General features: G+C 43.8%; 4 protein-coding genes across 6 annotated transcripts; 3 read left to right on the top strand and 1 right to left on the bottom strand.

The window, feature by feature from the left end:
• Positions 1 to 13070: 13070 nt before the first annotated feature.
• On the bottom strand, positions 13071 to 17505 carry LOC125527075 (uncharacterized). 3 transcript variants are annotated; one of them, XM_048691653.2, is made up of 7 exons: positions 17305 to 17505; positions 16237 to 16320; positions 16104 to 16145; positions 15098 to 15282; positions 14780 to 14977; positions 13671 to 13730; positions 13071 to 13584 (listed from the first exon to the last, which is right to left on the bottom strand). In XM_048691653.2, exons 2-7 carry the CDS (start codon positions 16313 to 16315, stop codon positions 13432 to 13434), a joined length of 717 nt encoding a protein of 238 aa, XP_048547610.1. In that variant the 5' UTR covers positions 16316 to 16320; positions 17305 to 17505; the 3' UTR covers positions 13071 to 13431. The 3 variants fall into 3 exon arrangements, with proteins under 3 accessions (XP_048547610.1, XP_048547626.1, XP_048547618.1); XM_048691669.2 differs by lacking the exon at positions 16104 to 16145; XM_048691661.2 differs by lacking the exon at positions 16104 to 16145 and having other exon boundaries at positions 16201 to 16320.
• Positions 17506 to 19283: 1778 nt separating this feature from the next.
• On the top strand, positions 19284 to 25279 carry LOC125527101 (uncharacterized). Its single transcript, XM_048691677.2, has 10 exons — positions 19284 to 19544; positions 19648 to 19773; positions 19890 to 19977; positions 20530 to 20615; positions 20717 to 20908; positions 22418 to 22611; positions 24126 to 24284; positions 24370 to 24450; positions 24552 to 24606; positions 24683 to 25279. Exons 1-10 carry the CDS (start codon positions 19434 to 19436, stop codon positions 24872 to 24874), a joined length of 1284 nt encoding a protein of 427 aa, XP_048547634.1. The 5' UTR covers positions 19284 to 19433; the 3' UTR covers positions 24875 to 25279.
• A 624-nt stretch (positions 25280 to 25903) lies between these two features.
• Positions 25904 to 27439, top strand: LOC125527111 (MAPK kinase substrate protein At1g80180). Its single transcript, XM_048691683.2, has 2 exons — positions 25904 to 26592; positions 27161 to 27439. Exon 1 carries the CDS (start codon positions 26219 to 26221, stop codon positions 26561 to 26563), a length of 345 nt encoding a protein of 114 aa, XP_048547640.1. The 5' UTR covers positions 25904 to 26218; the 3' UTR covers positions 26564 to 26592; positions 27161 to 27439.
• An 8210-nt stretch (positions 27440 to 35649) lies between these two features.
• LOC125527122 (putative polygalacturonase At1g80170) lies at positions 35650 to 38557 on the top strand. Its single transcript, XM_048691691.2, has 9 exons — positions 35650 to 36004; positions 36104 to 36235; positions 36321 to 36491; positions 36579 to 36605; positions 36701 to 36908; positions 37328 to 37409; positions 37523 to 37631; positions 37878 to 37994; positions 38096 to 38557. The coding sequence occupies exons 1-9, from the start codon at positions 35843 to 35845 to the stop codon at positions 38330 to 38332; spliced, it is 1245 nt and encodes a 414-aa protein (XP_048547648.1). The 5' UTR covers positions 35650 to 35842; the 3' UTR covers positions 38333 to 38557.
• The last annotated feature ends 33532 nt before the right edge of the window (positions 38558 to 72089 follow it).

Here is a 72089-nt window from a genome sequence, read left to right on the forward strand (position 1 = left end):
CCTCGTTGCTAGATTACTCCATAGATTGATCTTGGTGATGCGTAGAAAATTTTAAATTTCTGCTACGATCCCCAACAAACGCTTTGTTTAGAACTGCACCAACTGACAGCTCCACCGTTCAGTAAAAACACATATCCGGTTTGCGATTTAGAATCGTCCGGATCAGTGTCAAAGCTTGCATCAACGTAACCATTTAAGCTCTTTGTCACCTCCATATACGAGAAACATATCCTTAGTCCTTTTCAGGTATTTCAGGATGTTCTTGACCGTTGTCCAGTGATCCACTCCTGGATTACTTTGGTACCTCCCTGATAGACTTATAGAAAGGCACACATCAGGTCTGGTACACAGCATTGCATACATGATAGAGCCTATGGCTGAAGCATAGGGAACATCTTTTATTTTCTCTCTATCTTCTGCGGTGGTCGGACATTGAGTCTTACTCAACTTCACACCTTGTAACACAGGCAAGAACCCTTTCTTTGCTTGATCCATTTTGAACTTCTTCAAAACCTTGTCAAGGTATGTGCTTTGTGAAAGTCCAATTGAGTGTCTTGATCTATCTCTATAGATCTTAATGCCCAATATGTAAGCAACTTCACCGAGGTCTTTCATTGAAAAACTCTTATTCAAGTATCCCTTTATGCTATCCAGAAATTCTATATCATTTCCAATCAATAATATGTCATCCACACATAATATTAGAAATGCTATAGAGCTCCCACTCACTTTCTTGTAAATACAGGCTTCTCCAAAAGTCTGTACAAAACCAAATGCTTTGATCACACTATCAAAACGTTTATTCCAACTCCGAGAGGCTTGCACCAGTCCATAAATGGATCGCTGGAGCTTGCACACTTTGTTAGCTCCCTTTGGATCGACAAAACCTTCTGGTTGCATCATATACAACTCTTCTTCCAGAAATCCATTCAGGAATGTAGTTTTGACATCCATTTGCCAAATTTCATAATCATAAAATGCGACAATTGCTAACATGATTCGGACAGACTTAAGAATCGCTACAGGTGAGAAGGTCTCATCGTAGTCAATCCCTTGAACTTGTCGAAAACCTTTTGCAACAAGTCGAGCTTTATAGACAGTAACATTACCGTCAGCGTCAGTCTTCTTCTTGAAGAATCATTTATTCTCAATTGCTTGCCGATCAACGGGCAAGTCAACCAAAGTCCACACTTTGTTCTCATACATGGATCCCATCTCAGATTTCATGGCTTCTAGCCATTTTGCGGAATCTGGGCTCACCATCGCTTCTTCATAGTTCGTAGGTTCATCATGATCTAGTAGCATGACTTCCAGAACAGGATTACTGTACCACTCTGGTGCGGATCTAAACCTGGTTGATCTACGAGGTTCGGTAGTAACTTGATCTGAGGTTTCATGATCATTATCATTAGCTTCCTCACTAATTAGTGTAGGTGTCACAGAAACCGGTTTCTGTGATGTACTACTTTCCAATAAGGGAGTAGGTACAGTTACCTCATCAAGTTCTACTTTTCTCCCACTCACTTCTTTCGAGAGAAACTCCTTCTCTAGAAAAACTCCGAATTTAGCAACAAAAGTCTTACCTTCGGATCTGTGATAGAAGGTGTACCCAACAATCTCCTTTGGGTATCCTATGAAGACACATTTCTCCGATTTGGGTTCGAGCTTATCAGGTTGAAGCTTTTTCACATAAGCATCGTAGCCCCAAACTTTCAGAAACGACAACTTTGGTTTCTTGCCAAACCACAATTCATAAGGCGTCGTCTCAACGGATTTCGATGGTGTCCTATTTAACATGAATGCAGCTGTCTCAAAAGCATAACCCCAAAACGATAACGGTAAATCAGTAAGAGACATCATAGATCGCACCATATCTAATAAAGTACGATTACGACGTTTGGACACACCATTACGCTGTGGTGTTCCGGGTGGCGTGAGTTGCAAAACTATTCCGCATTATTTCAAATGTAGACCAAACTCGTAACTCAAATATTCTCCTCCACGATCAGATCGTAGAAACTTTATTTTCTTGTTACGATGATTTTCAACTTCACTCTGAAATTCTTTGAACTTTTCAAATGTTTCAGACTTATGTTTCATTAAGTAGATATACCCATATCTGCTTAAATCATCTGTGAAGGTGAGAAAATAACGATATCCACCACGAGCCTCAACATTCACTGGACCACATACATCTGTATGTATGATTTCCAACAAATCCGTTGCTCTCTCCATAGTATCGGAGAACGGCGTTTTAGTCCTCTTACCCATGAGGCACGGTTCGCAAGTACCAAGTGATTCATAATCAAGTGGTTCCAAAAGTCCATCAGTATGGAGTTTCTTCATGCGCTTTACACCAAGATGACCTAAATGGCAGTGCCACAAATAAGTTGCACTATCATTATCAACTCTGCATCTTTTGATTTCAACATTATGAATATGTGTATCACTACTATCGAGATTCATCAAAAATAGACCACTCTTCAAGGGTGCATGACCATAAAAGATATTACTCATATAAATAGAACAACCATTATTCTCTGATTTAAATGAATAACCGTCTCACATCAAACAAGATCCAGATATAATGTTCATGCTCAACGCTGGCACCAAATAACAATTATTTAGGTCTAATACTAATCCCGAAGGTAGATGTAGAGGTAGCGTGCCGACCGCGATCACATCGACTTTGGAACCATTTCCCACGCGCATCGTCACCTCGTCCTTAGCCAATCTTCGCTTAATCTGTAGCCCCTGTTTCGAGTTGCAAATGTTAGCAACAGAACCAGTATCAAATACCCAGGTGCTACTGCGAGCATTAGTAAGGTACACATCAATAACATGTATATCACATATACCTTTGTTCACTTTGTCATCATTCTTATCCGCCAAATACTTGGGGCAGTTCCGCTTCCAGTGACCAGTCTGCTTGCAGTAGAAGCACTCAGTCTCAGGCTTAGGTCCAGACTTGGGTTTCTTCTCCTGAGCAGCAACTTGTTTGCTGTTCTTCTTGAAGTTCCCTTTCTTCTTCCCTTTGCCCTTTTTCTTGAAACTGGTGGTCTTATTGACCATCAACACTTGATGCTCCTTCTTGATTTCTACCTCCGCGGCTTTTAGCATTGCGAAGAGCTCAGGAATAGTCTTATTCATCCCTTGCATATTATAGTTCATCATGAAGCTTTTGTAGCTTGGTGGCAGTGATTGAAGAACTCTGTCAATGACACTATCAACAGGAAGATTAACCCCCAGTTGAGTCAAGTGATTATGATACCCAGACATTTTGAGTATATGTTCACTGACAGAACTATTCTCCTCCCTCTTGTAGCTATAGAACTTATTAGAGACTTCATATCTCTCAATCCGGGCATTTGCTTGAAATATTAACTTCAACTCCTGGAACATCTCATATGCTCCATGACGTTCAAAACGTCTTTAAAGACCCGGTTCTAAGCCGTAAAGCATGGCACACTGAACTATCGAGTAGTCATCAGCTTTGCTCTGCCAGACGTTCATAACATCTGGTGTTGCTCCTGCAGCAGGCTTGGCACTTAGCGGTGCTTCCAGGGCGTAATTCTTCTGTGCGGCAATGAGGATAATCCTCAAGTTACGGACCCAGTCCGTGTAATTGCTACCATCATCTTTCAACTCTGCTTTATCAAGGAACGCATTAAAATTCAACGGAACAACAGCACGAGCCATCTATCTACAATCAAACATAGACAAGCAAGATACTATCATGTACTAAGTTCATGATAAATTTAAGTTCAATTAATGATATTACTTAAGAACTCCCACTTAGAAAGATATCCCTCTAATCCTCTAAGTGATCACGTGATCCAAATCAACTAAACCATGTCCGATCATCACGTGAGATGGAGTAGTATCAATGGTGAACATCAATATGTTGATCATATCTACTATATGATTCACGCTCGACCTTTCGGTCTCCGTGTTCCGAGGCCATATCTGTTATATGCTAGGCTCGTCAAGTTAAACCTGAGTATTCCGCGTGTGCAACTATTTTGCACCCGATGTATTTGAACGTAGAGCCTATCACACCCGATCATCATGTGGTGTCTCAGCACGAAGAACTTTCGCAACGGTGCATACTCAGGGAGAACACTTATACTTTGATAATTTAGTGAGGGATCATCTTATAATGCTACCGTCAATCAAAGCAAGATAAGATGCATAAAAGATAAACATCACATGCAATCAATATAAGTGATATGATATGGCCATCATCATCTTGTGCTTGTGATCTCCATCTTCGAAGCACCGTCATGATCACCATCGTCACTGGCGCGACACCTTGATCACCATCGTAGCATCGTTGTCGTCTCGCCAATCTTATGCTTCCACGACTATCGCTACCGCTTAGTGATAAAGTAAAGCATTACAGCACAATTGCATTGCATACAATAAAGCGACAACCATATGGCTCCTACCAGTTGCCGATAACTCGGTTACAAAACATGATCATCTCATACAATAAAATTTAGCATCATGTCTTGACCATATCACATCACAACATGCCCTGCAAAAACAAGTTAGACGTCCTCTACTTTGTTGTTGCAAGTTTTACGTGGCTGCTACGGGCTTAGCAAGAACCGTTCTTACCTACGCATCAAAACCACAACGATAGTTTGTCAAGTTGGTGCTGTTTTAACCTTCTTAAGGACCGGGCGTAGCCACAATTGGTTCAACTAAAGTTGGAGAAACTGACACCCGCCAGCCACCTGTGTGCAAAGCACGTCGGTAGAACCAGTCTCGCATAAGCGTACGCATAATGTCGGCCCGGGCCGCTTCATCCAACAATACCGCCGAACCAAAGTATGACATGCTGGTAAGCAGTATGACTTATATCGCCCACAACTCACTTGTGTTCTACTCGTGCACAACATCAACGCATAAAACCTAGGCTCGGATACCACTGTAGGGGAACATAGTAATTTCAAAAAAAAATCCTACGCACACGCAAGATCATGTTGATGCATAGCAACGAGAGGGGAGAGTGTTGTCTACGTACCCTCGTAGACCGGAAGCGGAAGCGTTAGCACAACGCGGTTGATGTAGTAGTACGTCTTCACGGCCCGACCGATCAAGCACCGAAACTACGGCACCTCCGAGTTCTAGCACACGTTCAGCTCGATGACGATCCCCGGACTCCGATCCAGCAGAATGTTGGGGAAGAGTTTCGTCAGCACGACGGCGTGGTGACGATCTTGGTGTTCTACCATCGCAGGGCTTCGCCTAAGCACCACTACAATATTATCGAGGATTATGGTGGAGGAGGGCACCGCACATGGCTAATAGATCTCAAGGATCAATTGTTGTGTCTAGAGGTGCCCCTGCCCCCGTATATAAAGGAGCAAGGGGGAGGGGCGGCCGGCCAGGAGGAGGCGCGCCAGGGAGGAGTCCTACTCCTACCGGGAGTAGGACTCCCTCCTTTCCTTGTCCAACTAGGAGAGAGGGAAGGAAGGGAGAGAGGAGAGAAAGGAAAGGGGGGGGTGCCGCCCCTCCCTCCTTGTCCAATTCGGACTAGAGGGGGAGGGGGCGCGCAGCCTGCCCTGGCCGCCCCTCCTCTGCTCCACTTTGGGCCCATGAGGCCCATTAATCCCCGGGGGGGTTCCGGTAACCCCCGGTACTCCGTTTTATATCCGATAACTCGCGAAACCATTCCTGTGTCCGAATATAGTCGTCCAATATATCAATCTTTATGTCTCGACTATTTCGAGACTCCTTGTTATGTCCGTGATCACATCTGGGACTCCGAACAACCTTCGGTACATCAAAATATATAAACTCATAATGAAACTGTCATCGTAACGTTAAGCGTGCGGACCCTACGGGTTCGAGAACAATGTAGACATGACCGAGACACGTCTCTGGTCAATAACCAATAGCGGAACCTGGATGCTCATATTGGCTCCTACATATTCTACGAAGATCTTTTATCGGTCATGAAGGAAATATGCCCTAGAGGCAATAATAAAGTTATTATTTATTTCCTTGTATCATGATAAAAGTTTATTATTCATGCTAGAATTGTATTAACCGGAAACATAATACATGTGTGAATACATAGACAAACAGAGTGTCACTAGTATGCCTCTACTTGACTAGCTCGTTAATCAAAGATGGTTATGTTTCCTAACCATGGACAAAGAGTTGTTATTTGATTAACGGGATCACATCATTAGTTGAATGATCTGATTGACATGACCCATTCCTTGAGCTTAGCACCCGATCGTTTAGTATGTTGCTATTGCTTTCTTCATGACTTATACATGTTCCTATGACTATGAGATTATGCAACTCCCGTTTGCCAGAGGAACACTTTGTGTGCTACCAAACGTCACAACGTAACTGGGTGATTATAAAGGAGCTCTACAGGTGTCTCCAAAGGTACATGTTGGGTTGGCGTATTTCGAGATTAGGATTTGTCACTCCGATTGTCGGAGAGGTATCTCTGGGCCCTCTCGGTAATGCACATCACTTAAGCCTTGCAAGCAGTGCAACTAATGAGTTAGTTGCGGGATGATGTATTACGGAACGAGTAAAGAGACTTGCCAGTAACGAGATTGAACTAGGTATGGGATACCGACGATCGAATCTCGGGCAAGTAACATACCGATGACAAAGGGAACAACGTATGTTGTTATGCGGTCTGACCGATAAAAAGATCTTCATAGAATATGTAGGAACCAATATGGGCATCCAGGTCCCGCTATTGGTTATTGACCGGAGACGTGTCTTGGTCATGTCTACATTGTTCTCGAACCCGTAGGGTCCGCACACTTAAGGTTTCGATGATAGTTATATAATGAGTTTATGCATTGATGTACCGAAGGTTGTTCGGAGTCCCGGATGTGATCACGGACATGATGAGGAGTCTCGAAATGGTCGAGACATAAAGATTGATATATTGGACGGCTATATTCGGACACCGGAAGTGTTCCGGGTGATTTCGGAGAAAACCGGAGAGCCGGAGGGTTACCGGAACCCCCCCAGGAGAAGTAATGGGCCATATGGGCCTTAGTGGAGAGAGAGAGGGGCAGACAAAGGTGGGCCGCGCGCCTCCTCCCCCCTGGTCCGAATTGGACTAGGAGAGGGGGGGCGGCGCCCCCCTTTCCTTCTCCCTCCCCACTTCTTTCCCCCTCCTAGTAGGAGTCCTACTCCTACTAGGAGGAGGACTCCTCCTTGGCGCGCCATAGGGGCCAGCCGGCCTCCCCCCTTGATCCTTTATATACGGGGGCAGGGGGCACCCCTAGACACACAAGTTGATCCACGTGATCATATTCTTAGCCGTGTGCGGTGCCCCCTTCCACCATAGTCCTCGATAATATTGTAGCGGTGCTTAGGCGAAGCCCTGCGACAGTAGTACATCAAGATCGTCACCACGCCGTTGTGCTGATGGAACTCTTCCCCGACACTTTGCTGGATCGGAGTCCGGGGATCGTCATCGAGCTGAACGTGTGCTAGAACTCGGAGGTGCCGTAGTTTCGGTGCTTGATCGGTCGGGCCGTGAAGACGTACGACTACATCAACCAAGTTAACGCTTCCGTTGTCGATCTACAAGGGTACGTAGATCACACTCTCCCCCTCTCGTTGATATGCATCACCATGATCTTGCGTGTGCGTAGGAAAATTTTGAAATTACTACGAAACCCAACAGGTCAGACCGCATAACAACATACGTTGTTCCCTTTGTCATCGGTATGTTACTTGCCCGAGATTTGATCGTCGGTATCTCAATACCTAGTTCAATCTCGTTACCGGCAAGTCTCTTTACTCGTTCCATAATACATCACCCCGTAACTAACTTATTAGTTGCAATGCTTGCAAGGCTTATGTGATGTGCATTACCGAGAGGGCCCAGAGATACCTCTTCGACAATCGGAGTGATAAATCCTAATCTCGAAATACGCCAACCCAACAAGTACCTTCGGAGACACCTGTAGAGCACCTTTATAATCACCCAGTTACGTTGTGACGTTTGGTAGCACACAAAGTGTTCCTCCGGTAAACGGGAGTTGCATAATCTCATAGTCATAGAAACATGTATAAGTCATGAAGAAAGCAATAGCAACAAACTAAACGATCAAGTGCTAAGCTAACGAAATAGGTCAAGTCAATCACATCATTCTCCTAATGATGTGATCCCGTTAATCAAATGACAACTCATGTCTATGGTTAGGAAACATAACCATCTTTGATCAACGAGCTAGTCAAGTAGAGGCATACTAGTGACACTATGTTTGTCTATGTATTCACACATGTATTATGTTTCCGGTTAATAAAATTCTAGCATGAATAATAAACATTTATCATGATATAAGGAAATAAATAATAACTTTATTATTGCCTCTAGGGCATTTTTCCTTCAAATACAATACTCCTTTCCAGCGCTTTACGTCGCCCGCCTCCCAATGCATCCCTGGTCATCTTGATGGCCTACAGGAGGCGCTTCACCTACAGCAGAATTTTGCGATAGGAATCCCTTCTTCACCTACAGCAAAATTTCGAGATCTCAACACTATCAGGCTAATACAAAGATCCATGAGAAGTGTGAACGCACCAACGTCTCCGGATATGCATGGACCGTACGGGTAACTGATTTGGGAAATGTAGGCGACGATGCTGGCATGGCCGACGGCACATGATGCATCTATAGTGAGACCGGCGGCGGCCAGCAGCACCGTGGTGGCCCAATTCGATAAGCCCGGCGGTCGAGTACCTGGAAGGCCAGTAGCCCACGCCCACGACGTTGGCAAAGTAGCTCGGGATGGCAGCGGCGAATCGCTGGGTCACCCGTGTCAGTGACCTCGAGGCGCCGTTGGCGCAAAGGGGAGCATGTTTCCACTATCGCAGATCTCCCATGCGACATCAATGGTCGACAGCATCAGTCTCTCTCGATGGACCAGATCATCCCTGTCGCGGTATTCGGGGAGAGGGGGTAGGCAGTGCCAAACAGCGGAGGGAGAGGCTTGACCTGGCAGGTTCTTGAGCGGTTTGACAGTTCTTTTTTTTCAAGGATAGCTGAATGCCCTTGCGTTGCTATGGGACATCCAAGATATATATATATATATATATATATATATATATATATATATATATATATATATATATATATATATTCATCAATAACCAGAAGGTTATTAATTCTACTTCGCAAACTTCGACAATGCATGCACATTTTAATTTTCGATCAAAAAACAAAGGTAACAAACTCCTATAACATTGGATAAAATACAAGAAATCAGTCTAACTGAAAATACCATGTCTATCTTAGAACGTCTATAATACCAATTAAGAAGTCTGCTACAAAACTTACTAACAGGTGGAAAAGGGGCAGCTAGTATCTCTCCAACAAACAAAATCATACCATACAAAATAGATTGCCTGCAGTCAATAAAACAGTAGTAGGGCATCTGAACAAAAAAATACATAGGGAAAATGGAACATGTCGTTTCAAAGATTACATTAATCATGTCAATGTTAACCACAATACTGAAGATAGGCCATAATGGCCACATGACCATCTGCACTGTACTGATAACGGAACTGCGTGTCTTCATTGCTATCATTATAGATTAACATATTTAATTGTTTTAGCACAAAGGTTCCATAATGTCAGGGTAAATTCAAGAATCTTCACACGCACTTAATAGACCATGTAATAGCATGTTGAAAACTACGCAGGAAAAGCATGGTTCCGAGATACTTAAGTCTTGAGGTCAGTCCAGTCTTACCACGAAAATGAGAAGGCCATATGATGTCTGGTGCAGCTCCCTATTCATCAGTAGAGAATCCTTCGATTTATTTACATGAAGATTCTTATTGGGCATGGCTGCATCAATCCGAGTATATATATCTAGATGATTGATTCCACACATGTGGAGCAGATATTGGAGATTATTAAGATTCTAGCTTATTCCAAACTTTATTTATTTTTATCCCAGTTCTAGACTTCTAATGTCTGTGAAAGAAGAAAATCTTGACCGGAACACAAAATGGCAACAATAAGAAAAAGTTATCACCGGAGCAATGCAGTTAAGAGTTCCGGATACCTTTCAGAAAGAAGTGACATATATTAGCATATTTTATTAGAACAATTCAATCTGCAAATTAGCAAACATGGACATTCCAGTGCATAGTAGTACGAAAAAGGTGAAAACAAGTGAAGTGTGACACAATGTAACAACTGAATCAACAAGGACATGTTAGAATGCGAACATATTGGAGATGAGAATTCCATTGACCTCTTGTTGGACTCTTCAAATCAGATCACTGATGGCGCTTCCAGCAGCGAGGCTTCCCCATGGCAAGACATCTTTCTGGCTATTGTAGCTCTGGAGGATTATGCCATCAGTAGATAATCTACCAGGACCTAAGGCTTCTCCATCCGTCCACGGCTGCAGCCGCATCCATATCGCCGTGGATGCTTTGCCATATCCGTCTGGACGAGCGCAGGCTCTTCATCACCAACCTCTTTTTTAGCCATGATGCCATGGTGGCCACAAGGCGGCTTGAAGCCACAAACGACATGCTTGAGCACACATCGCGATGTTGGGGGGGCACACCTGACAGCGACACCATGCAACGCGTCATGGCGGCGTTCATGGAGGCGTTGGCGCGATGCTAGCTCCCGGCATGGGCTGGCCTGTGCAGGGCACTACTCCTACCCCGTGCGGCGCCCACGCCACCATCGCACCCTATACCATGCAATTAAATTGGCAGACAGAGTGCAAAATAATGGAACAAAATTGACAGAAAGATGAACAATGTGCAAGTAGCAACCTCAAAATACGTGGACTACTCATTTTGAAGTTTCAGAAGAGTTGATCTCAGAAAACTTCAATTGAACGCAAGGCCGAGTAGCAATGTACCCGGATCAGCAACCTGATTTTTAGATGGTGTAGCTGGCAAATCTTCAAATCTAGTCCCCAAGAAGAAAATCAAGAGCAGATCATGAAGTTAATATACAGAGCTTCCAGAAATCACACATTCACCTACATCCAAAATGAAGCCTCCACCTGACAAAATCACATGCCTAGTTCTTATAGTGTCCCAAAGGCAGTATGTAAGGCAGCGGAATGGATGATCAAATTATAAAACACAATCTAGTATTTACCAGCGATTCAGTATCCTGCACGTTGGACTGGATCTCAGAGAGCCTCTGCTTCATCTTGTCTACTTAGATCTCACCATGTAAGACGAAACCAACAACAGCGAATAGAAATAGGCACGGGAAGAGAGGGTGGCGATCTTGGCGAAGACCTCGCAGACGCAGAGTCACAGTACTGGCGCTCGTAGCCCTGGAACACCTCGCTGCTTATGATTGCTCCTCTTGGTCGCCTTTCATGGCATGTATTAAAGATAAATGGTAGCTAACCAGACCTGGCCGCTGCCACCGCCGAGAGGAGGTTGAGTAGTCAGCCGTTTGCGTAGGTGAAAGCTGCTATGTACGTCCTTGATCCATCGCCTGCCGTCCAGGATTGACCCATGCACTTGAGACAGATAATACTGGGCGCGCATCGAAGCAGACTTCATTGCTATGTCCCGGATCCACCGCCCCCTGTCCTGCTTGACCCATCCATAGGAATCAACACCGGACGCACCGGCTCGTCGTCGATGCCAACGGGCTGTTTCATTGCGATGTCAAGGGGGACCGCGGAAGGGCCGCACTGGTGCCTGTGCTACGCGCTACTCGCTAGCGGCGTCAACTGGGAAGGGGCGGCTAGGGTTTGAACAGGGAGGAGGAGACACGGCTTGCGTGGATTTTTCGTTGGTTGCATGCGTGGGTATGACGGTTTTGCTGGTTCTTTCGCCGGATCGCATGGGGGTGGGACCACGTAATTAAGAAGAACGAATCACGTTTGGGGTGGAACGTACGCAGGGAAAACCAACAGCGCACGGGAGGGAGGCTCGACGAAGGGTTCGACGACGTAAGACGGGAAACGGAACACTGCGTTTCTTTTAGGTATTATTATATTATTATTAGAGAATTAGAGATTAGAGATAGAGATTAGAGATTAGAGATTATTTGTTTCCTAAAGTAAATTGCATTAATGAGAGAGATCCATTGATTTGGCTAAGGTAGGAAAGAATCTATTATTTATTTGCTAAAGCAAATTGCATTAATGGGAGAGATCCGTTGATTTGGCTAAGGTAGGAAAGAATCTATTATTTGTTTCCTAAAGCAAATTGCATTAATGAGAGAGATTCATTGATTTGCCTAAGGTAGGAAAGTTAGATCCGTGATCTTTTGTCATTAGAAAAGTGTTGAAAATAAACCGTACCGGACTACCAACTCCTCCATTAGGTTTTTTTCGCTGGTTAATTTTTGTAGGTTTTTTTTCGCTGGATTGTCTTGGGTGCGATCGGAGGTTAGGCCCTGGAGTGCGTGGGGGCGGGTACGCGATTTTTTCGGTTCGTGGCGGCTCAGTGTGAGGTGAGATGAGGTACAAAAAAAACCATAGGAGGTGGGACGAAAAAAAATCTGAAAACGGGACTACCAACTGCTCCATTAAGAGTAGAGATCTATCAACATCTTAGCAATCAAAACACAATAGAAAGAATCTTAGGGGGGGGAAACAACAGAAAGTACCCCTAGCAGTCAACAAAAGGGTCAGCAGATTCATCCAAATAGGTAGTACCAGTTGAGCCAACCAACGGATAAATCCATCATGGTGCACTTCAACGCTGAATCGAACATCGTCCGGGCCTGCATTGTACATAATAATCTTGGATCGAGCAGATTTGGTAGACAAACCTTATGGCATACTCCCTTCATTTCTAAATACAAGTCTTTTTAGATATTAAGAAGGACTACACATATGGATATAGACGCATTTTAGAGTACAGATTTATTCATTTTGTTCCGTATGTAGTCCATAATTAAAATCTTTAAAAGATTCAGGAACGGAGGTTGTATGAATCTTCTTTTCGCTATATTAGTCTCCTCATTAATCTGACGTGTGCGTACAAAATACCATGGCTCTGACTCTATGATCAAAGTTGCGAAGATCTCCGTGACGAATGCATAGTCAATACAGGGCCAGATCTGAATCATCATAAATAAACGTCCACTGCACATAATTAATAATTTGTTTACATACAGACATACTGTACACTTTAAGCATACATTCTGCTCGTGTTTCATAACAATCATGTAGGACCAACTATCACGGAGGGCGTGCATGCTTTCCAGTGGAAATTTCATTTCACTTCTTTCCAGGTACACAGCCAATGCTGTACTATAATATATACACTGCTCGGAAATAATCAGGAAGACCTTTTGTTTCGTACACGTACACCACCAATCTCTCTTGTAAACATCACTGCAAGAGGTTGGAGAGCCCAGCCCTCACGCGTGTTCTTCATGAAATGACACGCAATTGTCATGCGTGTTCAGGAGAGAAAAGCTCAGGCAGTATACATGCCTCTTAGGCCTCCTCCTCGAGGGCGAACAATCTTGCCTCCACAGACACGGATAGAGTCGCAGAAATCTCTCTTCTTGAGAAACTTCTTGATATCTTCTAGTATGACCGGTGTGTTTTGGATTATCATCTTCTTGCACTGAATTACAATATGGTACGATTGAGAATGATACTACTGAAAATAGATACACTACACTTCAATAGAAGATATATTTAGATGCTTACCTTCTGTACGAAACTCTCTGTGTTGTTGCATCCTTTCAGAAGTATCTCGATTATCTTGAGCTGTCAATACCAGATCAATGGCAGGTTTAAGTTTCCTCTTTTGGCTAGTCACTCACTTTTACCACACAAAAGCTGTTAAGTAGATAGAGAGGCATCTGGGTGCCAGTGCAAATATGAAAGAAAACTGGCATTATTTATGTGCTGCATAAAAACCAAAAATGCACCTAATCCAGCACCAACACTTCCTGGCTGATAGGACTTTTAAACCGGGAGAAGCTCGACCAAGACTCATGTTCGCGAGTCTCGACTAGATTAGCATTCAGATATGGAACACCCTTGCTATCACCGGTTCTGTATCAGACCACCCTTGCCAGCATTGGCAGTTCCCAGCTAATACTCCCTCCGTCCGAAAAAAGCTTGTCCATTTGAGGGACAAGCTTTTTCGGATGGAGAGAGTAGGTTGCAAGTCAGCATTTGAAACCATAATCACCTACTCAACCCAACCCACCACTCCTTACAACTACGCTAGTTAATTGTCCGTGATATGCCATGTAGGAAATAAATTGATCAGTGAAAATAACATGCAACTGGCCACTCCCTACCATGTTCCATAACATTTCGGCATTGCATTAGTCACTAGGTTGTTGGCTCTACTTGATGTCTGAATTCCAAACTGAAGATAACCTGGACAAACAACCTAGTACTTGGGAGTGTTCGACAAGATAGGAAACTATAGATACACGATAAATCTTTCCCTGGTTTATGCTTGTACAAACAATCCCAATATGGACTGACTAGTAGTTTTCGTACTATAGAGCAGAGAGCTCCATCCTAGTGAGATAAACTACAGTATCAACATGGTGAATAATAGCAGAGAAATGAAGAGAAGAGTGACAAGGGTTGAGCTAAGTTATTCATTGCTATATCCTCTCCTAACATAAGAAAGATAAAGAAAGGGCTAATAAGCTCTTGAGAACTAGATTTCGATGTATACTCATACACCAAATGTAACTCGGGAGTTTCAGAACATAATAATTTAAAGAAATCAGACACAAAGGACATAGGAACGAACATAATAGTTCAAAAGGAAGAAATCGTATAAAGAATACCTCCATCTCAGGGTCTTCAAGACCAGCACGAATCTCATCAACAACCTCATGGCAAAGGGTGCAAGCATGTTCATGTCCTGGGAGGCGAATGTATGTAACTTCCTCACAAAGACTTGCTGATACGCAAAATTCTTCAGGGCTTAGAGAATCAATTTGTTCGAAGAACAGTGCTGCATAATAATCAACCAACTTTGTACACTGCCATGTAAAAATCAAGAGCACATTGAAATACGAAATGCTTGATTTAGAACATAGGTATAAGTACAATAACTATTTAAGAAATAGAGCATTCGATTTTACTTTTAAGTTAAAAAATACCTCTAACTTAAGTGAATGAAATTTCAAACAAGCTTGGTGAAGAGTATCTATAATTTCGATCCGTGTCTCATTCTCCTTCAAATAGAAGAGGGTTTCTGTGGCAAACTGCTCACAAAGTTGGCATAGTTGTGGACTTCCCTTTGTTGTAAGAGATACCGTGTTCTCATTTAATCTCTTTTCGACAACTACAACAAAATCAAATAAATAAGACATAAAAACTGATTCAAACAAGGATGAATATCCAAGTATTTGAAAACAAAATTCAAAAATATATTTGAAAATGTAGACAACAAGCAAACAAACAAAATTCTGAAAACAATAGTATGTAACAAGGTCATGTGTATTACTCATATATTATATTACACCCTAAACCCTAAGAACCAGTGACACAAAGATCTCGGTTAAGTAGGTCTCCGATGTGTAGAAGATTGATAGAAGATTATCGGTAATCATCAGCATGCTATGAGCCTGACTTTATCCTGGCATAATTAACAAGATTGGAACATATAAAAGTATTTGAAGTAGTAATCAGTGACAATTGTCTGTTGGTGAGTCCATGAGTGGATATACAGAAATTAGAGGGGCGAGGGAAAAAGATAGGCATTGATTAGTTTCTTTACATAGAGATAAGAGAGATAAAGGATTTGGGAATGGAGATCCCTCCTCATTCAACTTTATATTAATGTTTGAATAACAGATGCTCCTCACATTCAGATAAACAGATATAAAACCTTATACCTTCCATTCTCCTTCCTGAGAAGTGGACGGTTTCCGAATTAATTTTCAAGCCTGGAAGGATACAGGTACTTCCACTAGACTTGGGTCCAGACCAGTTCGCAACCAAATGAATATAGTGATAATTTTAGTTCCTACTTCTGGCTGGACCTCAAATATCCATGGGAGGATAACATAATCCTTGCATCTCAAACAGGGCCTAACATAGCATCATCATGTGCACTATTTTATGAATATCGATCTGGGAGTTCTAGTCACGATTTTGTGTTACCTTCAGTATATAATCTCGTATTACCATAATAGAAGGAAAATTCTACTCAGAAAAACAAAACAGCCGTTAGAAAATAAATCTTGTATTGCTTGCTTACAACTGGATGCAGGATCGAGGTTAAACGGCCACATACCAGTATGGTCCAAGGCCAAGATTCTACTGCCCAAAAGGACAACGCCAGTGATGAACAAAGCAAAAAGTCTTGAGCCCATTTTGTCTGTTAATAAAGAGATGGACAAGCAATTAAATGTAACAACTGCTCCCTCTGTCCCATAATATAAGAAAGTTTTTGACACTAGTGTAGTGTCAAAAACGCTCTTATATTATGGGACGGAGGGAGTATACAAAAGAGAGAAGTATATACATAATAACATCAAAATTTTGCTAATTCTTAAAAGATGATTCAAGGTTAACTGAGGTAAATCTACAGATAATTAATTTCCCTTCATATACAAATCTGAAAAAAGGTCTCAGTTCCATCTTCCTTCTTGTATGTATCACATGCTACATTTTAGTTCCTTACAAAAAAACATGCATCCAGTCTAGCATGTGTAGAACTTGAACCAAAACATTCTAACAGTTCGAAAGGAAAGCACTACATTAAATAAACGGAATATGGCTGTATGCTCCAAAATCTAGATAAGACTTATGTGCTAGTTCACCATCGCCAAGGCACCAGCTGTTCCCCTTTCTGCATTCTTCTAAGAAGATACTCAGAATGCAGAGAAACTAACCCAATGGTATGGACAAACAGTAAATTTGATTTGCAGAACTAATGGTGAGCAAAGGTGACATATAAACTCCTCAAATCCTTTTGAAAAGGTTTTTTTTTTTTGCACAAGTACTTCCTCTGAAGTTGGACTTAACATTAAGAACCAGGAATAACAATTCAATTACTCCTTCCGATCCATATTAATTGTCGCTGTTTAGTGCAAACTGTGTACTAAATCAACCACAATTAATATGGATTGGAGAGGGAGTACTATTTTCTTGAACTACTATTATTGCCTTCAAAAGAAATCAAACAGCTATGAGCCATCAAAAGATGCCAGGCTTTTCTCCACGAATTTCACATGCATCTATCGGAAACACAAGCAAACAAGTGCTAGTTGAAGATGTGGAGATAGACTAGCAGCTGGCATGATATCGCAACCCCTGAACCGGATCTACTCTTAAACAGGGTGAAATTCTTTGCGTCTACCTTAAGTTCGGATGAGGATCTTGGGCCGACCGACCAATGGGAGCGGAGGGCGGCGCGGGGCGGTGCTTCCTGTGCGGACGGCCGAGCGCCGGCCGCGGCGGAGACAAGCGGGAGCGAGAAGAGCTAGGCAGAGGCAGGGAGGAGATGTTTCGAGAACACCACGCCGTTGACTGGATTTGTTGCGGCCACTAGGGCATCTGTTATTTTCTGATTTTCCACGCTTTATTAAATCCAAAAGGTTAAAAAATAGTATTTATACTCTACGCTTTTAATAAATTTTATAAAAAGTACCAGTGTTAAAACGTCCCATTTGACAAAAATATGTTCTGTTTGTTATTTCAAAACTATTTCTACCAGAAAATGTTCATCACATATAAAATGTTCACACAATTCATGGAATTGTTCAAATATGTACCATCTAAAGTATTTCATTTTCTCCCTAATTTTAGCCCCACTAGCTCCGTACATATTGCGTGTGTTGTTGATGTGAGGTTACGAGTAGACCCTTTGCGCTCTTAGCTACAATGTCACATCTAAATATTGTGGGTGGGCCACACGAAAGTCCCACCAGCTCGGAGCCTATCACACGAGGCCTTAATGCTTCGGCGGTGGGATTCCCTTGCGCTGCCTATGATGGTTGCGTGATGGGGTCTACAACACAGCCACCGCAATGTTGGCGTCCATAGCGAAGGGTTGTTTTCTTAATGATATTAGCGTGATGGCAGACTCGAGGGAAAGCATGAGAACACTCCATCCCACGTGAGAGATGGACTATGTTAGGTACAATGAAGAAAGTGGCGTGTTGATATAGACGAGGGTGATGACAACAAATCATGATGGTTATGGAGGCGATGGAGATTAAAGTACTTTTTTTCTCAATTGATTACACATAGCACGGTGAGCTTTCTAAAATACAACTAGTAAAATATATATATATATGATTGCGGTGACACCATGACCTCATGCTATCATTCGAGGTGTTCGTCTAGGTTGCTCATGGAGTCTTCAAGGTGCAACTGGAGTAGCGTTGGACGCTGTCAGGAGCATGAGCCTACAGGGTATAATGTATGTCAACGTCAACATCTCCTAGTCGGCTTCTTCTCAGGTCCATCCTGATTCTACCGTCTACTAGTCGAATTCCTTTAGGCACCATGGCGGAGGGTATGTTGATCTTGATTACCCTGAAGTCATGATCGGGCTTTATGAGATGTCTACTTTAGTTGTGACTTGGCTTTGATACCCTATGTTACGCCTTCTCGCAATTCATGGCTAGAAGGTGGGCAACATGAGCCATTTATTTTTGTAGTTGTGGTGTGGATAATGAGCTCTAGGGAGTTCGTTTCAAAAGAAATTAAATGTATATTTAAAAGTTCTAAAAATATGATCCCTTTTCTAGAAATACATACACATCCTTTTCAATTATATGTAAAGTTTCATCATCAAATTCTATGTAGGCTACACAAAAGGACAAATATATTGCCTAAATACAACGAAGAAAAAACCTATTTTAATCTATGTATTTGTCTTTTTTCATATAGCATGTGTGCTTATATGTTCTTGAAATTTTGTACATGTATATACTACAAATATATGCTTATGTTATACTTATATTTTTTCAGATTTTTTGAGGTGTGGAAATATCATTTTATGAAAAAACATTTAAAGGGCTTTGTGGCGCTCGGCCTCCATATCCACTTCTCGCATATTTTTTCTCAAAGAAAATCCAATACGCACCCCAAGTACCCCATTTCTTCTGCCGCTTCCGTCCAGCCCAAAAAGACTATCAAGCCCAGCCCAACCCAAACCCAACCCAAGCCCTGACACCGCACTCTCCGACCGAACCCAGATCTGCGGGCGAGCACCATCCACAGAGTCCGCTGGCGCGGCCGCACACGAGCCGCGACCCGCCGACCCACGCCGAGTGCCGGACAACGCGTCGCCGGTCCCATCCGTCAGCGAAGCACACATCACAAGCCAAGCCAGCCGTCATCGACCGAGCCCACTCCGACCGACCCCACAGCGAGCCCAGAAGAGGCGCAGCACAGCACACTCCTCCGGCACCGAGCCCTCCGCCCCGCCCCGCGCCCGACCCGAAACCCCAGCCGATCGGCGGCGGCCGGCCGGCGGAGATGTCGCTGACGGAGGTCAGGATCGGCGAGGAGGTGTGGCTCACCTGCCTCTCCCACGCCCTCACCACCGAGACCGAGGAGGTCATGGGCCTCCTCCTCGGCGACGTCGTGGTTCGCCCCCCTCCCCTCCCACCTACCCGTTCCCCTCCCCTCCCCGCTCCCCCCCTCGCGAATGTCTGAGATCGCGCTGATTCCCCTCTCTCCCTGCCCGCAGTCCTCCAGCAAGGGCGGCTCCACGGCGGTGATATGGGGCGCGTCGCCGCAGATGAGGTGCGAGCGGAAGAAGGACCGCGTCGAGGTCAACCCCGAGCTGCTCGCCGCCGCGTCGGCGCAGGCCGAGATATCCTTCTTTACTTCCCCCTCTCATTTAGTTTCTTAGTATTAGTACTATTTGGTGTTGTGTGGATTGAGTTTACAGTAGGGTTTTGGGGATGTTGGCCTTAACTCTGCTAGCACGTAATGACGGCCACCATCGGGAAGACGACCCGGGTGATCGGCTGGTACCACTCGCACCCGCATATCACCGTCCTGCCTTCCCATGTAGGTAAGCAAGCCACACGAATTCCCTCGCATTGGCGGTCTATTGTGTGCCCACTGCCCAGGGCTGTGTTTCACTATGCTCAAGTGCCTTCTGTTCTGGCAACCCTGTGGTATGCATTGATTTGCCACAAACCTGTGACGTGATACTACATAGTTTTTATCTATGCAGCTTGAGAATTTACTAGCAAGTTTGTTTTGTCCTAGCCATGCTATTTTTAAATATGCAACCCTTCAATTATCCCCATTAGTGTTCGCTTGCCCATTTTGGAAAATGGATGCCAATATGTTGTGGGCTGTGGTAGCTAATCACCTATGCTTTTGTCTATTTGGGATAGGGAGTTCCATATTTAGCTATGTAGCTTTGCTCCGGAATTTCCGGTATAGCACCAACCCTATACTGTCCTGAATACAAGGGTCCATTACTGGCCACTAACCAATTGACGACAACAAAATAGAAATCTAGACAATTTGCTAGTGCATCTGCTTTTATGCTTTGCCTCTCTTATGAGATGGTGCCCATCTGCAGTGAGGCTAAACTTTGACTTTTTTTCTCCAGATGTGCGTACCCAGGCTATGTTTCAGTTGCTAGATCCAGGCTTTGTTGGGCTGATATTTTCCTGTTTTAGTGAAGATGCTCAAAAGGTAGGAAAGCTTATACTCTGTGTACACATTAAGGTTACTTCCTATCTGGGACACTTATGCATGGTTTTGTCTCGCTGAATCGTATTTTGATGTTGCCACAGGTTGGGAAAATCCAAGTGATTGCCTTCCAGTCACTTGATGGGACACAGAACACACAGCGTGCTATTGTTCCTGTTATTACCAATCCTGTCATTAACCTTGAACCATCTTGGAGTTCATCCGATAGCTCATTAGCATTGATTGAGGGCATTGAACAGGACACTGGAGATTCTAGAGCTTCAAACGGAAGCAAGGTTTATTTTGATACTGGGTGTTGTGGTATTACAGCATTTAATTCCATGACGTCTTTCCATTTTGTCTGAGGGTGTGAGGGGTGTTGATTATCACTCCATCATTGTATTCTTTCCTACGGGATGGAGCATGTTTAAAGCTGGCGCCTACTTTGCACATGCCAATGTAAGAAAAAGAGCGTTTAAACTATGTTGCTATCATTTTTGGATCAAAAAAACTTAAAACGAATGAATAAATTGAGCCTTTAGTTTAGTCTTTTGATTAGAGTAGAGGTTGCGGGAGAGCAGAGCATACTGCCATACAATAAAAGATATTCAGGAAAACAAATCCATTTGTTATTTATGTTAACGGCCTAGGTGGCTGTCTTAGACTGGAAAGCTTGACTACATGTTCACTAAATGTTAACCCTCAAAAGTGGGCACGCCTATGATGTGAAGCATCTTTTGATTTCACATCAAGAGTCCATGATGATGGACATAAAAAGAAGTCAAGCTATGCATCACCATCCAACCCAAGTAATGGTTGAACAGTAAATAGGCTAACGGAGTATTCCACAAATGTGGGATAAATTGATTGCAATCGCCTATTTTGCCTAAAAAGTTTAGTTCAGCGGGTTAACCAAAGGTGCATTGTGAGTATTGTAGACTTTGGGCCCAGTTTTTGGCAAGCAGCATGTGATGCTGGATGCTGAATCTCTAAAATTCTAGTGGTTTGAGCACTTTTTATGATCTGAAATAATGGGTCAACTATTTAACAATGTGTTTTGGCAAGAAAAAATAGTAAGCATGAACTATGACAACTATTTCATTGGGTATTAGTATATATAAATGGTGCTCGACAGGTGGAGGGGAGCCAGTAAGTAACATGTCATATGAAACAATTTTGTAATAAAGAAATTTCAGGATAATTTCAGAATTTTTCATTGAAGTCGCAGCAGTTTAATGTGTAGCTGGCTTTGGAAGCGAATATGAAACAACCCAGTAGAGACATTATGTTCAGGGAGCTTTTGTCTTGATGAATTATTTAATTGTATAGATATGGTATTTGGTTCTGATGTTAAAACTGACACCTGCTGATCAGCAAAGCCCCATAATTTCCTCAACGTTTGTGCTCAGAAGTTTCAGGTTGATGCTTTCCGACTTGAATGTGCAGGTCTAGATATATTGCAACCAAATGATGAGTAGATATCTATACTAATGTTTTTTTAAACGTGGTAACAAACTGCCAGATAGATCAGAAATTCAGAACAATGAAGCACACTTAACTGTTTCTACATTTTGTTTGGACGAGCCCATCCCCTGATTTACCAGTTGGGAGCATACTTTGTCTCTGTTGTTAATTGCTTATGTAAAAGTTGCTTGGTTTATGCTGCTCCGTTGAATTTTTGTAGCTTCTAAGTACCAATTCAGGGTAACTTGCGCTAGGAGCCATAGTTAATCAGTGCACTATTCTGTGGGTTTGTACTTACCAGTACATTATCAAATTATTTATGCATGTACTTATGTTTTTAGGTCTGGGGAAGATCTCAGGATATGGATCTGTATCCTTCTTTGGACACAAATCATTCGGCAAGACATCTACCAATAGAAAACGCTATTGTTCCTTTCGAACCGGAAAACAGTGCTGGGCCCTCTATTGATCAAGATGGTTCAGATCTGTCCCCAAGCATACAGGAGGCTTTGCACCGGTCAACCATGGACATAAGGTATATGAATTTCCTGCACAAAATCTTTTATTTATTAAGCAAACTGTATATATAGTTTCCAGAAATCTTAAGCACTGTATGTTAGCCTTTACTCTTTTTTTGCCCTTGATAACTTTTTCAGCAGTTCAAAATATTTTCGGACAAGATATGTTATCTGAACCTAGGAGTTCTTCCTGGAATGTTTGTCTATCAGCTAGTATGATGGCATATTAATATCTTTCTCAGGGTGCTAGAGTCACATACTCTTGGGTTCCATGTTAAAACAAACTAATGGCTATATACCTTAGTAATATTAAACAAAGCTATATGGCTTATGTTTCGAGTTTTCCAATGCCATCTAATCACTTTGGCAATGTTCTTTTATGAGTAAAGCATTATTAACGCCTAAAATGTTACCAAGCAGGCTTTGTTGTCGTTAGGATGATGGGATTTGTCTGGAATTTTTTAGGATTTTGAAGTAAGCGTAATGGACTTGGATCGAATTCTCTCATATTGAAAGAGTCCCTTAGGAGGTGTTTGGCAACAGAAACATTAACGGCAACGTTAACGTAATCAGATCACACTGTTAACGGAGGTGTAATGAGATTTTTCAAAGTTTGTTTGGTTCACGTTGGCGTAAAGGTATTGCTTACCATCGCTATGTTCTTGCTCGGCCCGCCTGCTGCTCGCCGGCCACCATCGTCCCCGTAGATGGCCTGCTCTTGCTCGGCCCCAGCCGCTCAAGATCTCAAACGCCGCCGGCCACCATCATCCCTGTAGATGGCCTGCTCTTGCTTGGCCCCTGCCGCCAAGATCTCAAACGCCGCCGGCCGCCTCCGAAATCAAGCCTGCAAGCCGCTCGGATCTTGTGCGCTGCACCACTGGCTGTCCCCGAGCATGTGCGCTGCCATCCGCATCCGATCTCAAGCGCCGCCGGCTGCTCCGATTTGGAACTCTTCCTGTTCGTCAGGCAACCATGGCTGATGGCGAAGGAGTTGACTATGACCGGTTGGGCAAGGCAGTTGTTGCGAGGGAGACGAAGGGGGGCTCGAAGGGGATGGGGGAGGCGCCGGCGCCGAACTCGAAGGAGATTGGGGAGGCGGCAGCGGAAGAGCATGAAGGGGTCGTGCGGGGAGGAGGGGGCTCGTGGGGCAGGATACCGCGACCTTACCGGTGAGGGGTGGGCGGTATCGATCCATAACTGGGCCGGACCCGTTTACAGAGGGATGCGTTTACGTCGTGGAGTAAACAAACACGAGCAACGTTTTTCCTTTACGGCGTAAATAGGTGACGGGCAAATATCGCCAAAACAAACACCTCCTTAGTGTTGTCCTAAGCATGTTCTCCTATACAACTTTGTTGTGATTTACAGTTACAATCATCATTCTTAACTAGTGTATGATGTATCACATGATATGAACATCCTATGACTTGTCTTTCATCATTCTTCATGCCCTGCGGACCTGTTAAGTGCAGGATGCTGTGCTTTAACATGACGATATATTAGTTTCTAATTTACAGTTTATTGCTGATAGTGGTGCAGAGTATAAAAGGAAGGAGGTGCCACTTAAAGTATTCCCTACAAGGCATCTGCTAAAGCTGGACACTACGTTGAGTTCGTACTGTGATATGCAGCGTGTCCTTTTTGAAGAGGAACAATCAGCATATAACCAAGCCATGCTTCAGAATATTTGGTAATTCAAGTTCCTTAATGAAAATGTAATATCAGGATGCTTTGTCTCACCGTAAAGGTTGCACTTGTTTTGTTCGTTTGTGCAGTGATGGGAAGATGCACCCACTTACATCTATGCACCATACCTCCACATATAATGCTTCTCTATGCAAACTGATGGAATACTGGTGAGCGCAAAATCTTCTTTTTCTTCTTCTGCTTATCCAAATACAGTGACTGCTCATAGTGTGTAATCGGCTGCTAACATATCGTGCTTGTGCTGTCTTAGCTTGAGCCCTGCTATAACTGTGCTTCAGGACCGTGTGAAAGAAAACGAACTTCGGGTGAGTGGACTAGATTTCATTGTATGGCGCTGTTTGGTCGTTCCAGGACTAATGGCTATTTGCTCATTGCAAACAGTTAGCTATGCTAGTGGAGGAGGCTAAACAACTGGAGGCCGAGCAGAGCACGAAAACTGGCTCTCCTCGCCGTGCGATGCCCGGAGGGACTACCAGTGGCATCACTTCGCCAAGGGGCCAGGACAAGTACCCTTCCGGCAGACAAGGGGGCCCTATAAGCCCTAGCAGCAGCGGCCGGAGGAAGGCTCCTTGACTCGGACCTTGCTCGCCATTATGTCATGATGGATAGTCCGATTCTGGGCCCTGCCTGATGCTTTCTGGAACCCCAAACCTGTCCCTTCGCGCGAGGGGTGAAGTCGCAATGCAAATGTACATACGCATCTCCTTTCAGCGCCTGGCCCGCCGTCCTTCTGTGGAAGTAACCAACCAACAGTGGTTCCCTTTTGCTTTGTGTTGTCCTTGCGCCAAATCCTTTTGCCTGGTTGCGCTGAGCTTGTAATGTGTACTCACTGACGCGACGAGTCTCGGGGCAGTGGTTGCGCTGAGCTTGTAATGTGTACTCACTGGCGCGACGAGTCTCGGGCAGGCTTTCTAGTTGGAAGAAACTCTTGTACCAATCCTGTTGTCGAAATGTTCAGGGGAAGCCTCGCTTGCCTAAGTGCTCTCGCCCTGCGGTGGTCTCTAATGTTAACAGCCGTACAAGGACGATGGGACTCGGGCGAGCCCCGGAGGCCGTCCGGCAGCGGTGACAACTTGTCCCACTCTAACTGCTGCACTGTTTTTTGAGCTTTTCGTAACGAAAGTGAGAGATTTGGAAGCAACATGACAAGGGCCATGCAACCACTCCCACTGTTGCTGGATGGAGGCGTGATGTGCAGTCCCGCGTCCATACACGAACGATCGACCTCGACACATGACCAAAGCACGCGCCGGAGCCGACACCGGCTCCCATCGAAGCCACGCCGGATCGTCGCGTCTCTGTACGAGTTCGGAGCCGTGTCGTACGGGCTCGCCAAGGTACGTGAAGCCGTACACGCCACCCTCCGTCCGGTGACTCTCTAGGCCCTGACGAGCCGCTGCGTGCGGAGCAAACGCTCAGGCTGGACTCTGGCATGGGAAACCGCGGCGAAGTCGCCCCCGGGCCGTTGCGCGTCCTTGTTTGAATTGAACCCGTCGTCGCCGCGTGCTGTCACTGACGGAAACGGAAGGGCCTGGCCGCGAGTTGCTGCTTGAATATGAACGAGTGATGGTAGCCAGACACCGACGGATGACCAGAGTAGATTATCACCGTGCCATGCATGAACCGGCCGGCGGCCATATCCTATCCGTTTGGGTTTTCATCCCTCCCGGGGTGAGAGTCAGACCTACGTCCACATCCCTTTCGGTTTCCCCTCCTGCTCCAATAAATTTCCTCGCGATCGTTTCCTGCCCGCGTTGATTGCGTCGGCGCCCCAGCGCACGCGCACGCCAAGTTTTACCACCACGGCCGGGCGGCTGGCCACACGCGACGCGTAGACATAGACACGGGCAGGCAATCAGGCGCCGCTCCTCTTCTCCTGCAGCGCGCGCGGCACAGGGAAAGGAAGGGCGGCGAGCGATGGCGGGGCTGCAGCGGTCCAGCGGCACGTTCCGGCGGTCGGGGTCGTCGGGGATGGTGTGGGACGGCGACAGCCACCTGTCCGGGGAGATCAAGCCCGTGCGGGTCGAGCGGAGCCGCTCCACGGGCCACGCCGGGTACAGGGCGTCCGCCGGCCGCGTCTCGCCGGCGCTCGACCCGCCCTCGCCCCGCGTCGCCGTCTGCGGCTTCTGCGCCTGCTTCCGCGGCGGCAAGTCAAAGGCGGCCAAGAAGAGCAACGGCGGCAAGGCAAAGGCGGCCAAGCCCAAGGCTCGAACGGCCGCCGGTTCACCACCGAGACCGAAGGCGAGGCGAGCCAGTGGCTGATCCGTCTCTACTCTACGTCCCTGCAGCCCGTACGTACATACATATTGTATAAACCTCGGTAGTTTCTTCCCTGCTCTCGTGTTACCGATGATTTGTCCCATGTATACATATCGAGTAGTAGGCGCACGGATTTAGTACGATCCATGTATAGAGGGTAGCTTAGAACCGTGAGCGGTGTGTCTCATCATCACTCGATTGTACAGAGTGTTCTCTTCCATTTTGCTATGTGAATATGTGATCAGATATTTGTAGGACAGCATATGATTATTAGTACAACTTTTATTACTTAGCGTGCTGTGCATGTTCTGTCCTGCACTTTTCCATCTTCCAGTACAGCAGCGACCTATACAAATGTCCCTTTTTTTCTTATCAGTAGGCTAAAGTGCCTTGCATTGCATCTATGTAAGACCTTGTACAATGCAAGGTGCATAGGGGAGGTGCTTAGAGAAATAAATCATGTTTTTCTTAAGCATTAATGCCTATTTGTACAGAGTAGACGCTTATTAAGCGTCTTTTTTGTAGAAATAGGCACTGGTACTTCAAAAAAATTCGATTTATTTTTACAAACACCTTCCTAAACACCTAACATTGTACCAGGCCTGCACTGCTCAATCTCCACATCGGCTATGTTCAGAGCCAAGACTGCCCGATTTTCTGGAATATGGAATCATGGCGTTTTCTTTCTTGCTGGGCGTTGCGGAAAAGACCAATCATCTCACACTTTCCTCTGCCGCTTTCTTTGACACGCGGACATTTGTGTTTGCTGTTTCTACTTGACTTATGAGCTTCAATCTTATCGCTCGGCAGAATAGTTCTGGCATAAATTGAAAATATGTGAGGACAAATCCTACTAATTAATTTCTGCCGGTTCGGACATGCATGTTTGTGCTGTCGGAGCAACTCCAACGGGTCGACCGAAACAGACGGTGCTTTTGTCCGTTTTTTATCTGTTTGGGTTGGCCCGGCGGTCACAAACGTCCGGCACTGTGTTTGGGTTGGCGCGAGCGCCCAACGCTGGCCCGACCCATTTCATCGGCGCGCCAAAAAAAGTATTGCAAGCATTTTGAAAATAAATACATGTATTTAATTAAACATAAAAGCCGGCCACGAAGACCGGCGAAAGTCCACATTATATTAAAAACACTAAACTAGATGACGCGCTGCCCTAGGCGTCCTCGTCGGTCGCGGCGTCTGCGTCGTGATCGATGAGGTCGATCAACGTCGGCGCAGGGCCGGCCCAGGGGAACGCCGTGTTCCAGACGACGGTGATGTCGGGCTTTGCCGCTGCTGCCTGGGCCTGGCGCGCCTCCTCTTCGACCTCGCGCTCGAGCATCTGCAGGAGCTGGCGGTCCTCGGCAAGCCGAACGCGGCGTCAGTGGTTGAGGTAGGCCGCCTCCTGCTTGTCCGTCGCCCCGAGCCAGATCGGCGGAGCGCTGCGGACTACTCCGGTCCAGAAGTAGCGCTCGAGGTAGGCCGGCTCCTCCGGCTCGGCTTTGGGCAGGGACGGCGGGGCCACCGGCGGCACGACGCAGTCGCCCGCCATGGAGAGGGCCATGGCCTCCGCCATGGCAGCCTCGAAAGCCGCCTCGTCCGCCTCCCTCCACCGCTCCTCCTCCTCGCTCTCCTTGATGGCTGCCTGGTAGGCGGCCTCGGCCTCTGGTCCTCGTCGCGGACGACGAGTGCGGGCGGCGGCAGGCTGTGGTCGATGCCGCGGACGCCGCGTCGCCTCGCCTCCTCGTGCTCGATGGCGAACCATCGAGCCCAGTTGAGCGAGTCGACGGCGAAGCGCGGGTCAGCGCGCTGCTCCTCGCTCAGCAACGCCCGCCGGCACCGTACCTCCTTCGCATGGGCCCTGGCCGTCCGCGGCGCCGCCGGCACTGGGATTCTCTCCGGATCCAAATGCCAGTCGTGCGGCAACGTCACGTCCGGGTATGGCAGAGGCACGCGGTGGTGCCAGTGCCACTCGGCCTGGTGCAACGGCACGTTGATGCGCTGCCTCTGCCGGGGAGCGCGCGCCGGCGTGGGGAGGACGGGGAGGGAGGGGGAATGGCGGGCCAATGCAGGCAACCAAAGAAAGTGCACTTGCGTATTACCTAATGCAGGGACCCTAAATGCAGGCAACCAAACAACTCGCAGATGTCGCATATGAGACTGTTTTTTTAAAGGCAGACTGGGTTGAGATGTGTATGCAACGCAACTACTATTCACTATGGCAACCAAATACGCCCTTACGTATTGATTCGGCCCGCCGGAGATGCAAGCGCAACCCAACATGCTGACCCGATCTCGTCTGCCAACGCCAAGCCCTGGGTCGCCGAGCTTTTCTGGCCGCTCGAGCGCTTCATCTCCGCGGCATGACCGTCATGGACAACGCTGTCTGGGTTCTCATCCGACCTTGCCGCGCCCGGGAGTATTGGGGACACTTGGTGATGTGGATTGTGTTTTCAAAAAAATGACATGGACTGTGACATGGCAGTCAAACCTAGGTGACGTGTCAAAATTTTCGGTCAAAACTGTGCCCACGTTAGATGAAAACCACTCGAAGCGGTATGAGGGACTAAACTAATCCGGTTTGAGAAATTGAGGGACTAAGTTTTGCCGGTTTTTAATTCAGAGACCATTTCTATACTTTCGAAAGAGTATAAGGATAAAAAATATACTTATCCCAATTAAAAATGGTCAGTTGACTCAAACTCATCACTACTCTTTAGTGATTCTCGGCTGGGCTAAGCGCGCCATAGTCTAGTTTTGCCGCAACTGTGAGCGGTAGAGGTGGTGATGGGTGTTGCATGTAATATGGGTCCACAAATCTAGACGCAGGGTGTGCTCCTGGGGCGTCCTAAATGGTGTGGCATCCGAAGATGACGCGTGGACTAATCTGGGCCTAAGTAGATGATGTTAGTGTATATAGTGCCCCCACACACGTGACTCCGATGATGAGGCAACGGTGGTGGTGTTCATAGGTGGGAGCTTAATTCCGTGGTGATGTAATGGCGGTGTTTGTTCCCTCAATTTCGTTTGGGATGGTATGCTATTGCAAGTGCAAGCGGAGTTGCAACTTGGTCTCATAGTGTCAACGGTTGATGCCCCTTCACGAGCTCAAATAGGTGAAATTTTAAGTTGTCAACCGATGCGGATGCCAAAGAGAATGACACTCGAGTGTGCCCTTCTCCTCAGAGGCATTGTGAGTAGTTTGCATTCGCAACATCGTGGCCAAGAAGTTTTTTGCGTGGCTGGATCCTACCAAGAGATCTGGTGGGTTAGTCTTGTACAATTTTTGGGTGAATTCTTAATTCTTTGACAATGATCAATGCCGCAGATGATAGCGCCCACGGGTGTTGCTTCCCTCTTTAGAGGCGTTTCCTAAAATGCTCACAAGAAATAGAGTCCATTTTATTACTCTCAACAAAGTGACTGGTTCACATAACCCTCTGATTATTTTTTCAGTTCTCTTAACCCCTAATCTATTCAGTACCGTTCAAAATTCTTCTCTGATGGGTTTGCTCAGATTGTTTGCTGACATGGACGTGGTCAAAGCGGTATTTGACCAGCTAGTGGGTCCCTGGAAACCACGCCACAATTTTGAGCCTTGTTTTTCTTCCACACCGAGCTCTGAGCTGCTTCTTCCACGGCCACCACTTGTCTCCTCGTGGCCGGAAAATACCCCAAGGCCATCTAGCTTGTCCCTAAGTCCCGCCTCGTTCCCCTGTACCTCCACGTCAAGGGGATCGGCTAGAGTGTCCCCTAGAGCGTCGCCCCCGAGCTCCCTCCCTCACATCCGACCACTATTCTCTGCACTAAATTGGGCGTCGGCGAGACGCCCGAGGACTCTCTACTCAACGCTTCCAGTCCGCAGCACACTAGCCAGGATCCTAGACATCACCACGGCGGGCGCCGCTACGCCCTGTGCCTGCTGCACGTCGTCGTGCTCCGGCCAGCGCCTTGGTCGCCCACGGCCGCGCTCACCTACCTCCCATGCCTCTTCTACAGCGCAGTGAAGACACTCCGGCCAGCGCCTCGGTCATCCACACCGCGCTCACCGACCTCCCCTACATCTTCTACAGAGCAGTAAAATGAATTGCAGCGGGCAGCAAAGCTTGGCCACGATGTGCGAGGTCCTCGGAGATGCGCAACTCAAAATGGAAGGGTTGTTCTGCTTCAGGGGAGCACCACGTTGCTCGGGAAACAAAGGAGAAGAAGCAGGGGTCGCCAGAGGAAGAGATCGAGGCAGCGGGTTCTCCGTACGCCGCGGGGGTGCTCCTCCGAGGTATGGCGTTAGTGCGAGCGCTTGGTGCGGCGGCAGGAGATGGATCGTGTGCTCGGTCGCGTCAGGTTGGTGTCGTTGGTCAGCTCCTCGCCCTCGGCGTGTTCTATGGCGCATGGTCTTCTGACCCAGGCCGATGCCCGTTTTTTGCATGGCAGAGGAGATGATGTTGTCCTCCATCCCGAGCTAGACGACGAGACGCGCGCCATAGCGTGGCCTTGTGGAGATTGGATGGGCGGCTAGGCGAGAGGGAAGACAGAGACCGGCACGCTGCGCGCGGGGAAGGAGATGCGGTCAGGTGGCGGAGCTCCGAGGAGTCGCCGGCTAACGGCGGGGTCAAGGAGCCCCAACCTGACAAGGGTGCCCCACTGGTCAAATACCGCTTTGACTACCTTCACGTCAGCAAAACAAATGAGCAAACCCAACTAAGATGTTTTGTGAACGGTATAGGATAAATCAGGGGGTTAAGGGAGCAGAAAAAATGGTCAGGGTGTTATGTGAACCAGCCACTTTGTTGAGGGGAGGAAAATGGACTTTTTTCCAAGAAATATAACCGATGAACATTTTTTGTAATAAATGAGATCTTAATTCGACGATAGTGTTGTGGTTCCCCCCTTTTTAATCTTAATGAAATAAACAGAGCACCTACCATATCCATAATAAAAAAATATTTTTCATCTAACATGTGTCTCGGATAATCATCGGCAATGAATTTTGGAGTATGAAACATGTTAAATTATATTTTAGACTACGAAATATGCTAAATTTTAATTTGTACTATTTTTTTTATATTTATCACCAATTTTTACATACAATTTTTGAGTGTTTTTTTTCTATTTCATTAGAAGGGTTAACCACATGAAAATAGTGCTACATAATAATTAAATTGTTCTTTGTTATACAACTGCAATGTATATCATCGAAATATACACTTATATTGTGGTAGAAATTATATTATAGTTTGTCTCAAAAAATTATATTTATTTCTCTTGAAACGAGACATATTAAATAGAAATAAATAAATAAAAAGGATTGAATCTGATAACTTCTTCGGTTATTTTTTGCGTTTACAATGACATGGATTGTGTGTGTGTGTGTGTTGTGTATATTTTAATAACATTATAGTTCTCTACAAAAATCTGTAAAACTCATGGCCTAACAAATATCCCACTAATGATTTCTAGTGTATAATTAGAAAAATATTCTAGACACACATTGTATAAAGTGAAAGATAAGCATCATTTTTCTACCCCTTTTTTGTGTTCAAATGCGCCTTACAGGTTACCATGGTTTTACTTTTTTTTCCTTAGTTAAATGAGCCATACAAGTTACACTAGGTTGGGTTCGGTAATGTGTTAACAATGTGTGAATGTTCTGTACTTGGTATTAAAATAAGCTCTCTTACACTGACCATCGATGAACATAAAAATGTCAATGATTTCTAGTTGCCAGTAAGCACATATCCAACACCTTACCAGCCTTCTTGATCATCTTCTCCATGATCCCCTTCTCATAGAAACCATCTGGTAACTTGTGAATTTGCAGCCAAACAGACATATGCACTATCTCAATATTCTCTACACAACTAAATCCATCATATGGGTATAGCAGGACGGTCTAGAACCTGAAGATCCAGGAGCCCTGGTTCATAATCCGCTCCCAATCTCCCAAACGTGAGGCCTGAACCACGAAAAGATTGTCCTCAAGAGGTCTGAATCTCACCGGCTACACAGGATTCCATGTTGCACACATAACATGGAAGCAAGCTGCCTGATTGAAAGTCTGCCGTGTGAACTCTCGCAAGCACCATCCACCGGACTTAGGGCCTGTTTGGTTTGTATCCTCAGCAAGTTCTGCCTGGCCTGAAGTCATCCCTGGATTTGGCAAGTGGTTGTTTGGTTGCTGCCTTGGGGAAAAGAACGCTTTCCTGGCCTGGACTCGTTGGATCGCAATTAGCCTGGGCGAGAATCCAGGCATTGCAATTAGCCTGACCCAGGCAACCGAACCGGGACGCCTGGGCATGTGGCCACAGGGCTAATAGCAGCCTGGATGTATAAAAAATAAACAATAGCACCACCAAGCCGTATTGATGGGACTGTGATGCTCTACCTGGTCAGGCACAAACCAAACACACCATCCCCAGGCTAGCCTGGCCAGGCAGAAAAATTCCACCATTTCACGTCCACACTAGGCGTAGGTGAACTGCCTGGCATGACGCCCAGGACTCCGTCCAAACACGCCCTTAATCATTGATCTAGGGATCCTTTTCATCAATCACGAAGTCGTCAAATTCCTCCTATGCAAGGTCTAACTGGCCGAAGAAGTCATCGATGCCATCGACACATCCCTTTCCCGCACCTCCGCTCATTGCTGAGAAGGCGTCTGAGTTAGATGCCATCGCCTGAACAAGAACACTGTCGTGGATCGGCAGGAAGAACGAGGTAGACTTAGTGCGATCGCGGTCGCCCGAGGAGACAAACCCTAGTCGCCCCTAGGGGAAAATGTTTCATGTTGTAATGATTACGTACTCATCTATCTGTCCTATGGGACCATAAGTTTGTGGTCTCATGCTAAGCAGCTAGTGGGGCACATTCTAAATGCAACGTTTTAGAGGACGGGCTCCATATAGCTCGTTATTTGAATTTTTTTGAAATACTATTTAAAAGTTTAAAAACATCTTTTTCTAAAAATATACACAAATGTTCTCTGAGTGTCCATAATTTTTTGTTAAATAATCATTATTTGCAGGGCACACGAAAATGACAAAACTTTGGTCCAAATACAACAAAGAAAAGGCCCATCTAATCTATGTATTTGCCTTTTTTCTGTACACCTCATATGAACATGTATGTTAACGAAGTTCTTTACGTGTATATACTACAACTATATGCTTATGTGCATACTTTTTTAGGCGCGGAAAAAAATTCACTTATAAAAATAACGGGCTCCTTGGAGCTCATCCCCCAAATGCACTTTTCAGGCATACTCCTCATTGATGTCATGCACTCGTGCTATATACTGTGCTAGTTAGCCAGACAAGCAGATTATCTCAGAATTCATGCCTATGATGATCGATTTCCATAGATGGTATCATTTCATGAATTCTGTTTAACCAGTTATTGGTTGTATCCTGGATGTTATTTTTCTCTTTCACTAGAACAATGCCCGTGCGTTTCAACGAGATATAAATATTCTATTATGTTAGCTTATGATTTACCTGTCCATAAGTGTAAATAAATATTCATCAAATTCCACCTGTGATTTACCTAATATTTGATCAAAAGTGATTTACCTATCCAAAGTTGCGATTGTGTAAATAAATGTTCATTAAATTGTGCCCATGATTTACCTTATATTTTGATTAGAAATTTGGTAAGTAAACTAAAGTGAAATTGGTTCAGAAGATAAGTAAATTAATATGATTGATTATTATACCGAAAAGGTTGTGGGAACTAGCTTTAATTATTTCATGCCTAGATGGGACCCACATGACTAGTGTTAGGGGTCCACAAATAGCTTAACACACATATTGGGTACTAACCTCGTGTTTACGGGTATCAACCTATTTCCATCATATAATCAGGTGCTACCCTCATTACACTTAGTAGTGCATATGTGACGCTAACTAGGATGACATGTCGCTCGACATGTTGCTTACCAATCTCTATTTTGTTTCTCTTCAGTAAGAGATGCATGGACCGTATGAGCACGAGAGGATGATATGAGCTAGGGGAAGTGCTTGTGATTGTGGTGCCAAAGAGGGGGCACATGTGCAAAAATCAAAGATGTGAAGTAAAAGTAAAAAAAAAAAACATCAATAGTGTGACCTTCTATTATTTTGGACACAACCATGCCTTTTGAAAAACGACTTTTATCATTTCTTTTTTATTACATAAATCTAATCCAGTTTTACAGAAAATTTACGCATATGATTTTCATCTATCCAATCTAAAAACTAATTTTTTTAAGGCAAGCCACCTCATCAAAACATTCAAAAGGTGACAACTATAGGTGCCACGCCAATGGCTCACATTCCATGATGGACATTAAGACTAACGAAAGTAGATTTTTGGTACTTATTTAACGTGCCACAAACAACAACTATTTAAGGTGCGTAAAATACTTAGTTTAACCCAAGACTTACCCCAAGAGCAACAAGTGGTTGGATAGTTAGGAGGGTCATGGTATCCCAGGTTTGACACATTCTAGTCTCATTAATGTGGATTATTCTCTGAATGAAAGACGGCATTTCGGTTGATAGGCAGACACAACTCTGACCAGATCTTCATCAGTTTCTAAAGAAAAGAACCTCTAATTCAATTTATGAGGATTATTCTGTGAGTGACCCTGTTGTTACCAAAGCGCAACTCCGACTCAATCTTAAGTAGTATTTTTCAAAGAAAAAACTATAGATCGATTTATGTAGATTATTCTTTCAGTGAGAGAGGGCATTCCCGACGCTAGGGAGGAGCAACTTTGACCTGGTGTTTATCATAGTACTTAAAATAGCAAAGATGAAAAAAAAACCCTCTAAATCAAGCTTAGACGATTCATGCAGCTTTTGCACAAAATTACCCTGATCGGCCGATCCCCTTCCAATGGCTCGTTATACCATCCCATAACTTGCCCCATAGTAAAGCACTTGTCCAATTATACCAACCTACATTAACATAAAGCAATATACAGTGCATTTTGATCAAGACATGGCTATGAATCAAACGAAAGCGCAGCAATGTGTTGCCCAATCCGCAGGCAACTCAAACGAACCCCCTTCGCCACACGCGGAAATCTCGCGATCGCCCGACAAAATCACGGATGGAATTCACTTGCTTCCCGGGAAAAAGCGGGCCAGGTGCAAGGGCGGCACATGCTAGGTGTCGTGCAAGCAATCCGCTCGCCCCGCCCGTCCGTCCTCTCGCCGCTTCCCGTCTTCACTTCTTTATGCCGCTCGGTGCCAGCGGTGCGGCGGTGCGCGCCCCGAGCAGAGCTAGCTAGCTGATTTATTCGGCGCGGGAATGGTGCCCGGGGCCAGGACTCCGGCGGCGTCCGTGCTGCGTGGGCTCGTGGCGGTCGTCGGCGCGGCCGTCCTGTGTTTCTCCGGCGCCGCCGAGGCCCGCGTCCTCCTCACGCTCGACGACTTCGGCGCCGTCGGCGACGGCATTGCCAACGACACGCAGGTGATGCATATGTACACGCTCTCTGACAGATTGATTGTTACACGTCGATCGCCGTGGTTAATTATGCTCTCGGCGCGCTCTGTTTCGATGGGTGGTCAGGCGTTCGTGGACGCGTGGACGGCGGCGTGCGGCTCGGAGGAGCAGGCCGTGCTCGCCGTGCCCGTCGCCAAGGCCTACCGGATCTGGCCGGTGCAGCTCTCCGGCCCCTGCAAGAAGAAGCTCAAGCTGCTGGTACGTACGTGCGTTCCCCTGTGAACAGTTCCGCAGTCCCTTGTTCTCGCGTGCGTTTCTTGATGTTGCCGGCGGCGCTGGCCAGATTGCCGGGACGATCGTGGCGCCGGCGAGCCCCGACGAGTGGGCGGGGAGGGACCCAATGAAGTGGCTGTACATCTACGGCGTGGACGGCCTGTCCGTGAGCGGCGGCGGCACCATCGACGGCGTCGGGCAGGAGTGGTGGGCGCGCTCCTGCAAGCGCAAGAAGACCCAGGTACCACGTCACTAGTAGCTACCAGTCAACCCGCCATCACCTGCCTCTCAACTCTTAGAGTGACACATGTATCTTGGTTTCCCGCAGCCCTGCAACACGCGGCCTCCTCCGAGGGTGAGTCGACGACCTGAATCTCGGTCTTGAACCGGCGGCGAGAGCGCCGGACGGCGAGATTAATCTGATGGTTTTGGGATGCTGTTGTGTTGCAGGCGTTGCACTTCGAGGAGTGCAGGGGAGTGAGCGTGCAGGGCGTGACGCTGCAGAACGGGCCGCAGTTCCACCTGTCCTTCACGCGGTGCGTGGACGTGAAGGCCAACTTCCTCCGGGTGGTGGCGCCGGCGGACAGCCCCAACACCGACGGCATCCACCTCAACGACTCCTCCCGCATCCAGATCACGGACAACCTCATCTCCACGGGTACGTTGTCACCAGTATCGAGTGTGCCCTGTATGGCTGTATTCTCTGACCTCTCCCCGTCAGAGTCAGACCGCAACGCCTTAACATCATCCGCGCTTGCAAATCTTGTTGAAAAAGCGTTGCTTGCATTTTTTTTCTTCTTCTTCTGAAAGATAAGATCAAAGGTGGCGGCTGGTTGAACCTTGACCGAATACAATCTGACAAAATAGATAGCAGCCGCAGGCCGGGATACGAAGAATAATGACGTAAATGGATGTGAACTTGACAGCGAAATGCAGTTCGGTCCTACATTGCTGCCGATAATTAGATTTTTCTGTTCTGAAATTCAGATTCATACGCTTCATTTGCAGCACAGAGTTACATAGTGTAGCAGCATGATTGATTGATCTACACCAGTGTGGTCGCTTTGTATGGATCAGGGGACGACTGCGTGTCGATGGTCGGCAACTGCTCGGACGTCCGCGTAAGAGACATCTCGTGCGGGCCCGGCCACGGTATCAGGTACTACTACTACCGTGCAACACCTCTTTACTACTCACTGAACCCACTGAACCCAGCTGCTGCTAGAATTTAGTGTTGTGCAGCACTAACACGCAGCACGTTGTGCTGGTCAGCATCGGGAGCCTGGGCAAGAACCGGACCACGGACAGGGTCGAGAACGTGAGGGTGGACACCTGCCTGCTCACCAACACCACCAACGGCGTCCGGATCAAGAGCTGGCAGGTAATAATTTAACAAAGATAAGAACAGTTTTGTTATAGAAATACTTGCTCCGTTCCAAATTGCTCATCGCGGAAATGGATATACTCCCTCCGTTCCAAATTACTCGTCGCAGAAATGAACGTATCTAGAACTAAAATACATCTAGATACATCCATACCTGTGACAAGTAATTCGGAACGGAGGGAGTACGTAGTAAAAACACTCTCACTGCAACATGTGCAACCAACTTGTGTCGTGTTGCTTCAGGGTGGGATGGGCTCTGCCCGCGACCTGAGGTTCGAGAGCATCATGATGAAGAACGTGTCCAACCCCATCATTATCGACCAGTACTACTGCGACCAGCCGACCCCCTGCGCGAACCAGGTAGGCCTGCAACGTGCCGGATTACTGCATTTTTACCGTCTCTGAATCGTGTGACGCAAAGGGCTGAAGCGTGAATTAAACCTGTGTGTCTGGGCGTGCAGACCAAGGCGGTGGAGGTGCGCAAGCTGGAGTTCGTGGACGTGAGGGGCACGTCGGCGACGGCGCAGGCGATCAAGATCGCGTGCAGCGACACCGTGCCGTGCACGGAGCTGGAGCTGAGGAACGTCAACCTCACCGTGGTGGGCGGGGGCGCGGCGACGGCCTCCTGCTACAGGGCGTCCGGCAAGGCGGTCGGAGTCGTCGTCCCGGCCTCCTGCCTCGCCAACGGTGACCCGTGATGGTCGTCGAACGGTGTGTTCCACCGTCTGTTTATTTGCGTAGTCTGCCGGTGTTTTCGACATATACTAGCTTCCTACATAGTGCATGTGACATGAATTAGATATATCAAACGTCTTATCTTTTTTTTATTCTGGGCTCTGTTTTCACAATATGAAACATATAGTGCAAATGTTTTTGGCAACACTAATTGATTTGTTGCTCGCATGGAGGCGGTAATTGCCTTAGAGATGTTGTCTATCATTTTTATTTTTAAAATATAATTTCTTCGTGTGGTAGTCTCATAACATGTCACAAACAAGTTTATATCACCAATGATGCTGTGAGTGTCATTTCGGTGCTTTTCCACAATATAACTTCTTTGCGCAAGGGTGGAGATTTACATGATCTGCAAATTTTAATATCAACACACCACACAAACAATACATGAGTAACCAATACTATTGAGGTTATCATACTCCTTATAAGTGGACATAAAATTATATTAAAACATGCACATACTGATACTTTGTGGTGGCTTTCTAGTGGTCCAATTTCAGATTTAGCGTACATTTGCCAAGCATCCCATCATAAATGAGGGTTTGTTCATAGTTGCAATAGTTAAGCATAAGGAACCAGCATTATTTTGTTAGTTTTAACGGGTTGCTTTAACATTAAAAATGTCCCAACTTAATCGTCATCAACATTAGGTACATGTTAGGCAGAATACTTGTCCACAATGTGAATCTTGATTTGGCATTATATAGATAATTTTCTCTATAAATTTGGTCAAAGTTTGTGAATCTTGACTTTGTAATTATATCTTCATAGCTATATTGTGTTGCACTTTGTCGCTCTACTTGTTTCAGCAAACTATTGGCAAGGAAATAAAAGGCAAAAGAGACTAAACCAATTTATCTTGGACTGATGTTAGGAAAATTGCAATCTGCAAACAATAGTTTGCTAGTTTAAACACAACACTACTAGAAAAAGGCCTACTAATGGCGCACCTCAGATGCGCCATTAGTATATACAACAGTGCGCCATTAGTATGCCTCCCAGGGGGCCATGTATACCCAGGTGCTTTGGCATACTAATGGCGCACAACAACAAGATGTGCCATTAGTAACTTCGGCATACTAATGGCGCACTGTTTAATGATGCGCCATTAGTATGAATATTAGTTTTTTTTTTATTTTTTTCTTCTGTTTTTTGCACAGGTTACAAAATGTATAATTGGACAAAATATAGACAGCACACATCAACAACAGATTCATCGAATACAATAGAAGATTACTCTCTGAATACAATTCATCATATTAGTCTCCGAATACAATTCATCATATTAGTCTCCGAATTGAAAAGACCGAACAAAGATAGAACATTATATTACAAGTCTCGAGACCGCGAGTAGCGAGTTTGTCTTCACATTACAAGTCGATATCGATCATCTAAACTACCATCACATAGAAGAGAGCTGCGGTCATCACGATGAGCATCATCACGATGAAACTCGTCTTCATCCGGTTCCTCCAACGCTCCCTCCCCTCTCCCGCTAGATAGCGGGCGTATCTAGAAAAAGTCCTAAACTAAACCTATACTAAACTATCTAGTTCTTCATCTTCTGCTTCTTTCTTCCAGTTCATCAACCTGCAAAACAAGAAACAACAAACATGAAAAACTTGATCAAGGTTTAAATGTAGCATTCCCCTTAGCAAAATGCCTTTGCTGTAGGAGCTAGCACTTACGAGTTTGGAAACATTAGTCAACCCCAATCAGATTAAGTTGATCAAAGAAACAGTAGAAGAGAGCCAACACTGCATAAATGGAGCCAATAACCCAAAAGACAGAAGTAGAGCCAGCAAAGTATAGATCAAAGCCAAACCCAAAGATCAACTCAAACTAGAACTAACTCCATGATTAGGGGATCCCTCAATTAAGCTTGGCTTAGTTTTCAAATGAAATCCAACAAACCCACTACTAATCAACTAGCCCAGAGGTAGGGTTTGAAGTAGGGATTGTCCTCAGGCAGCCTAGTAGTGCTAGGACTATTGCATCATTGGATCAAGTAGTGCAACATCTTTAAGTAATGATGAGAGCCTCAGGACACCATCATTGGCATGGCAAGATTAAGGAGCACCTGTTCTTATCAGTGAGAGTAGGAGAGAAAGAAAGAAAGTGAAGAGACCAGTGCAGCATCTGTTCAAATCAGATTTAAGAGAGAGGGAATTGGCAAGGAAAGATATAGTCCATAACCTGCAAGAAGAAATAGGCCATTGATAGCACATTTACTAAACATCTGCTATAAGCAGAACACATACACCCACTTACACATGGGTACTATTCTGTATATAGGTACACAAGCACAACACATGCACCTGGTATAGATAGGAGTATAAGCATGCATCTAAATTATCTGAAACATATGAAATAGCTATACGCATGACACAAGCAGGAATAAATAGGAATGATCTTTTCCATGACACAAGCACAAACAAAATCACCCATACGCATGAAACAGAGCAAGGTACTAATATAGCAGCACAAGAGCGGGAGCTACAGGTAGGAGACGGATTCACAGGAGAGGAGGTTGGTCGATGCCGCACACGACCACGTCGCCGTCACGCGGTGGATGTTGTAGTCGAGTTGGACCATGTGCGGGGTGTCGTCATGGCGGTGGATGACCTGGTTGTCGTCATCGTCCACGGAGGATGCCTGCTGCTCCGAATCTAACAAACAAGTAAGTGCTAGTGTCGTTGATCTAGTACAGAAATTAAGCAAGCTAGTATAGGAGACATGCGTGCTGCTGCTAGTATCTACAGAAATAAATCAAGCTGCATGTGTGTGTGCTTGAGCTAGCTTAGTACGTACAGTCCATGGTTGGGCTCCAAAACTAATAGAGCATGCTAGCGTCAACAGAATCAATCACAAGGTTATTTTGTTGTTGTTGCTAGCAGTGCTAGCTGTATGTATTGATCCATCCATCCATGACCTAACTAATGTTGTTGTATCTCTAGACTAAGTGCAGCAACACAAGAAGGACTAAAACTACAGAGCACATGTGTACGTAACTACTATACTCATCCATGGCAAATTGTACCAAATCATCCATACATAGCCAGATTGCAATGGAGTGGATTTAACACAAGACATGAAAAATTGATGAGCCAAATGATTTTTAGTATTACTAACTTGAAAGGAAGCTCACTGTTTCCATCTTCTATCTATCCATGATTTTATTTTTCTGAAGCAAGCATCAAAAAGCACAATGACAATCGAATTTCACACAAAAACTGAACCAATACTTGCTGTTATGTAGTGTCCATGACAATTGCAATTCATGTCCACTCCAGATCAGATTTGCAAGGGCTAGAAAGAGAGGTTGTAGCTCACCATGTATGGGGGTAGGAGGTGGATGCAGGGGAGGGGTGGAGGGTGTCCTGCAGAAGAAGCTTCGCCATTAGAGCAACCTGCACAAAACAGAGGAAGGGGAGATGAATAAATCATGGTGAGGAAAAGGTCCTTCCACATGATTAGATCGGGAAGAGAAACAACAACAAAAATACCAAAAAAATCCCTTCCATGGCGTGCTGTACTAGGAGCAGCTCCTCTCTCTCCGCTAGGGTTTGGGGCGCTGGGAGGCTCCATGGTGCCGCTGCGTGGTGGCGGACAAGGGAATCCATCTCCATGGCGGCGTCCCGCCCCACAGAGGTGCGCCCCTCCTGCCGTCGTCGTCGGCACGCCCATGGCGACCTGCAGAGAAGGAAGAGAAGATGAGGTGAGGTGAGGAGGAGATGGTGGGCGAAGAAGGAGGGGGAGGGGCTTACCAGTGCTAGATCCGGTCACCTATGGCCTCGCCGTGGCCTGCCATGGCGGATCCCGGCGAACAAAAGGGGATGCAAAACCCTAGCCAGTGGGGGAGCCGCGGATCTGCATGGATGTAAGCCAGATGCGGACCAAGGGGATCTCGCCGGCGTGCTGCGCGCGGCCGGAGCTCGCCGGAACCGGGCGGCGTGGGTGGCGACGGTGGCGAGGGAGAGAGGGGTTCGGGGGGAAGAGAGGAGGCGACGAGGGTTTGGGTGGGTTCGAGCGAGAGAGAGAGAGTGTGTGTGTGTTGGTGCGTTGGGTCGGATGGATGGATGGATGTCCAAAATATCTTGTTGCTGCCCACTTACTAATGGGGCACCAACTCTAAATGCGCCATTAGTAATCCAGGTTACTAATGGCGCACCTTCTGGTGGTGCGCCATTAGTAGTTTTGCAAAAAAAAACATACTAATGGCGCACTGTTCCACAGTGCGCCATTAGTAGTTTTGCAAAAAAAGGAATAAAAATATAATAAAAAAAACAACATTAGTGGCGCACTTTCCGACAGGTACGCCATTAGTATGTTTGGACAGGCGCACTAGTTCAAATTTTTTTTTTGATACTAATGGCGCACCCTGGGCCAGGTGCGCCATTAGTAGTTTCAGCTCTAATGGCGTATCAGAAGGTGGTGCGCCATTAGTATATACTAATGGCGCACCGCTTGTCTGGTGCACCATTAGTGTCAATCCCATCTATAGCCCTTTTTCTAGTAGTGCAATACGCAAAGCACCTCGATGTTTATTACCTTTGAAATGAGGAGAAACACCTTTAGGACTAGCAAAATGGCTCTTGGGGTGATGGAGGGCAAAACAAAGATTGTACTATGAAATTTTTTTGCCGGTATTCTTTATGTTGTATACAAATTTATATAGAAAATGAGCATATGAACATCCTGGATAAAATACAGATTCAGCTTTTGCCTTAAATAGTATTAATCTTTAGTGATTGTTTTCGCTCTAGGTAATGATAGTTGGATATTTAGCATGCCACCCATCCTACTATTATGTACATGTGTTTCTATTTAAATGGCAAGGTTAAAAGTTTGAAGTTTGGTGTCACATATTTTTGTGCAATATGCTATATATGTCAATAGTTTTGTGCCTTTGTCGACTCATGGAACTTACTATATCGGACCACAGTGGCAGAGCGAACTTTGCTTGGGGAGGTTTTGTGATGACCGACCATGGCAATGTGCAGGCGGGAAGTTTGTCTCGGGACACAAGAATATGGGTGCAAGCTACAACCTGCATCGTCCCACGGAACTCATCCATAAATTTAATATGTGTTCATCGATACTTAAAATTAACACTTCATTTGTATTATGGTGTTGCCCAGTAGCCCGCCAAGCTTGCATCCCTACACAAGAGCGCAAAATGTGTGCGTCATGTTGCTATGCTCTAAGAGGATTGTTCTAGAGAAGCATGGACCAAATAGCTAGGCTAGTTTGTAGAATATTCTGGAGGTGCCACATGACAAGATCCAGTCAAAAAGTAAATCCTACGGTCGAAGACACTAGGATTTTACACTTCTCCACCATTAGATAAAACTATCTCTAAAACTAATATTTCAAGTTATTTGTACACGATATAGTAAATATAGAATAGAAACCATTATCGAGATATTTGTTAAGCAATATACTTTATAATGTTTATAAGGAAACAATCTAGAAGGATATTAAAACACATAAGAACACACAAACACACACGAAAAAAAATATGCTAGTTTTTTTTCAAAAAAAATTAAAATAAGTTTATGCCTTTTTTGTTCAATTTTGTATTTAAGAAATTGGTTCTAAGGCCTTGTTAAAAGACACAATTTTTTTCATTTTTAAGGAAACAATGCTTCAAAGGGATTTGGTTTCAAGACTTGTTAAGGAAAATGTCTACAAATTGCGAAAAGTAGTGTAATTACAAAGAGCATTATATTTAATATTTAGCATCATTGTCATGTGGTTAACTAAGGTAACTAAGTAACAATAGTGAAAATAAGCTAACTATTTTTGATGGAACAAACAAAGCTAACTAAGTAATAAAAAATATATCCACTTATATTATACCGTGCTAGAATAAATTGTAATAAAGTACAAGAGTTTATTATAAATTATATTTATTTTATAAAGTATAAAGTATAAATTTAGCTTTAGGATCTCGCCATTTATTAGTGCAAACTAGTAACTTCTCTTTAGAAACGAGATTTAAAGATCTTGTTAAGGTAGCGTATAACCAACCCAGCATTAGGGTTTTGCAATTTTACTACTATAAAAGACACTGGGAACGGGCACCTCTGGGTGTGTCCATGTGTCAATGACAAACAAAAATCATCATGGGAGGATTCCTACGCTTATAGACGGGAGGGAACGTAGTGAGTCATTTTTCATTATTTTCGCGATCTTTTAATGAAGAACTACCTAATCCATTGAACAACCTATGAAAAATAAACAAGGCTATATTTATCAACTATACATGGGCCGATCGGAAAGGACAGAGAAGTAGGAGAAAGAGATGGATTGAGAGTTGATCAATCAATTAGATTGATCAATCATCAATCATGTCTTACCTACGCAAAAAATCCATGGATTTACTCAAGACATTCGAGGTTTCAGCGAATAATCCTTCAGAGGATGCGCAGCGCCGGTGGCAGGAGGCCATCGGCCGCTCGTTAAGAACTGCAGGCGTCACTTCCGCATGGTCCCCAACCTCGACAAGCGATCCCAGGCCGAGACGCAATGCTGCAACATCTAGGTTCGTCCATCTGTCCTTTTGATGAGATATCCTCAGTATCACCGCATTCTTCTCCGTCGAGCTAGCTAGCTAGTTTATCTACGTACTACCCAGCAACGAGGATTGTTCTGATTTTTTACATGCTACTAAACAAACTTGCATGAAATGCCCATTGAATTTTCTCTATTATTACCAATGATTTATTTATTTACATTTCAAATGCAACCGTTAGCAACTTAGCATCAAATGGGTTGTTTCTCTGTTGTATTTCTTTTTGCAGAAATCTCTTAATTTAGGATCCTTATCCAAATAACAAACATAAGAATGCGGGGTTTTCCATACTGTAGAAAGCATCATTTGTGTTAAGGTGCCACAAGGTTCCAATTCTTTTATGGGTAATCTGGATACATGATTCCATCCCATATTTTTTTACCCCTATTAAGTGCTGACAACAATATGTCTGGCACTTTGACATTCTTGTGAATATCCTCTAAATATTTTTCATAAAATAGTTATTGTCTCCTGTCCAATATACACTACTAGGGAAAACCTTATACACAGAATCTTACCAGTAGGGCGGGACAAAAATAAGCGCTACTACTCCTTACCACTAGCGCGTGGCAAAGAAACGCGTTGCAGCTAAGTTTATAGCAGTAGCGCGTCTCAGCGAAGAAGCGCTGCAACTAAAATTCCCTTACTGTTGTCGCCAGGCTACCAATAGCAGTAGCGAGCTTAAGCAAAGTGCGCTGCTGCTAAGATTGTTGTAGCAGCGTCTTTTATGCAGAAAGCGCTACTGCTAATGAAAGGAAAATCAAATGAAAAACATATAAAAATAAATGAAAATGGAAGAAATACAAAAAGGGGAAGGGAAAAAATAAAAATATGAAGGAAAACAAATGAAAAATAAAAATAAAGAGAAAGGCGTAGCAGCAGCGTGCTTTCAGGACATGCGCTATAGCTAACCCAGCAGTAGCGCGTTCTGTCAGACAGCGCTATAGCTAAGTTAGCTATAGCTAATGTAGCAATAGCGCTTTTCCTGGACCGCGCTACTGCTATTTTTGACTTAACCGCACGGTTCTTCTTCTCCACAGCCACTTCCCCCAAATCCAACTCCTCTGTTGTCACCGCGCCGTCATCGCCCTACATTGTCGTCGGCCACCGCGCGCTCTCCTGTCGCCCTCTGCACGCCCTCGACGCCGCCCCCGACCCCGACCTCGACGCCTCCCCTGACCCTGACCTCGTCGCCGCCCTACATCGCCGCCCTCTGTCGCACACCCGAGCCCGACCCCGACCTCGATGCCGCCTGCCCCTCCCTCGGTCGCTCCCTAACTCTGCCGGCGCCCGAGGTGAGCACGTCTACACCTCCTCCTCCCCTACCTATGCCTAGCTAGGGTTCCTAGCTAGGGTTCATCAAATTTAGTGCATTAAATTAGTTAGGGTTCATCAAATTAGATGCTAATTAGGGCAGTAGTTGTAGATGCTTAATTGTAAACTAGATATTAATTAGGGCAGTAGTTGTAGATACTTAATTAGTTTTTAGGACAAATTCCTAGGGTTCATCAATGGGTGCTTAAGTAGTTGTAGATGCTTGAGCACCTAGGTAGGGTTCATCTAATTAGTTAGTACTTGTAGATGCTTAAGAACTAGGGAAGTAGGGTTAGGGCAGTAGGGTTTAACTAGATGTTAATTACGGAGTAGTGTTTAGTTTAGAGAAAAAATCAATATAGTTCTTTTACTGTTTTTAGTAAGTGTTTAAAATAATTAGTAAGTAAATTAATAAACTAGTTGAACTAGTTTAGTTTTAGTAAGAACTAGTTGAATTAATAGAACTAATGTATTTTTAGTAAGAAAATTAATATAACTAGTTGAAGTAGTTTATTTTTAGTTTATTTCTATTTATAGTAAGTTTATATTTAGTAAGAACTAGTTGAACATGTCACATTCGTTGTTATTTTTTTTTAGTTTAAGCAATTATATTTAGTAAGAACTATTTCTATTTATAGTAAGTGTAGGGTTTTTGTTTTTGCAGAAGTCAAGGAGCCTCTCCATCATCCCCGCCGTCGTCCCCGTCACCGACCCCCTCCGAAATCGAGGTGAGACCAGCCAAATCTCCATGTCAATATGAGTCCTAAAAGATATGATGTAGATAAAAACATGTATGTCTTGTCTTGCTCAAATAGGATATGTGGTTGCCCAAGTGGCCGGTCATGTTCATGTTATACCTCCGAGTGGCCTATGTTTTGCCGGAGTGTTGATTAACTTCTGTTCCGGCAAATTTCAGGCGCTCGATATGTCCTGTTTTAGCAAAGGCCATGCCGGAATTTTTCATGAATTTTGGCATGACTTGTGCTAGAATATGCAGGAAATATCGAGTGGCCTGGATTTTCTAGAAAAATAATTAAACGACATTTCGGGTTGACATTAAGTCTGTCGAGGCTCCATCACCGAACGTCGAAAAATCAGCGAGGGAGTGTATCCACCATATATGAGAGAGGACGAAGAATCCCAACTGTTGTCGTGGGGGTCGTTTCTCCTTCTTTTCCTTGTGCTAGACCTTTGTTATGCACTTGGGAAAGAAGGAGTAACGACCAACACTGACGGTCGCAAATGTCAGAGAGGAGGAATCAGTGAGGGAGAGTCTCCACCATATAGACTCGGCAGACCGATAGTCAACCTGTGATGAATAATAATGATCTAATTTAATTTTTATAATACATATATTTAATTGTACAAGTTTAATATTTGAATTATGAACATAGGAAATGTCGTACTCGGACGACGAAAGTCTCCCGGGGGAGTGCTCATGGTGCCACGACGACCGGTGTTTCTGCGACAGGCCTCACCTGGACGAAGATCGGCGCTTCAGCATTAAGCTCGAGGAGGCCTTCAATTGTGATACAGTAAGCTACGACGCAAAGTGTTTTTTCGTAATTAAGCTCAACTTGTACTACTTCAACGTGTAATTTTTGTCTTTTACAATTCGACTAGCTTATCCCATGCCATGCAAGACGTTATGTCTTGGAGAGGATGGGTTTTGAAGATCATGAGAGGAATGAAACAAAGAAAATTAACCTAAGGACCCATCATGGTATGGATTTTGAGGTAAATCTATACAATTCTGAGAGCGTATCCCATTTTGGTTGCCCGGGTTGGGAAGCACTTTGCAAGATGTATGATTTTCAAGAGGGTATGTTTGTCACCATGGATCTTGGTGATCCTGACATCGACCAAGACAATTTGGACATTTGGGTCCTTGTTGATACGCTTCCAATTCTACCGCTATGTGAGTTTCTCAAACATAGTTATTAAGTAATTTATATTGTTCATTTGAAAATAGTTGACAGCTTATTTTAATTGTTCAAACAATGTGCGGAACATGATAGACATAACCTACTACACCGATGGCTCCGAGTTAACTTATCAGGAGAAAAATCATCTAGTCACATTTTGTACTGATCTTGAGAATTACAATATCTATAATAAAACTCCTTCACATTATGGTCAATACGTGCCACCAGTGCACGTGTTGAACTATGGTAACATCCATGGAGATGCCATGGTAAGATTTTTTACTACTACGACATCCGTGCATCTTTTGCATAAATTCTTTTAAAACTTAACTACATTGCTAACTACGAAGTTATTACTATGTTTTTCAACAGAAAATCCCGGATGATTGTGTGCCTCATCTGATGTATCAGAAAAGTCACCTTAATGTTTGGAACATACAACCAGGTCGTCCTACGAATCTCACCTATCCATATCGGATTTCTAAAAGAGATGGAGACATGAAAATCACAAAATGGAAAAAATGTATGGACAGTTGTAAGGAGCTACTTGGAAGCAACATTGTGCGAAAGGCAATAATTGGAGACAGGATAATCTCCATTCTCCATAATGGAGAGTCAGGGGCTATCTTGTTTTATGCTATTTTACCTAAGAGAATATAGTAGGTCCTAAGAGAATGTAGTATGTCCTATGAGGTACAATATTTATTATGTGGTACAATGTGTTAGAGTTGATGATGAGGAGTAGTTGTGATTATAACTAGTGGCCAACTTTCTATGTGATGTCTCATTGATGAAAACGATGATCATGAGGAGGTGTTATATGAAAATGATGTATTATGATGATAAGTTGTTAATGAAGGAAATATGTCCTAGAGGCAATAATAAAGTTATTATTTATTTCCTTATCTCATGATAAATGTTTATTATTCATGCTAGAATTGTATTAACCGGAAACATAATACATGTGTGAATACATAGACAAACATAGTGTCGCTAGTATGCCTCTACTTGACTAGCTCATTGAATCAATGATGGTTATGTTTACTAACCATCGGCATGAGTTATCATTTGATTAATGGGATCACATCATTAGAGAATTATGTGATTGACTTGACCCATCCGTTAGCTTAGCACGATGATCGTTTAGTTTGTTGCTATTGCTTTCTTCATGACTTATACATGTTCCTATGACTATGAAATTATGCAACTCCCGTTTACCGGAGGAACACTTTGTGTGCTACCAAACGTCACAACGTAACTGGGTGATTATAAAGGTGCTCTACAGGTGTCTCCGAAGGTACTTGTTGAGTTGGCGTATTTCGAGATTAGGAAAAAGTTTGGGGTTGTGATGCTTATGTGAAAAAGTTTCATCTTGATAAGCTCAAACCCAAGTCGGAGAAGTGCGTCTTCATAGGATACCCAAAAGTAACTGTTGGGTACACCTTCTATCACAGATCCGAAGGCAAGATATTTGTTGCTGAGAATGGATCCTTTCTAGAGAAGGAGTTTCTCTCGAAAAAAGTGAGTGGGAGGAAAGTAGAACTTGATGAGGTAACTGTACCTGCTCCCTTATTGGAAAGTAGTTCATCACAGAAATCTGTTTCTCTGACTCCTACACAAATTAGTGAGGAAGCTAATGATGATGATCATGTAACTTCAGATCAAGTTACTACCGAACCTCATAGGTCAACCAGAATGAGATCCACACTAGAGTGGTAAGGTAATCCTATTCTGGAGGTCATGTTAATTGACCATGACGAACCTACGAACTATGAGAAAGCGATGATGAGCCCAGATTCCACGAAATGGCTTGAGGCCATGAAATCTGAGATGGAATCCATGTATGAGAACAAAGTGTGGACTTTGGTTGACTTGCCCGATGATCCGCAAGACATAGAAAATAAATGGATCTTCAAGAGGAAGATGGACGCTGATAGTAGTGTTACTATCTACAAAGCTAGACTTGTCAAAAAAGGTTTTGACAAAGTTCAAGGTGTTGACTACGATGAGATTTTCTCACTCGTAGCGATGCTTAAGTCTGTCCGAATCATGTTAGCAAATTGCCACATTTTATGAAATCTGGCAAATGGATGTCAAAACTACATTCCTTAATGGATTTCTTAAAGAAGAGTTGTATATGATGCAACTAGAAGGTTTTGTCGATCCTAAAGGTGCTATCAAAATGTGCAAGCTCCAGCGATCCATCTATGGACTGGTGCAAGCATCTCAGAGTTGGAATATACGCTTTGATGAGTTGATCAAAGCATATAGTTTTATATAGACTTGTGGTGAAGCCTGTATTTACAAGAAAGTGTGTGGGAGCACTACAACATTTCTGATAAATATATGTGAATGACATATTGTTGATCGGAAATGATGTAGAATTTTCTAGAAAGCATAAAGGAGTTTTTGAAAGGAGTTTTCAAATAAAGACCTCGGTGAAGCTACTTACATATTGAGCATCAAGATCTATAGAGATAGATCAAGACGCTTGATAAGTTTTTTCAATGAGTACATACCTTGAAAAGATTTTTAAGTAGTTCAAAATGGAACAGTCAAAGAAAGAGTTCTTGCCTGTGTTACAAGGTGTGAAATTGAGTAAGACTCAAAGCCCGACCACGACAGAAGATACAAAGAGAATGAAAGTCATTCCCTATGCCTCAGCCATAGATTTTATAAAGTATGCCATGTTGTGTACTAGATCTATTGTATATCCTACACTATTTTGGCAAGGGAGTACAATAGTGATCTAGGAGTAGATCACTGGACAGCGGTCAAAATTATCCTTAGTGGAATAAGGATATGTTTCTCAGTTATGGAGGTGGCAAAAGGTTCGTCGTAAAGAGTTACGTCGGTTCTAGCTTTGACACCGATCTAGATGACTCTAAGTCTCGATCTAGATACATATTGAAAGTGGGAGCAATTAGCTAGAGTAGTTCCGTGCAAAGCATTGTTGACATAGAAATTTGCAAAATACATATGGATCTGAATGTGGCAGATCCGTAGACTAAACTTCTCTCACAAGCAAAACATGATCACACCTTAGTACTCTTTGGGTGTTAATCACATAGAGATGTGAACTATATTATTGACTCTAGTAAACCCTTTGGATGTTGGTCACATGATGATGTGAACTATTGATGTTAAATCACATGGCGATGTGAACTAGATTATTGATTCTAGTGCAAGTGGGAGACTGAAGGAAATATGCCCTAGAGGCAATAATAAAGTTATTATTTATTTCCTTATTTCATGATAAATGTTTATTATTCATGCTAGAATTGTATTAACCGGAAACATAATATATGTGTGAATACATAGACAAACATAGTGTCACTAGTATGCCTCTACTTGACTAGATCGTTGAATCAATGATGGTTATGTTTCCTAACCATAGGCATGAGTTTTCATTTGATTAACATGATCACATCATTAGAGAATTATGTGATTGACTTGACCCATCCGTTAGCTTAACACGATGATCGTTTAGTTTGTTGCTATTGCTTTCTTCATGACTTATACATGTTCCTATGACTATGAGATTATGCAACTCCCGTTTATCGGAGGAACACTTTGTGTGCTACCAAATGTCACAACGTAACTGGGTGATTATAAAGGTGCTCTACATGTGTCTCCGAAGGTACTTGTTGAGTTGGGGTATTTCGAGATTAGGATTTGTCACTCCGATTGTCGGAGAGGTATCTCTGGGCCCACTCGGTAATGCACATCACTATAAGCCTTGCAAGCATTGTAACTAATGAGTTAGTTGCGGGATGATGTATTGCGGAACGAGTAAAGAGACTTGCCGGTAAAGAGATTGAACTAGGTATTGAGATACCGACGATCAAATCTCGGGCAAGTAACATACCGATGACAATGGGAACAACGTATGTTTCTATGCGGTTTGACCGATAAATATCTTCGTAGAATATGTGGGAGCCAATATGAGCATCCAGGTTCCACTATTGGTTATTGACCGGAGATGTGTCTCGGTCATGTCTACATTGTTCTCGAACCCGTAGGGTCCGCACGCTTAAAGTTTGATGACGGTTATATTATGAGTTTATGTGATTTGATGTACCGAAGGTAGTTCGGAGTCCCGGATGAGATCGGGGAAAGGGCGAGGAGTCTCAAAATGGTTGAGACGTAAATATCGATATATTGGACGACTATATTCGGACATCGGAAAGGTTCCGAGCGATTCGGGTATTTTTGGAGTACCGGGGAGTTACGGGAATTCACCGGGAGAAGTATTGGGCCTTATTGGGCCATACGGGAATAGAGGAGAGAGGCCAAAAGGAAGGAGGCGTGCGCCCCCCTCTGGTCCGAATTGGACAAGGGGTGCAGCCCCCTTTTCCTTCTCCCTCTCCCCCTCTTTCCTTATCTCCTACTCCGGAAAGGAAAAGGGAATCCTACTAGGACATGGGAGTCCTAGTAGGACTCCCCACACTTGGCGCGCCCCCTCTAGGGCCGGCCTCTCCCTCCCTCCTTTATATACAGGGGCAGGGGGGCACCTCTAGACACAACAATTGATCATTGATCTTTTAGTCGTGTGCGGTGCCCCTCTCCACCATAGTCCACATCGATAATATTGTAGCGGTGCTTAGGCGAAGCCCTGCGACAGTAGAACATCAACATCGTCACCACGCCGTCGTGCTGACGGAACTCTCCCTCAAAGCTCGGCTGGATCGGAGTTCGAGGGACGTCATCGAGCTGAACGTGTGCTGAACTCGGAGGTGTCGTACATTCGGTACTTGATCGGTCTGATCGTGAAGACGTGCGACTACATCAACCGCGTTGTGCAAACGCTTCCGCTTTCGGTCTACGAGGGTACGTGGACAACACTCTCCCCTCTCGTTGCTATGCATCACCATGATCCTGTGTGTGCGTAGGATATTTTTTAAAATTACTACATTCCCCAACAGTGGCATCCGAGCCAGGTTTTATGCATAGATGTTATATGCACGAGTAGAACACAAGTGAGTTGTGGGCGATATAAGTCATACTGCTTACCAGCATGTCATACTTTGGTTCGGCGGTATTGTTGGATGAAGCGGCCCGGACCGACATTACGCGTACGCTTACGCGAGACTGGTTCTACCAACGTGCTTTACACACAGGTGGCTGGCGGGTGTCAGTTTCTCCAACTTTAGTTGAACCAAGTGTGGCTAAGCCCGGTCCTTGAGAAGGTTAAAATAGCACTAACTTGACGAACTATCATTGTGGTTTTGATGCGTAGGTAAGAACGGTTCTTGCTCAGCCCGTAGCAGCCATGTAAAACTTGCAACAACAAAGTAGAGGACGTCTAACTTGTTTTTGCAGGGCATGTTGTAATGTGATATGGTCAAGACATGATGAGATATAAGTTGTTGTATGAGATGATCATGTTTTGTTGAAGTTATCAGCAATTGGCAAAAGCCTTATGGTTGTCTTTCTATTGCATAAGATGCAAGCGCCAAATAATTGCTTTACTTTATCGCTATGCGATAGCAATAGTTGCAAGAGCAATAGTTGGCGAGACGACCATGTGACGACACATTGATATAGATCAAGATGATGGAGATCATGGTGTCATGCCGGTGACGATGTAGATCATGACGATGCTTTGGAGATGGAGATCAAAGGAACAAGATGATGATGGCCATATCATGTCATATATTATGATTGCATGTGATGTTTATCTTTTATACATCTTATCTTGCTTAGTTCGGCGGTAGCTTTATACGATGATCTCTCACTAAATTTCAAGGTATAAGTGTTCTCCCTGAGTATGCACCGTTGCGAAAGTTCTTCGTGCTGAGACACCACGTGATGATCAGGTGTGATAGGCTCTATGTTCAAATACAACGGGTGCATAACAGTTGCACACGCAGAATACTCAGGTTAAACTTGACGAGCCTAGCATATGCAGATATGGCCTTGGAACACTGAGACCTAAATGTCGAGCGTGAATCATATAGAAGATATGATCAACATAGTGATGTTCACCATTTAAAACTACTCCATCTCACGTGATGATCGGACATGGTTTAGTTGATTTGGATCACGTGATCACTTAGATTATTAGAGGGATATCTATCTAAATGGGAGTTCTTAAGTAATATGATTAATTGAACTTTAATTTATCACGAACTTAGTCCTGGTAGTATTAGCATATCTATGTTGTAGATCAATAGCTCGCGATGTTGCTCCCCGTTTATTGTGTTCCTAGAGAAAAACTATGTTGAAAAATGTTAGTAGCAATGATGCGGATTGGATCCATGATCTGAGGATTGTGCTCATTGCTGAACAGAAGAATTATGTCCTTGATGCACCGCTAGGTGACAGACCTATTGCAGGAGCAGATGCAGACGTTATGAATGTTTGGCTAGCTCAATAAGATGATTAGATAGTTTAGTGCACCATGCTTAACGACTTAGAATCGGGGCTTCAAAGATGTTTTGAACACCATGGAGTATATAAGATGTTCCAAGAGTTGAAATTGGTATTTCATACTCATGCCCGTGTTGAGAGGTATGAGACCTCTGACAGTACTTTGCCTACAAGATGGAGGAGAATAGCTCAACCAGTGAGCATGTGCTCAGATTGTCTGAGTACTACAATTGCTTGAATCAAGTGAGAGTTAATCTTCCAGATAAGAGAGTAATTGACAAAGTTCTCTAGTCACTATCACCGAGTTACTAGAACTTAGTGATGAACTATAATATGCAAGGGATGACAAAAGTAATTCCCAAGCTCTTCGTGATGCTGAAATCGACGAAGGTAGAAATCAAGAAAAGTATCAAGTGTTGATGGTTGACAAAGACCGCTAGTTTCAAAAAAATGGCAAAGGTAAGAAGGGGAACTTCAAGAAGAACGGCAAGCAAGTTGCTGCACAAGTGAAGAAGCCCAAGTCTGGACCTAAGCCTGAGACTGAGTGCTTCTACCGCAAAGGGACTGGTCACTAGAAGCGGAACTGCCCCAAGTATTTGGCGGATAAGAAGGATGGCGAGGTGAACAAAGGTATATTGGATATACATGTTATTGATGTGTACTTTACTAGTGTTTATATCAACCCCTCAGTATTTGATACTAGTTCAGTTGCTAAGAGTAGTAACTTAACAGGAGTTGCAGAATGAACAAAGACTGGTTAAGGATGAAGTGACGATGTGTGTTGGAAGTAGTTCCAAGAATGATATGATCATCATCGCACACTCCCTATACTTTTGGTATTAGTGTTGAACCTAAATAAATGTTATTTGGTGTTTGCGTTGAGCAAGTATATGATTTGATCATGTTTATTGCAATACAGTTATTCATTTAAGTTAGAGAATAATTGTTATTCTGTTTACATGAATAAAACCTTCTATGGTTATACACCCAATAAAATGGTTTGTTGAATCTCGATCGTAGTGATACACATATTCATAATATTGAAGCCAAAAGATGCAAAGTTAATAATGATAGTGCAACTTATTTGTGGCACTGTCGTTTAGGTCATATTGGTGTAAAGTGCATGAAGAAAATCCATGCTGGTGGGCTTTTGGAATCACTTGATTAATGAATCAGTAGATGCTTGCGAACCATGCCTCATGGGCAAAGATGACTAAGACTCCATTCTCCGGAACAATGGAGCGAGCAACTGACTTATTGGATATAATACATACTGATGTATGAGGTCCGATGAGTGTTGAGGCTCGCGGCGGGTATCGTTATTTTCTGACCTTCACAGATGATTTGAGAAGATATGGGTATATCTACTTGAAGAAACATAAGTCTGAAACATTTGAAAAGTTCCAAGAATTTCAGAGTGAAGTGGAAAATCATCGTAACAAGAAAATAAAGTTTCTACGATCTGACCATGGAGGAGAATATTTGAGTTGCGAGTTTGGTCTTCATTCGAAACAATGTGGAATAGTTTCGCAACTCACGCCACCCTGAACACCACAGCGTAATGGTGTGTCCGAACATCATAACCGTACTTTATTAGATATGGTACAATCTATGATGTCTCTTCCCGATTTACCACTATCGTTTTGGGGTTATGCATTAGAGACAAATGCATTCACGTTAAAAAGGGCACCATCTAAATTCATTGAGATGGCACCGTATGAACTGTCGTTTAGCAAGAAACATAAGCTGTCGTTTCTTAAAGTTTGGGGTTGTGATGCTTATGTGAAAAAGTTTCATCTTGATAAGCTCAAACCCAAGTCGGAGAAGTGCGTCTTCATAGGATACCCAAAAGTAACTGTTGGGTACACCTTCTATCACAGATCCAAAGGCAAGATATTTGTTGCTGAGAATGGATCCTTTCTAGAGAAGGAGTTTCTCTCGAAAAAAGTGAGTGGGAGGAAAGTAGAACTTGATGAGGTAACTGTACCTGCTCCCTTATTGGAAAGTAGTTCATCACAGAAATTTGTTTCTGTGACTCCTACACCAATTAGTGGGGAAGCTATTGATGATGATCATGTAACTTAAGATCAAGTTACTACCGAACCTCATAGATTAACCAGAGTGAGATCCACACCAGAGTGGTAAGGTAATCCTGTTCTGGAGGTCATGTTAATGGACCATGACGAACCTACGAACTATGAGGAAGCGATGATGAGCCCAGATTCCGCGAAATGGCTTGAGGCCATGAAATCTGAGATGGGATCCATGTATGAGAATAAAGTGTGGACTTTGGTTGACTTTCCCGATGATCAGCAAGACATAGAAAATAAATGGATCTTCAAGAGGAAGATGGACGCTGATAGTAGTGTTACTATCTATAAAGCTAGACTTGTCGAAAAAGGTTTTGACAAAGTTCAAGGTGTTGACTACGATGAGATTTTCTCACTCATAGCGATGCTTAAGTCTGTCCGAATCATGTTAGCAAATTGCCACATTTTATGAAATCTGGCAAATGGATGTCAAAACTACATTCCTTAATGGATTTGTTAAAGAAGAGTTGTATATGATGCAACCAGAAGGTTTTGTCGATCCTAAAGGTGCTATCAAAATGTGCAAGATCCAGCGATCCATCTATGGACTGGTGCAAGCATCTCAGAGTTGGAATATACGCTTTGATGAGTTGATCAAAGCATATAGTTTTATACAGACTTGTGGTGAAGTCTGTATTTACAAGAAAGTGAGTGGGAGCACTACAACATTTCTGATAAATATATGTGAATGACATATTGTTGATCGAAAATAATATAGAATTTTCCAGAAAGCATAAAGGAGTTTTTGAAAGGAGTTTTTCAAATAAAGACCTCGGTGAAGCTACTTACATATTGAGCATCAAGATCTATAGAGATAGATCAAGACGCTTGATAAGTTTTTTCAATGAGTACATACCTTGACAAGATTTTGAAGTAGTTCAAAATGGAACAGTCAAAGAAAGAGTTCTTGCCTGTGTTACAAGGTGTGAAATTGAGTAAGACTCAAAGCCCGACCACGACAGAAGATACAAAGAGAATGAAAGTCATTCCCTATGCCTCAGCCATAGATTTTATAAAGTATGCCATGTTGTGTACCAGATCTATTGTATACCCTACACTGTTTTTGGCAAGGGAGTAAAATAGTGATCTAGGAGTAGATCACTGGACAGCGGTCAAAATTATCCTTAGTGGAATAAGGATATGTTTCTTAGTTATGGAGGTGGCAAAAGGTTCGTCGTAAAGAGTTACGTCGGTTCAAGCTTTGACACCGATCTAGATGACTCTAAGTCTCGATCTAGATACATATTGAAAGTGAGAGAAATTAGCTAGAGTAGCTCCGTGCAGAGCATTGTTGACATAGAAATTTGCAAAATACATATGGATCTGAATGTGGCAGATCCGTAGACTAAACTTCTCTCACAAGCAAAACATGATCACACCTTAGTACTCTTTGGGTGTTAATCACATAGCGATGTGAACTAGATTATTGACTCTAGTAAACCCTTTGGGTGTTGGTCATATGACGATGTGAACTATTGGTGTTAAATCACATGGCGATGTGAACTAGATTATTGACTCTAGTGCAAGTGGGAGACTGAAGGAAATATGCCCTCGAGGCAATAATAAAGTTATTATCTATTTCCTTATTTCATGATAAATGTTTATTATTCATGCTAGAATTGTTTTAACCGGAAACATAATACATGTGTGAATACATAGACAAACATAGTGTCACTAGTATGCCTCTACTTGACTAGCTCGTTGAATCAATGATGGTTATGTTTCCTAACCATAGGCATGAGTGGTCATTTGATTAACAGGATCACATCATTAGAGAATTGTGTGATTGACTTGCCCATCCATTAGCTTAGCACGATGATCGTTTAGTTTGTTGCTATTGCTTTCTTCATGACTTATACATGTTCCTATGACTATGAGATTATGCAACTCCCGTTTACCGGAGAAACACTTTGTGTGCTACCAAACGTCACAACGTAGCTGGGTGATTATAAAGGTGCTCTATAGGTGTCTCCGAAGGTACTTGTTGAGTTGGCGTATTTCGAGATTAGGATTTGTCACTCCGATTGTCGGAGAGGTATCTCTAGGCCCACTCGGTAATGCACATCACTATAAGCCTTGCAAGCACTGTAACTAATGAGTTAGTTGCGGGATGATGTATTACGGAACGAGTAAAGAGACTTGCCGGTAACGAGATTGAACTAGGTATTGAGATACCGTCGATCAAATCTCGGGCAAGTAACATACCGATGACAAAGGGAACAATGTATGTTGTTATGCGGTTTGACCGATAAAGATCTTCGTAGAATATGTGGGAGCCAATATGAGCATCCAGGTTCCGCTATTGGTTATTGACCGGAGACGTGTCTCGGTCATGTCTACATAGTTCTCGAACCCGTAGGGTCCGCACGCTTAAAGTTTGATGACAGTTATATTATGAGTTTATGTGATTTTATGCACCGAAGGTAGTTCAGAGTCCCGGATGAGATCGGGGACATGATGAGGAGTCTCGAAATGGTCGAGATGTAAAGATCGATATATTGGACGACTATATTCGGACATCAGAAAGGTTCCGAGTGATTCGGGTATTTTCGGAGTACCGGGGAGTTACGGGAATTCACCAGGAGAAGTATTAGGCCTTATTGGGCCATACGGGAATAGAGGAGAGAGGCCAAAAGAAAGGAGGCGCGCGCCCCCCTCTGGTCCGAATTGGACAAGGGGTGCAGCCCCCTTTTCCTTCTCCCTCTCCCTCTCTTTCCTTATCTCCTACTCCGAAAAGGAAAGGGGAATCCTACTAGGACTTGGGAGTCCTAGTAGGACTCCCCACACTTGGCGCGCCCCCTCTTGGGCCGGCCTCTCCCTCCCTCCTTTATATACAAGGGCAGGGAGCACCTCTAGACACAACAATTGATCATTGATCTTTTAGCCGTGTGCGGTGCCCCTCTCCACCATAGTCCACCTCGATAATATTGTAGCGGTGCTTAGGCGAAGCCCTGCGACAGTAGAACATCAATATCGTCACCACGCCGTCGTGCTGACGGAACTCTCCCTCAAAGCTCGGTTGGATCGTAGTTCGAGGGACATCATCGAGTTGAACGTGTGCTGAACTCGGAGGTGTCGTACGTTCGGTACTTGATCGGTCGAATCGTGAAGACGTGCGACTACATCAATCGGGTTGTGCAAACGCTTCCGCTTTTGTTCTACGAGGGTACGTGGACAACACTCTCCCCTCTCGTTGCTATGCATCACCATGATCCTGTGTGTGCATAGGAAATTTTTAAAATTACTACGTTCCCCAACAGTTAATGATATGATGATGATGATGATGATGATGACGATGATATTTATTATATCATTGGGTGAAAGAACCATGGATTAGTTTCAAGTGGATGTCCATCCACTTGAAACTAGGCCACGGTTCTTTCACCCGGTGATGTAATAACTCATTATGATGTAAAAACAATCTCTAAATTGCTGTTCTATGAAAACTTGTATAAAGGTGTATGAATAAAACATGAAATAAAAAGAAATAAAATATGAAATAAGAGTAGTAGCGCTTGCAGGGAGAAGCGCTACTAGTAATTACCAGTAGCGCTGTCTGGAGAAAACGCTACTGCTAACCTTTGGTTGTAGCGTCGTACCAGTAGCGCACCATCCCACGCTACTGGTAGGACTAAAACCCGCGCTGTTGCTAGGCTTTTGCCTAGTAGTGATATCTTGCACACTAGAACTATGTAGACCTCAGAGCAATATGAAATACTGCGAAAGTTGAAGCAGGTTCCATTGATGCTAATTTTGGCCTTGGTACAGTTGAACTTAAAGAAAGTAAAATGTATTTGGACATACTTATGTAACTGGGTCTGGAAAGTGAGATTCGACATATGAAATTTCACTTTTAGGCCGCTGAGGGGGCAAAATCAGCTAGTGCTTCTCAGATTATTGGCACTGACATTGATACCAAAAAGTTTGATGTTGCCTATAGTTCTTGTAATTTTCTTCATTGTACACCTCGTTCCACTGAAAGCTTAGAAAATAGTAGTGTGGTAGAATTTTCCTCTTAAGCTGCATGATCTCTTTTGTTTGACTAATGAAAGGAGGCAACCACATTCGTGTTCATGGCTTGACCACTTCTGGAGCCATGTAAACAAGACTGCATATAGACAGTAGAAAAGAAAGGAGAGGGACAAACCTAGCAAATGAGGTCGTCGAGGTCGCGGGGGGCGAGCCTGGGGAGGGCACACGAGCAAGGGCAGTCGAGGTCACGATCACGGCACCTACGTAGTCCTTGCAGCAACGCGACGACAAGGGAGGGGACAACAGAGTGAGTGGGATCTCGCAGGGTGAGGATTGGAGGCCGAGCGGAAACTCTGGGTATTAGGACAAGAGCAAGTTGAGGGGAGGTGATGGCGTCGGCGAGGCGTGGTGGAGCAGGGCGCCGTCATCGACTAGTTTGGGAGGTGGAAGAACAAAGACTGAGAGAGATGTGTGACTTGTGATAGGGTTATTAAGAAGAGATGGGTATTTGGTATTTCAGAAAAACTAAGAACCGATATATTTTGGTTGACAATTGATGGTAGTGGTATTTTGGTATGAGAAACTAAATGCTACTAGATGATGCCCCGCACGTGCTGCGGGACTTGTAGTGGATTTTCATAGTAACCCAACAATGAAAGAAGACAATAATTTTAGTCAAGAATATAATAGATTTCACAAATAGGCAATGATTCAAATTTATTGGTGGATAATCTTATCCATCAACCGATTAGATTTTTCCTATCATATTTAAAACATTTAGAGTTAATAGTGTATTATCCTGAAAATGCAAAAACTTAAAATGATGGCACATAAAGCAAAGGTGACGGGTAAACAGAACACAACACATTCAAGCAACCATTACATCATTTTCTTTCAACATTGAACAATATGAGACCATATATAGAGATCTAAGTTCAATTGCTATAACTCTTCAAAAAATTCATTAAAATTTGTACGACAAAGCAATCATTGTTCGAACATTTCAGACAACTTGCATGATGGCACTATATTCCGCACGCAAACAGAAGATGGAAATCCAAAATGGTTAACAGAAGCATGAACTTGTCCATGAAACAACCCAATCTACCACCAAAACGCCGATCATACATAATTGCCAATAAAATTGGGCCAAACATTCACACAATGGCAGGACGATAAACATCACATATATATCAAGCAAATGTGTGGATTGTATCAACAAAGCTCACGCAAATACGTGATGATGTATATCCAGTTTGTACCACCGAGAACACATAGAAGTATGAGTATGATACTCGGTTACAATAGATGGCGATCAGTGTAGTGATTATAGAAATATGCAATACTATATAGGTAGCCGGCATGGAAGGAACCGAAGCATGTATTTTCTCTTAAGCAAAGTCTGATGTTGCCTTACATCTTGAAGATTTGTAGCATTGTTAGGAGGTATTAACTTGATAGTTTGGTGAAGGATGATACCTACAGCAGCTTTAGATTTATGTGATGCATAGTACCTTGATATGTAGTTTTCCTAGTGACGTTACTCCTCTTGTCCTCTGCGTTATTGTTATTTGTCATGCCGCATGAGAATGTAAAGTGAGAAATCAATAGAAAATTGTGATAGTCACAATAAGTGAAAGTACATTAAATTTGTGTTAATTAAACAGTGAGGATACAAAGTAATGTCAAATCAACATATGTATTTTATTTTTCTTTAATAAATATATGAAGAATGGTACGATTTACCTGCTAGGATGTCGTTAGCATCTTTAGTAAACTTGTTTTTTCTTTTCTGTACCGGAGTTCTTGTGAAACAGAATTTTGTGGTATAACATTAATCGAGGAATTAAATAAGTATGCATATCCATGAGTAATACATTGTTTGAATCTTTTGCGTATCATCAGGAGCAGCTAATCTAACCGATGGTGTATTATCTAGGGAGGTATCTTAGCTAAGGACAGATGTACTATAAAGTAGTTTCGTGTCCACTATGAATGAAATATTGGAGGCATTGAATTGAAGCTAAACTGTAACTTTAATTCGAAGTATGGCAACAAACTTCTTGCTATTTGTGTAGCTGAAAGTTGTGTTGCTTGCCCACAAATGTTTCATTCTTCAAGTTAGGGTGCACAAAATAGTTTCTTCATGAATATCAAATATTTTCTCACCTCTATAGCAGGCTGCATTTAAAGTGGATTTGTGCCATCAATTGAGAAGCTTTTTCTGATGATGTGGCTGATAAGGAGCTTGGAAGCTGAACTTGTTTTCATTCTAGTGCAAAATAATGTTGTTTTATCAATAACATTATCAAGGGCAACCACATGATTTTCGAGTGTCAATCTTCATATTTCGATGGCAACACTACACTTGACTAAGTCTTAAGCAATGAATGAGAAAGCAATTGCATTTAAACTCCTACATGTATCTGTAAGTGTAAGAGGATCGTCATACCTACAACATGACATGATTGTTTGTCGTAGGCACCGTCAAGGGCGCAAATGGATCCTAGCCTAGGATGATTCCTACCTCTCGCTAATGATAGAAAGAGCAACTGGAGTACTAATAAAATAATTGTTATTAGTATTCAAGAAGCCACACAGCTTAGTATTTTCTTGAGACATAGTGGCAAAGCAAGCAAGAAAGCAAACAAGCAAAATACAATATTTTTTGTATTTTTGTAGAGAAGTGGAGGGAGATGAAGAGAAAGCAAAATAAAAGCAAATAAAAAATAGAACAAGTAAATGATAATTTATGTGAAGGAGCCTGAAGGTATTTGATGATATCTCCTTAGCAAGGACGTCAGAAATTCTTTCTGCTACTTGTGAGATGCGTTGGGATTTTCCCCGAAGAGGAAGGATGAAGCAATATAGTAGCGGATAGTATTTCCCTCAGTGAGAACCTAGATTATCAAACCAATAGGAGAACCACGCAAATTCCTAGTAAGCAGTACCTACACACAAAAGAGCAAATACTTGCACCCAACACGGGCAAGAGGGTTGTCAATCCCCTTGAACTCGTTACTTGCAAGGAGTAAATCTGATAATGATAGATAGATAAATTGCAAAGTAAAATAAAAACAATAAAATTATAGCAAGGTATTTTTGGCTTTTGTAATATGATTAAAGTAGACCCGGAGCCCATAGTTTTCACTAGAGGCTTCTCATAAAAATAGCATATGATGGGTAAACAGATTACTGTTGGACAATTGATAGAAAAGCGCATAGCTATGATGTTATTCATGGCAATGATCATGTATATAGGCATTATGTCTATGACAAGTATACCGACTCATGCCTGCATCTACTACTATTACTCCATCCATCGACCGCCATCTAACATGCATCTAGGGTATTAAGTTCCTAACAAATAGAATGATGCTTTAAGCAAAATGACATAATGTAGATAGAATAATCCAAGCAATATGATTAACCCCCATGGTTTTATCCTTAGTAGCAACAATACAATATGTGCCTCACTACCCTTCTATGACTGGGTGGAGACACCACAAGATTGAACCCACTACAAAGCACATCTCCCATTGAAGATAAATCAATCTAGTTGGCCAAACTAAACAGATAGATCGGAGAGAAATACAAAGCTAAAATAATCATGCATAATAAAGTTCAGAAAAGACTCAATTACTTTCAATGAATAATCTGATAATAAATGCACAATTCATTGGATTCCAATAAACACACCACAAAAGAAGATTTCATCGAATAGAACTCAAAGGAGAACATTGTATTGAAGCTCGGAGAGAGAGAGAGGGAGGGAGAGAGAGAAGCAGAGAGAGAGGCAGAGAGAGAGAAGAAGCCATCTAGCTAATCACTATGGACTCGTAGGTCTGTGGTAAACTACTCACACATCTTCGTAGGTGTAGCAGTGTTGATGTAGAAGCCCTCCGTGATCGATTCCTCCTTTGGAAGAGTACTGGAAAAGGCCTCCAGATGGGATCGCGAAAGAACCAAAGCTTGCGGCGGCGGAAAAAATATTTTGCTGGCTCTATGGGGGTTTCCCAATATTTGAGAATTTGTAGAAGTGGAATTAGGTTAAATGGAGCCACGTGGGGCTCACAAGGCATCAGGGTGCCCTATTGCCTTGTCATCTCCTAGCTTCGCATCTGGCCTCCTCCTGAAGCTTCTAGGTTCTTTTGTGTCCGGAGAAAAATTGTCAAAAAATCTCGTAGCGTTCGGACTCCTTTTGGTACAGATTTTCTGAAAATACAAAAATAAACAGAAAGTAGACACCATGCAGTGAGTTAATAGGTTAGTCTCAAAAATGATATAAAATTGCATATAAAGTATTTAAGGTTGATAATATAATAGCATGAAACAGTAAAAAATTATAGATATGTTGGAGACATATCACCATTCCCAAGCTTACTTCCTACTCGTCCTCGAGTAGGTAAATGATAAAAAAAGAATTTTGATGTTGAATTCTGACTAACATGTTTATCATGTAATCTTTTCACGGTGTAAATATTGAGAAACGATGAAGTAATTGATATCAAAATAATAATATCCATGATTACAAGAACATAATCATTACTTTTTCAAAATAAACGGTACTTAACGAATGTTATCCCTACTCATTGAATTATGTAAGCATGGCATGACTCCACCTTCACTACACAAATATAAATCATGAGCACTCCAATGTCAAACCAAGCAACTGGATCATATATTTTTAACGCGCTTCAACATTATCAACTCCACTCAATACATGAGCGTGAGCCATCGTAACACTACTGGTGGAATAGAATGTGGTGGTAGTAGGGCTGGAAAAAAAGCTTGAAGCTCGCGAGCTAAACAAGTAGCTCGTGACTCGGCTCGAATCGACTCGAACTCGGAGAATAACGAGTCAAGCCGAGTTTTAGTTTAAGATCGTTTATAGACCAAGTTAAACGAGTCAATCTCACGAGTACTCATGTAACTTGTTAGGCTCGATACAATAGATCAGCCACTCCCAATACAAAGAAAGATCAGCCACTAAACAGCCTACATCCCAGTCACACAACCCAAGGCCGAGCAGTTGAAGGCCTAGCCTCCTAGGAGACTCATGCGTTACAAGAAAATTGCAACTGTATAGTGATATATATATATATGTTTAATATATACATAATCATTTTATCATATTTGAGGGCTTTATGTTTATATCTTAAACGAGCTTAACAAGCTAAATGAGCCAGCTCGCGAGTTATACGAGTCGAGCCAATCTTGGGTTTGAGCTCGTTATAGTAACGAGTCGAGTCGAGCTAGCTCGTTAACGAAACGAGCTCTAGCGAGTCGAGCTGAGCTGACTCGACTCGGCTCGAAATCCAGCCCTAGGTGGTAAAGATATATAAGGGAAGTCAAAAAGAAAGAATGGCTTGCATCAACTCGGCTGATTGTTAGGCAATGGAGAGGCCTTACAACCGATATCAATGCAAGGAGTAAGGATTGTCATCCAACAAATGCACTAGAGCTATAAGTGTATGAAAGCTGAATATGAAACTAAGTGGGTGTGCATCCAACTTGCTTGCTCATGAAGACCTCAGTCATTTTGAGGAACCCCATCATTGGAATTATAGATACGTTGGAGACATATCAATAGGCTGTACATTATACAATCGTCACAATACAAAGAAAATACACCAAAATGACGCGGCCACTACACAGAGGCCTGACTTGTAGTGGAGGCGGCCGTCTGGTGGACATGGATAACGACATCAGCAATTGCACGGCCATCGACATCCAAGGAGCCCAACCTATTCAACATTTAACTTGTCTCACGCTCGTCCGGATCGACGGCTGGAAGAACAACTGGATGTGCCTCAATTCGTCAGGAGCCGCCGCTCCTTGATCCGCTCGATGTCGCTGTGAAGGTCCCGGTGGTTGTCTGCGTCCATGGAGGGAGGATGCTTGTTGCCCCGAATCAAACAGAAAAGTAAGGAAGGGAATTGGGGAGAGAAGGAAGAAGAGGATAGGATCTGGATCGAGGGAATGCAGATCTCACTTCCGCTAGTTGGAGAACTGAGACATGGGAGGGTGTCCCTGACCGTTGTCGGTGACCTGACGCGGCTATGGTTCACCGCGCCTCCATCTAGCCACTTTCCCCGTGGATCTCATGGTAGATGGGCCGCCGTCATCATTGGGTGGCGGAGGGTGGAGAGAGAGATATGTAGGTAGGTAGGGAGTGAGAGAGGGGGAGAAGAATGAATTGGGCACCAGGGGGAGGGCGTTGTCGGTTTTGCTATAAAAACCACTTTAAGTGAGAATCAGCGTGATCTGCTATAGTCTGCCCCAAAATCGATACTTCGGTATTGATCTGCAATAAAAGAGATATCAGTTCCCCTAGCCTCAGATGTGTTACCATCATGCAATTAACTTGACAGAAGTACCAAACAAGGCCTTATGCGTACGAGATAGCTTACGCTGGATAGGTAGTTGCATAGGAGATATCTGAATGAAATATGCCCTAGAGGCAATAATAAGTTATTATTTATTTCCTTATATCATGATAAATGTTTATTATTCATGCTAGAATTGTATTAACCGGAAACATAATACATATGTGAATACATAGACAAACGGAGTGTCACTAGTATGCCTCTACTTGACTAGCTCGTTAATCAAAGATGGTTATGTTTCCTAACCATGGACAAAGAGTTGTTATTTGATTAACGGGATCACATCATTAGGTGAATGATCTGATTGACATGACCCATTCCATTAGCTTAGCACCCGATCGTTTAGTATGTTGCTATTGCTTTCTTCATGACTTATACATGTTCCTATGACTATGAGATTATGCAACTCCCGTTTGCCGGAGGAACACTTTGTGTGCTACCAAATGTCACAACGTAACTGGGTGATTATAAAGGTGCTCTACAGGTGTCTCCAAAGGTACATGTTGGGTTGGCGTATTTCGAGATTAGGATTTGTCACTCCGATTGTCGGAGAGGTATCTCTGGGCCCTCTCAGTAATGCACATCACATAAGCCTTGCAAGCATTGCAACTAATGAGTTAGTTGTGAGATGATGTATTACGGAACGAGTAAAGAGACTTGCCGGTAACGAGATTGAACTAGGTATTGAGATACCGACGATCGAATCTCGGGCAAGTAACATACCGATGACAAAGGGAACAACGTGTGTTGTTATGCGGTCTGACCGATAAAAGATCTTCGTAGAATATGTAGGAGCCAATATGAGCATCCAGGTTCTGCTATTGGTTATTGACCGGAGACGTGTCTCGGTCATGTCTACATTGTTCTCGAACCCGTAGGGTCCGCACGCTTAAGGTTTCGATGACAGTTATATTATGAGTTTATGTATTTTTGATGTACCGAAGTTTGTTCGGAGTCCCAGATGTGATCACGGACATGACGAGGAGTCTCGAAATGGTCGAGACATAAATATTGATATATTGGAAGCCTATATTTGGATATCGGAAGTGTTCCGGGTGAAATCGGGATTTTACCGGAGTACCTGGAGGTTACCGGAACCCCCCGGGAGGTACTTGGGCCTTAGTGGGCTTTAGTGGAAGAGAGGAGAGGTGGCCAGGGCTGGGCCGCGCGCCCCTCCCCCCCTAGTCTGAATAGGACAAGGAGAGGGGGCCGGCGCCCCCCTTCCTTCTCTCTCTCCTCTTTCCCCCCTCCCGAATCCTATTCCAACTAGGAAAGGGGGGATCCTACTCCCGGAGGGAGTAGGACTCCTCCTGGCGCGCCCTCTCCTGGCCGGCCACACCCCCCTTTGATCCTTTATATACGGAGGCAGGGGGCACCCCTAGACACAAGTTGATCCACGTGATCACATTCTTAGCCGTGTGCGGTGCCCCCTTCCACCATAGTCCTCGATAATATTGTAGCGGTGCTTAGGCGAACCCTGCAACGGTAGTACATCAAGATCGTCACCACGCCGTTGTGCTGACGGAACTCTTCCCCGATACTTTGCTGGATCGGAGTCCGGGGATCGTCATCGAGCTGAACGTGTGCTAGAACTCGGAGGTGCCGTAGTTTCGGTGCTTGATCGGTCGGGCCGTGAAGACGTACGACTACATCAACCACGTTGTGCTAACGCTTCCGTTGTCGATCTACAAGGGTACGTAGATCACACTCTCCCCTCTCGTTGCTATGCATCACCATGATCTTGCGTGTGCGTAGGAATTTTTTTGAAATTACTACGTTCCCCAACAGTGGCATCCGAGCCTAGGTTTTATATGTTGATGTTATTTGCACGAGTAGAACACAAGTGAGTTGTGGGCGATATAAGTCATACTGCTTACCAGCATGTCATACTTTGGTTCGGCGGTATTGTTCGATGAAGCGGCCCAGACCGACATTACGCTTACGCTTACGCGAGACCGGTTCTCCCGACGTGCTTTGCACAAAGGTGGCTAGCGGGTGACAGTTTCTCCAACTTTAGTTGAACCGAGTGTGGCTACGCCCGGTCCTTGCGAAGGTTAAAACAGCACCAACTTGACAAACTATCGTTGTGGTTTTGATGCGTAGGTAAGATTGGTTCTTGCTTAAGCCCGTAGCAGCCACGTAAAACATGCAACAACAAAGTAGAGGACATCTAACTTGTTTTTGCAGGGCATGTTGTGATGTGATATGGTTAAGACATGATGCTAAATTTTATTGTATGAGATGATCATGTTTTGTAACCGAGTTATCGGCAACTGGCAGGAGCCATATGGTTGTCGCTTTATTGTATGCAATGCAATCGCACTGTAATGCTTTACTTTATCACTAAGCGGTAGCGATAGTCGTGGAAGCATAAGATTGGCGAGACGACAACGATGCTACGATGGAGATCAAGGTGTCGCGCCGGTGACGATGGTGATCACGACGGTGCTTCGAAGATGGAGATCACAAGCACAAGATGATGATGGCCATATCATATCACTTATATTGATTGCATGTGATGTTTATCTTTTATGCATCTTATCTTGCTTTGATTGACGGTAGCATTATAAGATGATCTCTCACTAATTATCCAGAAGTGTTCTCCCTGAGTATGCACCGTTGCGAAAGTTCTTCGTGTTGAGACACCACGTGATGATCGGGTGTGATAGGCTCTACGTTCAAATACAACGGGTGCAAAACAGTTGCACACGCGGAATACTCAGGTTATACTTGACGAGCCAAGCATATACAGATATGGCCTCGGAACACGGAGACCGAAAGGTCGAGCGTGAATCATATAGTAGATATGATCAACATAGTGATGTTCACCAATGAAACTACTCCATATCACGTGATGATCGGACATGGTTTAGTTGATTTGGATCACGTAATCACTTAGAGGATTAGAGGGATGTCTATCTAAGTGGGAGTTCTTTAAGTAATATGATTAATTGAACCTAAATTTATCATGAACTTAGTACCTGATAGTATCTTGCTTATTCATGTTTGATTGTAGATAGATGGCCCGTGCTGTTGTTCCGTTGAATTTTAATGCGTTCCTTGAGAAAGCAAAGTTGAAAGATGATGGTAGCAATTACACGGACTGGGTCTGTAACTTGAGGATTATCCTCATTGCTGCACAAAAGAATTATGTCCTGGAAGCACCGCTGGGTGCCAGGCCTGCTGCTGGACCAACACCAGATGTTATGAACGTCTGGCAGAGCAAAGCTGATGACTACTCGATAGTTCAGTGTGCCATGCTTTACGGCTTAGAATCGGGACTTCAACGACGTTTTGAACGTCATGGAGCATATGAGATGTTCCAGGAGTTGAAGTTAATATTTCAAGCAAATGCCCGGATTGAGAGATATGAAGTCTCCAATAAGTTCTATAGCTGCAAGATGGAGGAGATACGTTCTGTCAGTGGGCATATGCTCAAAATGTCTGGGTATAATAATCACTTGATTCAATTGGGAGTTAATCTTCCAGATGATTGCGTCATTGACAGAATTCTCCAATCACTGCCACCAAGCTACAAGAGCTTCGTGATGAACTATAATATGCAAGGGATGAATAAAACTATTCCCGAGCTCTTCGCAATGCTGAAAGCTGCGGAGGTAGGAATCAAGAAGGAGCATCAAGTGTTGATGGTCAACAAGACCACTAGTTTCAAGAAAAAGGACAAAGGGAAGAAGAAGGGGAACTTCAAAAAGAACAGCAAGCAAGTTGCTACTCAAGAGAAGAAACCCAAACCTGGACCTAAGCCTGAAACTGAGTGCTTCTACTACAAGCAGACTGGTCACTGGAAGCGGAACTGCCCCAAGTATTTGGCGGATAAGAAGGATGGCAAGGTGAACAAAGGTATATGTGATATACATGTTATTGATGTGTACCTTACTAATGCTCGCAGTAGCACCTGGATATTTGATACTGGTTCTGTTGCTAATATTTGCAACTCGAAACAGGGACTACGGATTAAGCGAAGATTGGCTAAGGACGAGGTGATGATGCACGTGGGAAATGGTTCCAAAGTCGATGTGATCGCAGTCGGCACGCTACCTCTACATCTACCTTCGGGATTAGTATTAGACCTAAATAATTGTTATTTGGTGCCAGCGCTAAGCATGAACATTATATCTGGATCTTGTTTGATGCGAGACGGTTATTCATTTAAATCAGAGAATAATGGTTGTTCTATTTACATGAGTAATATCTTTTATGGTCATGCACCCTTAAGGAGTGGTCTATTCTTATTAAATCTCGATAGTAGTGACACACATATTCATAGTGTTGAAGCCAAAAGATGCAGAGTTGATAATGATAGTGCAACTTATTTGTGGCACTGCCATTTGGGTCATATCGGTATAAAGCGCATGAAGAAACTCCATACCGATGGGCTTTTGGAACCACTTGATTATGAATCACTTGATACTTGCGAACCTTGACTTATGGGTAAGATGACAAAGACACCGTTCTCCGGTACTATGGAGAGAGCAACAGATTTTTTGGAAATCATACATACAGATGTATGTGGTCCGATGAATGTTGAGGCTCGTGGCGGATATCGTTATTTTCTCACCTTCACAGATGACTTAAGAAGATATGGGTATATCTACTTAATGAAACACAAGTCTGAAATGTTTGAAAAGTTCAAAGAATTTCGGAGTGAAGTTGAAAATCATCGTAACAAGAAAATAAAATTTCTACGATCTGATCGTGGAGGAGAATATTTGAGTTACGAGTTTGGTGTACATTTGAAACAATGCGGAATAGTTTCGCAACTCATGCCACCCGGAACACCACAGCGTAATGGCGTGTCCGAACGTCGTAATCGTACTTTACTAGATATGGTACGATCTATGATGTCTCTTACTGATTTACCGCTATCATTTTGGGGATACGCTTTAGAGACGGCCGCATTCACGTTAAATAGGGCACCATCAAAATCCGTTGAGACGACGTCTTATGAACTGTGGTTTGGCAAGAAACCAAAGTTGTCGTTTCTGAAAGTTTGGGGCTGCGATGCTTATGTGAAAAAGCTTCAACCTGATAAGCTCGAACCCAAATCGGAGAAATGTGTC

Source organism: Triticum urartu, chromosome 1A (genome assembly GCF_056163025.1).
Source record: "Triticum urartu cultivar PI428250 chromosome 1A, HENAU_Tu73, whole genome shotgun sequence".
NCBI classification, from domain to species: Eukaryota; Viridiplantae; Streptophyta; class Magnoliopsida; order Poales; family Poaceae; genus Triticum; species Triticum urartu.

What these genes read in the sequence shown, in the direction of transcription:
- LOC125527075 (XM_048691653.2), bottom strand. Translation starts at nt 16,315, where the DNA reads ATGGGCTCAAGACTTTTTGCTTTGTTCATCACTGGCGTTGTCCTTTTG. An exon ending in CTTGGCCTTGGACCATACTG is followed by an intron (nt 16,146 to 16,236) that starts GTATGTGGCCGT and finishes TTTTCTGAGTAG; the next exon opens with AATTTTCCTTCTATTATGGT. An exon ending in TACGAGATTATATACTGAAG is followed by an intron (nt 15,283 to 16,103) that starts GTAACACAAAAT and finishes ATTTTGTTGTAG; the next exon opens with TTGTCGAAAAGAGATTAAAT.
- LOC125527101 (XM_048691677.2), top strand. Translation starts at nt 19,434, where the DNA reads ATGTCGCTGACGGAGGTCAGGATCGGCGAGGAGGTGTGGCTCACCTGC. An exon ending in GCCATGCTTCAGAATATTTG is followed by an intron (nt 24,285 to 24,369) that starts GTAATTCAAGTT and finishes TCGTTTGTGCAG; the next exon opens with TGATGGGAAGATGCACCCAC. An exon ending in TGAAAGAAAACGAACTTCGG is followed by an intron (nt 24,607 to 24,682) that starts GTGAGTGGACTA and finishes CATTGCAAACAG; the next exon opens with TTAGCTATGCTAGTGGAGGA.
- LOC125527111 (XM_048691683.2), top strand. Translation starts at nt 26,219, where the DNA reads ATGGCGGGGCTGCAGCGGTCCAGCGGCACGTTCCGGCGGTCGGGGTCG.
- LOC125527122 (XM_048691691.2), top strand. Translation starts at nt 35,843, where the DNA reads ATGGTGCCCGGGGCCAGGACTCCGGCGGCGTCCGTGCTGCGTGGGCTC. An exon ending in AGAAGAAGCTCAAGCTGCTG is followed by an intron (nt 36,236 to 36,320) that starts GTACGTACGTGC and finishes GGCGCTGGCCAG; the next exon opens with ATTGCCGGGACGATCGTGGC. An exon ending in GGACAACCTCATCTCCACGG is followed by an intron (nt 36,909 to 37,327) that starts GTACGTTGTCAC and finishes TGTATGGATCAG; the next exon opens with GGGACGACTGCGTGTCGATG.